General features: G+C 45.5%; 4 protein-coding genes across 6 annotated transcripts; 2 read left to right on the forward strand and 2 right to left on the reverse strand.

Moving 5' to 3' along the window:
- The first annotated feature begins 14330 nt into the window (after nt 1-14330).
- LOC103705616 (uncharacterized) lies at nt 14331-21060 on the forward strand. 3 transcript variants are annotated; one of them, XM_017842384.5, is made up of 6 exons: nt 14331-14757; nt 16328-16369; nt 16446-16518; nt 17133-17554; nt 17632-18584; nt 19277-21060. In XM_017842384.5, exons 2-6 carry the CDS (start codon nt 16348-16350, stop codon nt 20675-20677), a joined length of 2871 nt encoding a protein of 956 aa, XP_017697873.1. In that variant the 5' UTR covers nt 14331-14757; nt 16328-16347; the 3' UTR covers nt 20678-21060. The 3 variants fall into 3 exon arrangements, with proteins under 3 accessions (XP_017697873.1, XP_008787632.2, XP_088562339.1); XM_088706213.2 differs by having other exon boundaries at nt 14379-14757; nt 16443-16518; XM_008789410.6 differs by having other exon boundaries at nt 14332-14757; nt 16328-16518.
- Nucleotides 21061-21315: 255 nt separating this feature from the next.
- On the reverse strand, nt 21316-27819 carry LOC120110620 (uncharacterized). The gene is made up of 2 exons (XM_039126187.3): nt 24648-27819; nt 21316-21383 (listed from the first exon to the last, which is right to left on the reverse strand). Exons 1-2 carry the CDS (start codon nt 27817-27819, stop codon nt 21316-21318), a joined length of 3240 nt encoding a protein of 1079 aa, XP_038982115.3.
- Nucleotides 27820-42387: 14568 nt separating this feature from the next.
- On the forward strand, nt 42388-46330 carry LOC120110362 (protein PLANT CADMIUM RESISTANCE 8-like). Its single transcript, XM_039125181.3, has 4 exons — nt 42388-43418; nt 43650-43721; nt 45440-45652; nt 45753-46330. Exons 1-4 carry the CDS (start codon nt 43154-43156, stop codon nt 45824-45826), a joined length of 624 nt encoding a protein of 207 aa, XP_038981109.3. The 5' UTR covers nt 42388-43153; the 3' UTR covers nt 45827-46330.
- A 189-nt stretch (nt 46331-46519) lies between these two features.
- Nucleotides 46520-50160, reverse strand: LOC103706847 (rac-like GTP-binding protein ARAC7). Its single transcript, XM_008791097.6, has 8 exons — nt 49662-50160; nt 48941-49028; nt 48740-48849; nt 47792-47855; nt 47612-47676; nt 47418-47483; nt 47139-47248; nt 46520-46864 (listed from the first exon to the last, which is right to left on the reverse strand). The coding sequence occupies exons 1-8, from the start codon at nt 49758-49760 to the stop codon at nt 46831-46833; spliced, it is 636 nt and encodes a 211-aa protein (XP_008789319.3). The 5' UTR covers nt 49761-50160; the 3' UTR covers nt 46520-46830.
- Nucleotides 50161-62149: the final 11989 nt, after the last annotated feature.

Below are 62149 nucleotides of genomic sequence, written 5' to 3' on the forward strand. Positions count from 1 at the left end.
TGGGATTTGAATAAGGAGCTCACCGGGCTCTACTTGCTTCTTCCAGAGGGTGTCCCTTGCATCGAGGGTTTCTATGGGCAGCGAAGGGCCCATCGGGTGGTCCGGCGCCTCGGCTGGTTGCTTTACTGTGTGGGCCGCCATGTAGCATTGCTTGGCGACCAGCTGGTCTCCGCGGACCTCGCCTACTCCTTGGTCGGTGGGGAACCGCATGAGCAAATGGCGAGTTGAAACCACGGCTCGAAGGGCATTTAGCCCTGGGCGCCCAAGGATGGCGTTGTAGACCGAGGGCAGACGGACCACCAGGAGGTCCATCCTCACAGTGCTCTCCCGGGGGGCGAGGCCGACTGTGACAAGGAAGCTAGCCTCACCTTCAGCCGGGACTGCATCTCCGGTAAACCCAACCAACGGGGCATTGACTCTCCGGAGATGCCCTTCTGTCAATCCCATTTTTTGGTAGGCATGATAATACAAAATGTTGGCTGAGCTTCCATTGTCAACTAGGACACGCTTTACATCAAACCTATTTACAATCATGGAGATGACCACAGCGTCATCATGAGGGGTTTCGACCCCTTCTAAGTCCTCATCCGAGAACGAGATGACTTCATCAGTACGTGGGCGCTTCGGGGGTGCTCCCTGGGCGGCCGTTCCTGTCGAGGCCCGCCCGATCATATTGATGGTGCCGGCGATGGGCCTGTTGTCGCCCGGATTTTCGGTTGGTGCGACATTCTCCGCCGGCCTCCTTTCCTCAGGTCGGTTCCTCACGAACCGGTTGAGTACTCCCCGTCGGATGAGCGCTTCTATCTCATCCCGGAGTTGGTAGCAGTCCTCCGTGTCGTGCCCACGATCTCGGTGGAAGCGGCAATACTTCCTGGGATTCCGGGGGAGTCCCGTGTCTCGCATAGGAGGCGGGGGTCGGAAGAAGTCCCGACCCTCGATTTCCATCAGGATTTCGGCCCGGGGAGCGTTGACGGGTGTGTAGTTCTCGTACTTTCCCGGGTACGTCCGAGGCCGTGGTGGGGACCTCGGCCGAGGGGGGGTCCTTTGCTGAGATCGCCTCTGCTGTCGGGGCGGACTTCTCAGTCTGGGGAGGTTCTTCTCTCGGCGGGGGGATCGGCTCCTTTGTCGGCCGCGCTCCTCGCGGCGTTTCTTCTGCTTCTTCGTGGCGGGCTCAATTGCCCCCCGCCTGGATGCAACTGCCTCCTCGGCCTTGGCATACTTCCGGGCTCGGGCCAACATTTCAGTGAAGTCGGCCGGGAAGCTCTTCTCGATGGAGAAGAGGAATCGGTAGGAGCGAACCCCAGTCTTCAGAGCCGACATAGCTATCGACTGGTCTAGCTCGCGAACCTCCCATGTGGCGGCGGTGAAGCGGTCCAGGTACTCCTTGAGGGACTCCCCCTCTTTCTGTTTGATGTCGAGGAGGGAGTCCGACGTCCGTCGCTGGCGCCGGCTGGCAGCGAAGTTGGTGGCGAACTGCCTGCCGAGCTGCTCAAAAGAGGACACCGTATTCGGCTTCAGCCCAGAAAACCAAAGCCGAGCGGTCCCTCGGAGGGTCGCTGGAAAGGCCTTGCAGAGTATGGCCTCCGAGGACCCTTACCGGGCCATGAGGGCCCATAGCTCTCTAGATGGTCGAGAGGGTCAGTCGTCCCGTTGTAGGGTTCCACTTGAGGCATTTTGAACCTCGCGGGAACCGGCTCATCCTCGATCTGGCGGGAGAAGGGGGACTTAGTAGTGAACTCAAAGTCTCCCTCTTGTCTTGCCTTCTTGCTGTGGAGCGCCGCAATCTGGCGCTCCAGATGCTCAACTTTCCGGTCGAGCTCCCCCACTCGTGGAATTGTCGCCGTGGTTTGCGCCGGCTCACGGTGGTCTGGGGCTGACTCCGCCTCAGAAAGCTGGGGCCTCCGGTCGAAGCCTTCTCCCGGTGACTCCCTCCGAGGGGAAGCTCGTTCTTCGTTGTTGGCTCTGGAGGAGCCATGCAGGTTTTGGCTTGGAAAAACCGGGCCGTTGGGGAGACACTCCGGCGGGGCCTGAGCCCGTGGGGGGAGCGTAGGTAAGGCTTCCTCGCGCCGCAGACTCTGAATGGCGGCGGCCAGGGCCTGGACTTGCTGTACCAAGGCGTCGAACTGTTCCGGCTGGACCTGAGGAACTGGGTCAGCCGGAGTTGGAGAATTGTGGACAGAGTGTCCAGGGCTTTGCGGGGGACGCCGGGAGATGTTAGAGGCTCCCTTACTTCTCAACTTCATGACTGCTACTCGGCCCTCCTTCTAGCGCCAACTGTTGCTGGAAATTGGACCCGAGGGCAATCTTCGGTCGAGGAAAGGGAGCGGCGAGTTCTCACGGCGGGGCGGCGGTCCGTCGGCGAGCGGCGTCCTCCGTCTGGGGCGGTCGGAGAGAAGGGACGGCTGGCCCACGCGGCGAGGCGGCGATCCGTCAGCTGGCGGACGTCCTCCGTCTGGGTGCCTGCACACGAGCCGGTGGCCGGGTTTTCCGGCGCCGGCCCTCCGACGCTCAAGTCAGGGAGGGGGCAAGTAGTGTAGAAAGGAGATGAACAGTGTCTGTAGAGTGCTTCAATCTTCCAACCCCCTCCTGAGAGGCCAAGGCTCCCTTTTATAGGCGGGGGTCAGTTTACCTGCGATGTAACAGGGCGAAGCCGTAGTACGGCTCGGCATGTCATTCGGGTCGGCGCACGGTCAGGCGAATCATTGCACTGATGTCGGCGGTGAGGGCGTCGTACAGCCCGAACTAGCACGCTATCAGGCGAATTATTGCATTGGTGTCGGAGGTATGGCCGAGATCGGAGACTTATCATAGTTGACTAGACTCTGCTGGGCTGATTTGCCGTGGAGAGCTGAGAGTCCGTAGATGACAGGAGCCATGCGCATTTATTGTGGAGTAAGCCGGAGATCCGCATTTATTGTGGAGTAAGCCGGAGATCCGCATTTATTGTGGAGTAAGCCGGAGATCCGCATTTATTGTGGAGTAAGCCGGAGAGTTACAGCGACCATGCGCAATAAATGCCAGAGGGGCGTCAGGGTATGGTCCTCGGCCAGACCTCAGAGGCGCACGGCCGTAGTAGGTGGCTGACAAGAGTAGACCTCGAACATCGGGGTTTTTCTTAGGTCGGAGGTCTCGAGGTCGGTCGTCTTGAGGTCGGGCGTTCCGAAGTCGGACGCCGACTTCGGCCGTCCGGGGTCGGAAGTTGTACGGCTTCTTAGGGGCATTTATGTCATTTGGAAAAAAATCTTATTCCCCCCAACAACTCCTATAACCGTTCCATCCATTGGAGCATGCATGCAGATAATCCCACAATAGTTTTTTTGGAGAAACAAAACAAATGCTGGGAACGGATGCATAGGTTGGCTTGATCCGAGGATGCAGATGATGGCGTGGATGTTGAGAAGATCCTGGTTCTGTTCCGAAGCAGGGGGAAATCATGGAAGCTAGGGAGAATCCTATGCGAATGGGCAGAAGGCGGCGGTCGTGGAGCAGGATTTTGACTCCGTTCCGACACAAGGGAAAAAGTGGATGTTGAGAGGATCTCGAATGGGATGCTGGGAAGGCGTTGGATTTGGTTCGGAAGAGGGATACGGTTGTGATGCGAGTGGCTCTCATCCGGAAGTTGGGGAAGATAGAATGAACGAGATGCAAGGGATTCGGAAGAGATGCTCACCGGTTGGGATCAAACGTGGGATGGTGTTCTCGGCTGAGAGGAGATGGGTTGCTGGGATTCTGTTCGTGAACAGGAGGAATCCGGAACAAGAGGAAGGTTGAAGGCTATCACGAATGGTAGGGGGGCTGCAGACGTGGATACGGCTGATGGCTGGGATTCTGGGATTAGAGCTTATCCGGATTGTACTCGGACGTGGAGGGAATGCAGAGAAATGGGTGGTTGCCGGCTTTGGTTTTGGCTAGGACACGGAGCAGGGGAGGAGACACGTGAATTTGGGGTGGCCATGTGTTGAAAAGGAAATTGGGAAGTTTGGACACATGGGGAGTGAAAGAGAAAGACTTGTTCGGATTCATGAAAATAAATTGTTTGGGATGGCACGTGCTGAGAAATGAAAATTGGGGTCGACTCTAATTGGTTGGGAAGATCTGATTCATGCGGTGCATGCGATTTGGGTTCAGGGGTCATCCTAAATGAGTTTGATTTGACCTGCATACATTAGATGGACCAATAAAATCAAGCAAACTCGAATTATTTTTAATAATGCAATGATGAAGGGGAATACATTTTCTCATGTTAAATTTAAAATATGTGCAAAAAATAATGATAAGTGTTGCGTAAAATAGTTAAATATATACATTATTTAACACTTCAGATCAGTTACGGACCATCCAATTGCATGTTTGTGTTCTCCTAGCACGCTCAAAAGTTGACTCTCCTATTTGTCAGACAGGTCAGCCGCGATGATTACAGGTAGGGTATCTTGTGGTCCTAGAAAAGCATACTTAAGGGTTACCGGAAGTGGCTTTAACTCAAGTTTGGGAGGGGACTCGATGGAGGGGCACTGTGGCGCACTATAAAGGGTATGAAGAAGTTCATATCGGATTCGCCAAGGATGAGAATTCGTGGGAGACGGATTGTCGAGCAGAACATTGACTTCTTCTATGGCCTTGTCTAAATCAAAGTTATCAATATCAAAATGGGCTAAACATGCTTCCAAAGGGTCATCTGCCAAAATATAGGGAAGGGCTTCTTCTACAAGATCGTCCATTTTGTCTACTAGGAATCACTCATCTTCCCTTGCGGGTTGATCAGAGGCGTGGAATATATTCAGTTTGACTTTCATGTTCCCGAAAGATATCTATCACCCCAGTTCCACAATTAATACATGCATTGGCTGTAGCTAAGAAGGGACGACCAAGAATCATAGGGCTCTGTTTCTTAAGGTTCGGCACAGGTTCCATATCAAGGACGATGAAATCGACTGGAAAATAAAATTTATCTACCTTGATTAGGACATCTTCAATTGTTCCTCGTGGTATTTTAACAGATCGATCAGCCAATTGCAGGGACACCAAAGTAGGCTTTAATTCACCTAATCCAAACTTCTCATAGACTGAATAAGGAAGAAGGTTAACACTTGCCCCTAAATCTAATAGTGCTCGATCAATAGAATTGTCTCCTACCACACAAGAGATGGTAGGTGCACCAGGATCCTTGAACTTTGGAAGGGTTTTGTGCTGGAGGACGGAGCTCACTTGTTCAGTCAGAAAGACCTTTTTAGGTATATGTGTCCTAGATTTTCGTTTTTGGGTACAAAGGTCTTTAAGAAATTTGGCATAGGATGGAACTTGTTTTATGGCATCAAGGAGAGGGAGGTTGATTTTGACTTGTTTGAAGACCTCCATTATTTCTTCCAACGAAGTTCCTTTCATGCCAAAGGGAGAAGGTGCTTTCAGACATTGAGGAAAAGGGGCCTTTGGTGTAAGAGGTGTGTTCGATACTGGACTAGATGGTGACAAAGAAGAGTTTGGGTTCTTTTTAGACACAGTTACACTCCTATCTTCATTTTTCTTATGTTTTTGTTCTCCAACCTTATTGTCCACTATACGTCCGCTTCTTAAGATAGTCATGGCGTTAGCTTGTTCATGGTGAACATTATTCGGGTGAGTCTCTTGAGCCATATACTGCCCCCTCGGATTATTCATTGGTTGGCTCGGAAGCTTGCCTTCCTCTCTCTTATTTAGTGCACTCGCTAACTGCCCTAGCTGGGTTTCTAATTTGGCAATAGACTGGGTATGAAAGTGCAACAACTATGTATTGGCTTCTAGTCCCTGAAGGGCAGTCAATACTTTTTGCTCAAAAGCCATATCTCTTTGGGGTGCTGGAGGGGAGATATGCTGGAATTGTGAATAGTGAATAGGAGGACGGTTCGGATGAACATTCTGGAAGGGTTGAAAGTTTTGGGAATAAGGCTGGGAGGTATTGGGAGTCTGCTGCTTCCAAGAGAAGTTTGGATAGTTGCACCATCTCGGATTGTAAGTGGTAGAATATGGATTATTACCCGGTCGAGATTGTATTTGGACAGCATTAACTTGTTCTTGCACAAATTCAGAAAATTGAGCTGCCGAAGGGCACTCAAAAATAGGATGAGACGGGCTAGAACAGAGAGCACAGACTTGTGCTTGGAGAAAGTTTGGAAGTTGTTCTCTAGACATTAATTGGTCCAACTTGCGGGACAGTGTATCTACTTTGTCAGATAGACCTATGGACTGGCCAACTTCATATATGGTCCCTTTTCTTTGAGAACTTGGGGGTGCTTGACGAGCGGAGGAGGCATGGTGGAGGAAATTTTCATTGAGATTTTCAAACAATTGCCATGCCTTATATTCACTTTTAAGCATGAAAGTTCCTCCACAAGAAGCATCAACCATTTGACGATTTCGTTCAGACAACCCGTCATAAAAGCATTGTACTAATTGCCATTTGGGTATTTGATGATGCGGGCATTTTCGAAGTAAATCTCTAAACTTTTCTCAGGTTTCATAAAATTCTTTCCCGTCAGATTGGGAGAAGCTCGTGATAGCACGCCTAAATTGGTTTGTTCTTCCTATGAAAAAATATATTTTTTAAAAATTCATGTTGCATTTGGGCCCATGAAAGAATAGAATTGGCTTCTAATGAATGGAGCCACTGCTTAGCTCTATCCTTAAGGAAAAAGGGGAATAGTCTAAGTTTCAGGGCATCATTAGTGAAGTTCTGAATTTTGACAGTAATGCAGATCTCAAGAAACTCATCTAAATATTTGTATGGGTCTACATTGTTGAATCCATAAAAAGAGGGGAGCATTTGGATGACACTAGACTTAATTTCAAACTGTACAGCAGCAGTGGTTATCAGGTAGTCGAATACAAGATGGAGAGGTATAAATAGAAAGAGTGAAGTACTCCTTTAACAGTTTGAGTTGTTCTTCAGCCATCTCGATAGGTGGAGCAGTTTCTATAGTTCTATAGGTGCGGATTTCGGCTCGAAGGGCCCTAATATAACGCTCTATTTCAGAATCAAAAGGTACTAATTCAGAAGATCTGGAACGACACCCTAACATACACTAATACTCTTCTGATCAGTCAAGTACAGTCAAGCATGCACTAAAAGAAAAACACATCAAATCCTTGTATTTGCCCTAAAATTACTAGACAGCTTCTAACTGGTTTGAAGAGGGCACCTAAGCCTCCAATCCGGTCTAATGAACTGAGTTGACTAGATAAGCTCCCAGATAAGTGGGGGGGGTCACGATGCGTTCGCAAAGGTCCCACTTAAAAATCACTTGCCTCGAACAGATGAACTGTCTTCCTTATAGGAACAAAGCTTGCCTAGACATCAACTGAGCCACAGAGCGAAATTAGTGCAACTTTCGGTGATCTTCGTCCTATTGAGCTCGAATGTCCCTAGGGGCCAACGTCTAATTGTTTTTAATTAAAGTGATAGCTATGTGCGACTTGGTTCACCTAATTTGGACAAGAATCTGGTGATGAAATCCAGTTCTTATCTTGTTGGGGTGATTGCCCTTACTATGTGCGGATTAATTGGTGTATGTGTATCAAGCATACGTTCACACTTTTGCTGAAATTAAAATCAAACAATCACCACAAAATTTCAAGCTAATTGAGAATCAATTTAAATAAGAAAGGTTTAGAGGTTACCAAAGGAAATTTCTCCAGCAATTTTTTTTTTTTTTTAGGCAAACCTCTACAGCATTCCTTTTCCAGCAGTTTTCTTTTTGATCGTCCTAGATTTCCTCTTCGATTCCTGATCAAATAATACCAAGAGAAAAATCAAAAATTAGTAAGAGAGAAAAAAAGAGATAAGAAAAGTAACAAAAATAAAAAATATTTTTATTTTATTTTAGATATATATTTTTTTGAAAGTTTTTTTTTATGAAGAGAAAAACAACTATGCTAGCAATTCCCGACAACGGCACCAAAAATTGATAGTCAACTTTAAAGACCACGCAATAGCACGTATCTGGTAGGATAGTGATTACGGATATTGATCCACAGGAATTGGGGTACAGTTATTTTCTTAAAAATATTTGAAAAAGAGAATTTGTGAAGACTATTGAACTAAATAATTTGATAGAAAATGCAATTAAAATGATATCAGTTGAGAGAACCTAGGGCAAGAAATTTACCACTAACATAGGAACAAAGATTAATTATATTTTAATTTATTCTTGGATTCACATGCAAATTGGCTACAAGCCTAATAAGCATTCAAATAAAATTTCACTAAAGTAATTTAGGAACATCCATCTTCAGTTAGCATGAAATGTCTATCCTAAACTAATGTGGCAGGACACTGCATCTTCTCTAAGCATGGATGGTCTTATATTAACTTAGTGATCATGAAGAACAGTTGTATAAACTTCATATTTAAAATCACAGAAATTAAACATGAGATAAAAGAAGATATCCATTAAAAACAATAAGTTCATATAACTCCAAGAATATAAAATTAAATACATAAAATCGTGTCCCTTTGTTAGGGCTGCATCCAACCCTAGTGAAGAGCTTAGCCTTCCATACAGATGCGAACAGCTGCACTGCAGGGGACTTCATGATGATTGGCTCTCCCTCCTTCCTCCCGTCGTCTCTCTCCCTCCTCAAGTAGCATATTCCAAAGAGTTGCCAAAGAGAAGTGGATCCCAAGCGAAGTTAATTCCTCTGTTTCACACCTGGGTTTTTATAGGCTGCCAACTCCCCCTCGCTCCTCTGTTTTGAGTTCAAGATAAGGATGGAAGGCAGATAACTCTCGATCCTTGGATGCAAAGCTGGATACGAGCTGATCCGAGAGTGGTTTTGAACACGTTGAACGAGAGGACGAGGATGAATCGCGGAAGAAAAGGGACTTGATACGTGGGGAGACTCTGTTCTTCTTTGCGGAAGAAGGATTGGGCACACGAGATGTTGAGATCTCGCTGGATTCGAAGCTTGTCCGTGGATGAATTCTTGTTCCGCTGGGGAGAATCTGAAAAAAAAATGATGCTGCTGGATGGAGCTGATCTGGCTGAGATGCGGCTGGGAGGAGATCTTGCTGGATTGCGGAAGACGTGGGATAAGGATGCAGGCTGGTTCGCAGATGCATGGGCTGGCAAGGACGATCCGTGAAGCTTGGGTGCTGAGCGCGGGGAAGACGCATACGGTTGCGGGAATCAAAGGGAGATGAAGCCTATCCGGATGCTGGGAAGCTTGAACTCGGCTGTCCGTTGGATTCGGCTAGAAGTGGTTCCGAAACAGAGGAATCCGTGAGGCTCGAAATGCTAGGAACGGACGCATAGGTTGGCTTGATCCGAGGATGCAGATGATGGCGTGGACATTGAGAAGATCCTGGTTCTGTTCCGAAGCAGGGGGAAATCATGGAAGCTAGGGAGAATCATATGCGAATGGGCAGAAGGTGGCGGTCGTGGAGCAGGATTTTAACTCTGTTCTGACGCAAGGGAAAAAGTGGATGTTGGGAGGATCTCAGATGGGATGCTGGGAAGGCGTTGGATTTGGTTCGGAAGAGGGATACGGTTGTGATACGAGTGGTTCTCATCCGGAAGCTGGGAAAGATGAAATGAACGAGATGCAAGGGATTCGGAAGAGATGCTCACCGGCTGGGATCAAACGTGGGATGGTGTTCTCGGCTGAGAGGAGATGGGTTGCTGGGATTCTGTTCGTGAACAGGAGGAATCCGAAACAAGAGGAAGGTTGAAGGCTATCACGAATGGTAGGGGGGGCTGCAGACGTGGATACGGCTGATGGCTGGGATTCTAGGATTGGAGCTTATCCGGATTGTACTCGGACGTGGAGGGAATGCGGAGAAATGGGTGGTTGCCGGCTTGGTTCTGGCTAGGACACGGAGTAGGGGAGGAGACACGTGAACTTGGGGTGGCCATGTGTTGAAAAGAAAATTGGGAAGTTTGGACACGTGGGGAGTGAAGGAGAAAGACTTGTTCGGATTCATGAAAATAAATTGTTTGGGATGGCACGTGCTGAGAAATGAAAATTGGGGTCGACTCTAATTGGTTGGGAAGATCTGATTCGTGGGGTGCATGCAATTTGGGTTCAGGGGTCATCCCAAATGAGTTTGATTTGATTTGCATACATTAGATGGACCAATAAAATCAAGCAAACTCAAATTATTTTTAATAATGCAATGATGAAGGGGAATACATTTTCTCATGTTAAATTTAAAATATGTGCAAAAAATAATGATAAATGCTGTGTAAAATAGTTAAATATATACTTTATTTAACACTTATCAGGCGGGTCGGCGAATGTCTAGAGGTGCTCCGAGTTTGGTCGAGGGAGTCGGCGAATATCTAAAGTTGATGGAGCTTTCAGCGGGGTCCTGAAGATGAGCTGACTCTGGGCCGAAGTGAAGTTTCAGTTGATTGTCGTTGTTATTTACTGGGCCAAAATGGGGTGCCCTTTTAGTTGTGGGCTGGACGATCCATTTTTCCCTCTATCACGAGTAATAATCTCATACTAGATATGGTGACATTTACATATTTGTTTCAATAAAAAAAAAGATTAATAACAGTTTTTGGTATCATGCCATTTGTCCTTCTTAGGAGTTGTCATCACAATAAACTTGTGAACCATTTTTTGTAAACTTCATCATGTTTAACTTTCTACCCCTCAACCCACAGTTCATTCTAATGGCTAATCCACTTGACTACAAATTTCTAGTACAACTAATTTTTTTAGTGTTTTTTTATTAATTGGAGATATTCACTAATTAAATCCTCAAAAGTAAGAATTCTTCATACTAATTTTGGATGGTATCACACTTTGCTAGTTGGGCAAGAGGGCAAGGATTTGATTGGTGCGGTAAATGGTAAAAAGATGGGGGTTTTAACCTCCCCTAATTTCTACAACAAATGACAGAAAATAATCCTAGTTTTATCTTACTAAAGTAATAACCGCTTTTTTAATAAGAAGTAAAAAATCAATATGGCCTTTTTTTATTTTTTTATTCTTTGGTTAACCGGATGATTCATACAGGTTTAGTACGAATACATTCAACAAAATCAAAAAACAGCAAATCGCGAATTGCCGTAGGCAACTCTTTTTCCCTACTCCATAGGGTACTTTCGGAGTGGTCGGCTACATACGAGGCCACCCAGTCCACGGCCCTATTCGCCTCTTTGAAAATATGCCTGGCCTGAAACTTTGCGCCCTCGGCCATATCCCAGATATCGCGCAACATGGGGTGGCACCCGTCCACATCGCCGGTGCTCCCCGTAATCCAGCTGGTCACTGTAGCTGAGTATCCCTCAAAAAGGACACATCGGGCATGGCCCAGCCCTAGCTAAGCCGCCCTCAACTCAGCCTTTGGGATCAAGATTTCGAAAATCTGGGGCGCACCAGCAGCAACTACTCTAGAGTCTGAGCCTCGATGATAAAAGCCCCACCTCTCCTCCTACCACCCTCGAGAACACATCCGTCGAAATGTCAACATGGCCTTCCTCAACAGCTGCCCGCCCTTTGTTTCGCCTTTCCTAGGCGACGCGCGGCTTTTATTGTGAATCAGAACGAGGGTTGTACCTGAAGGCCAAGCAGTTAACTTTATGTAGCTTCTGATAAGAGGAGTTCCGTAAATATTTTTTCCCCATATTTCGCTACGTTTTTTTCCTTTCGACTCAGGACAGGATTGTATCCTTGAAAGAAGGATCCTTCATCAAGAAGTTGGGATTGCTTTGAGATTAGGGTGGAGATCGATCCAACGGTTGATATTGTAAAAAAAAGATCAATCATTCTTTTACGTGAAGGTACAACTCAAATCCTACAGCCCCACACATGTAGGATGCAATCTCCCTAGAAACCATTAATATCTAATTATATATTCAGGAAACCCATAATGCTACCCAAAAAGATCTGGAGCTTTGGCACTAATTCTAGTCTACTGTTTTATATAAATTTTGATAAGGATGAGAAGCTGAAGGTTATTGTCTTATTCTGCCACAAAATAAGTTTTTTGGCAACACCACTTGCAATTTAGCTGTTGTAGGATAAACCTATAAATAAGTTAAGAATCTGAAGCTTATTAGCTTATATTTTATGTATCAATCAGCAGCACTAGAAATTATTTTTTTGAATTGCTTGGATGTTGAGTTGTGGTCTAAGCTATCCCTGTACATATAGCATATATAGCAGTAACACATAATCTTTCCCATCCTATTCTTAATTTTCTCCAAATCGATATATGAGTTGTTCCGATCGGTTTGTTCTTTTTAATCTTTTCTTCTTCTTTTGTGTGTGTGTTTGTGTGTGTTTGTGTGTGTTTGTGTGTGTGTGTGAGAGAGAGAGAGAGAGAGAGAGAGCTGCCCTCAAATTCCAAATGGATGTGTCGATACTTGATATGGGCTTTTCATCTTGAGGCTATTATCTATTACCACTAAAATCCCAGTTTTCCTTTCAAAAAGAAAGGAAGGGACACAATTCGGCTCATCTCTTTCTTGAATAAAAATTTCCCATGTAGCAGTTTACAAGACCTTCCTTAAGAAAACCTACATTTGGAGCAGATCTTTGGAAACCATATTGGCACACTAACCATTTAATTGACCTATCACTAGATATCTTACAAAATATAAATGAATGGGACCTTTTACTCAGGCACCAACATATCACATGAAAACATTAAATGCCTTCCATTTCTTATGCCGTTTGGCTCAATTATCAATAGGCTAACAGCCTATTTTGCATATCTTTTCCTTATCGTTTCTTTCTTTTCAAGTCCACCTTCTCCTCATGTGACTATGACTGCTATTAAATGTCGATATCTTAGAAAATTAGCACCCGAAAGAACCATAAAAAATGATCAATAAAACAAAACAGCAAACTATGGTTTCTATATAATTACAACAATGTCAATGATAATGTTTAGATGCTTTTCTTGGCAGGGAATTGAGATTACAAACCCAACGACTAAATTCCTGCTCTCTCCTCGGATGTTGAAATCACCACTTGTCCTAAAAGCTTAAGCGAATAGGATGAAATAGATTTATTTATATATTTTATATTTTCTTACACTCTTTTTCACGTGATTTTTTTTTTTAATGGGCGAGCCCAACATGTGAAATTTTTTAATAATGAAGTTAAACAGTACGGAGACAGTTTAAACTCAGGACTTCTGCTCTGATATCATGTTGAAATCACCACTTGTCCTAAAAATTTAAGATGATAGGATGAGGTAGATTTATTTATATATTTTATATTTTTTTACAGATGAAGATGAGAAAAATTTGATACTTTAACCGGAGAATCTTCCTATAACATTTTGGTAGCTGGTCTACTTCATGTGTCTAAGATTCATATAATAATGATAAAAAATGATGAATGCTTGAATTATTCAAAGGTACATCCCGGTTGGTTCTCGCATCTTAATTCATATTTGGCCGAGATCTCCCTCCACTGTAGAGCAAGCCAATCATTCATATTCTTTATTAAAAAAAGAGGATAAAATGAAAAGGAGCACATCATCTCCACGTCTCCTAGCAATCACTCACTTTTCGTACCTCGGCCATGTAAAGCTCCGGAGGTGAAGACAGCACTTGGCTGAATGACCAAAAAGAAAAGGTTAAATGGTTTCCACAAACTACAGAGACCCACAGCCACAGCTGAGCTGTTTCTATTTATTATAACCTTAGTCACTATTACTTTGTTCCCCATGGAAGGTAGATGGCTCCATTGATGTTTCCATTGATTAGAAAAAGAAAGGTGCAGAAATGAGGATTTACCTGCCCACTTGAACCTGGTCTCATTTCTAACAATCCAAAATGTATTAATCCAAAATGTTTGTAGCGAGTGTCTCCACCTCTTCATTTGTTCATTATCACAAAGTGGTCATCCACAAAGAAACAATATGGCATGAAAAGGATATAAACTTGGAATTATGTAGGCGGGACAATTTGTTCAGAATGACTGGAAGGCTGGCTTCGGTACTATGGTGAGTCATTTTTGACGAAGTGGGTGCATCATTTCGACGGTGATGATCAGATGCATCATGAGGCCGATTCCGTTGTATTGCATGCTGTGAACGATGGCATTTTGGATCAGTTGCACCTAATGGCACAAACAACCCCAAAAAAACAAAACAAAAAACAAAAAAAAAAAAGACCTGCCCAAGCCCAACCCAAAAAACCATGATGGCAAAAGGGCGCAAATTTCACGTGGGCCCCATGGGCCGGATGCTGCCCTTTTCAACCGACCCACCTGACGGACGGCCGAGATTTTCCATCCAAAGGGCTGTCAGGTAGTACAGCTTCGTGGGCCCGGCAGCCCCCCGCCGTTCCGAAGGAGAATCCTCAAACTATGGTTAATTAAACCCAGTTAGTTTCCAGGGTTGAGGTTAGGGTTTTCTCTTTCTAGGGTTTGGGTTTCTCTTTGGCATGGTACGTGGTGGAGGCATCCCATTCGCCACTTTCCGTCTCTCTCCTCCCTTCTTTACTTCTCTCGCACACAATGCTGCAGGGAGATATGGTTGGGATGACATGTGACATGGCCAAGATTTCTTAACATATTTAAATCAAGCATATCTCGCCTTCCACTTGGATTCTCTCCCCCCTTCTCTCTCTTCCAAACCCTAGAGGAAGAAAAAGCTAGGTTTCTTCCACACCCTGTTGGCCTCCCAATTCCCATCGACCCGCAGCTTGTTTTGGCCCCAATTGGCCGGCTTCTTCGGCCGCGGAGTAGAAGGTGAATCACTGCGGAAGAAGTGATAGGAATTACTTGCTGTTCGCACGCTTATATTTCGCTCCAATTGAGGTACTGAAGTTTCATTTCTTTAGTTGCTCTTCAAAACTGTCTCCACGCGTGTTTGATTTGTCGTGGATTTGATAGCTATGGCTGGTTTCTTTTGTTTGTTTGTTAAGAGTGGAGTGGGAGTTTAGATGGGATTTTTCTCTTCTATTCATTAGTTTGCTCATAGAATTAGCTTGGGAATTGATGGGTCTTGGATTCTGCTATTGCCTTTGGTTGCTTTGGGGTCTTGATAGATGATTTAGTGACGTGATCAGTGTCGAGATGATGAAGTGAACTTGGAGCTATTTGATAGGTAACTTGGAGCGACTCCTTATTTATGGGCTTTGGTTGGGTGCATTCTTTTATCGTTTGGAGGATTAGGTTTTTGGAAAAACGCGGGCTTCATGCGGTATGACATGAAATGTCTTATTTTCTTTCAAACTTTATAATTTATCGCAGAAGGGCGATTTGTTGAGAGTGCGCCTGTTGAAGCCTTCTGTTGTTGCCTTTGTACGCGTGATTTTATGATTCTAATGGGATTGGAAGTGGTGGATTATTAGCTGACCTGATATCTGGAAAGCTAAAGAAGCCACCATCAGTGTTATTTCATGAAGGAAGCATAATAACGTCTCTATATAAACCTTGATGTCTGTTGTATTATCTCGTTTTACCCATGATTTTATGTCTCGCTTGACTTTCAAGTTTCATTCTTCTCCCAGCTTAAAAATTTATCTCTTCTTCTTATATTTTATGTTGCAAATGCAATCTTGTGCTAGCAAAACCTTGCATTCCCTTGTTCTTTTCATGCCACTTATAATGTCATGACTGTATCTCATTGATTCGGCTTCGTTCGAATATTTATATACTGTTATCAGCTAGTGCTCATATAGATTACTACGCACTAGTAATGCAATAAGTGTTTTTTTTATTTTTTTCCAGTTTTTTGTCGGTGTGTTCTTCTGTGAGCAAAGTGCATTGTATCTATTGTTCCACGACTTTTTGGCACATTCATTTTTTATTTTCGTGATCCATGTTATGGCTGTTTTCCATTATGAATGCTATAGATATGTAGCTTTATTTTCTATCAGTTTTGCACGGCAAATATAATATTATGAGACCGTGACTTAGTTTTTTGAGCATTTGATCTTTTAGACTATCGTGAAATTTGGTTATATGGCATGGTCTAGTGAAATATTAACTCTTTCATAAGGCAAATGAATGTTATCATTTTTTCTTTAGCATGTGATGTTGAGAGTTGCTATGTAAAAGATGCAATGTATCATATGTAGATTTTTTACATGGCATTTGGCTTTAAAACATGTTTCCCTCTCATAGAGAATATGGTATGCATATCGGATAATGGAAGGTACGTAACAGTGCCTTCTGCAGCAGAACTGTCAGCTAAAAATGCACTAGATGGATCCTCATTAAAGATCTGCTAAATATTTGATGAAGAGTAGTTTTAACTAAAATTGGATATGTTTATGCAGTAAGCAGTCGTGCTTAGAATCGATGTTTCAGCTAAGTGTGGATTTTGGTAGTCTCCATAAACTTTCAGTCAATAAAGAAGCTGACCTTGTTATTATCAATGCAGGATGCACTGAAGTTATTGTTATGTTAGTTTCATGTGATGGAAGTAAGTTTTTTAGAGGAGCTAGACTTCAAAGGCAAGGAATCTGTTTTTGATTCTAATTCTTGTCATTCACTAGTAGAATTGAGATCCATCGAGCAAGCAGCAGCTGATGATGACGAAGAAGCAAACAAATGTGAACATTTTACTATTCGGTAAGCGTGCAGCTTAGTTACTCAGTAATTACTGCTTTCTTCTCTTCACTATTCTGAAATCAAGTAGAGGTTTTTCTTGATTTGGTGGAGAGATTGTAATGCTGGACTTTTGCTAACATCTTTCGCCCAACACAGATTGTTTAAGGTCAGATACAATATCTTATTCGCCATTCATGAAAGATAAATGCAGTTCCTTTTTGGAATTAAGTTAAAATTACAATAGTAGTACTTCACAGACTGCATTTCATTATGAAATATCAGTTTCCCAAATGTGAAACTCATTAAAAAGCACATTTTCTTTGCCTGCCTGCTTCTTATATGAGATGTTAGGAAAGTGGTAGTCGAGGCACTTTGTTAACCTCATCATGCAGCTTACTATTTGGCATCTTCATTTGCAAAATCTAATTTTCTATTAAGAATATTTTACTGCATGATGAGCAATAGACATCCCTTTTTCTCCTTTCTAAATTTTTTACATTTCAGAGTTAGTGGGAGGGGATATAATGGAAGGCCTAAGCCTTCCACACTTTTAAAGCTTCAAAGTAGCTATAGAGTTTTTTAAATATTTCTTATCTATTAATTCTTCTGATGAGTTATGCCTATCTTGAGCACAGTGGATATGTTGCGAAGGTTCGGAGGAGAAATGCAAAGGTTTTCTGGCCTTTACTTTCGCATCATAATCAGACATCAGGTGAACTAGCCAGCTCACTTCCTCCACTACCTGTTACTAAATTTAGATGGTGGAATTGCAAAAAGTGTCTTAGTGAGATCAGTACTCCCAAAGATTTGATAACAGATGGAGCAGTTACAAATGTTCAGAATGATGAGGTAAATACTTGCAAAACATCTTTTCTAATAAATACCGATGCAACAAATTTGCTTTCTGGCTTTCAACAACCATCTGAAGAGAAAATACTAGATGGAAGATTGGTTCAAACAGATTCTTCTGTTAACGTCAGTAATGGTGAGTGTAGCCCATCACTATGCCTTGACAAGAAAAAAAATGCATCAACGAGCCATGGCCTGACCAAAGAAGGTAACTCAGGCCCTTGATCACTTGCAGCTATGAAACTTCATGAGCTGATATGAATGCCTATACCTTGTTCTTCACAGGTCTCCAAATTCCCAAAGGTGGCCTTGATATATCTGAAGAAATTCAGAACCAGTCGAGGAAACCTACTATTTTTGCAGCAGAACCTACAGTTGCTCCAAAAGAATATGAAATGCCACTGGGAATAGACATCAGCATTCCAAAAGCTGATGCTCTAGCTGCTATTTCAGCTCATATGTCTGATCATGATTCGATGCGTTTGAACAAGAGGCACACCAAAGCATCTGACTGTAGCATGGGTTTGCCTAATTATGTCAATGAAAACCAAGATCCTTCCAGTCAACTTGGTAATTCATCTGGAAGATTTCACCATAAAAAGTCTCGGAAGGTGCGTTTATTGGATGACATCATAAGAAGTGAGGAGTTATGCGCGTCTAAAAAGGTTCACATTTTCAGTGGAGATACAGATACCAGTCAAATTAAGCATGATAATGATACACGGCCAGACACATCAAACTGGAAGCTTAAACATCCAGATAATCAAAGCCATCTAGCTACCCGAAATATTCAAGAAACACCAACCATGGAGACTTCCCAAAATGAAGATGAGGAGAATTCCCTAATGGATTGGCTGAAGAAAGTGTCTAGAAAGGCTGTTGGACATAAAGAGCATTCAGAAAACAAGCACATTGATGCTGCAGTTGGTATATCTTCCGGTTCATCTTCTGGGAAAGGACCAAACAGATATAAGTTACAAAGTGCTTTGGAAAAAGAAAATAAAATGCGTCCACTAAAACCTGGTTGGCCTTGCCTTGTGCCCCAACAGGATATTTTTAATGCCGAAGATGTATCAACCAGACTTCTCAATGCCAAAATTGATAATAATAAATCAACAGGATGCATAGTCTCTAAGAAGAGCCTGCATCGTGGCCCTGAAATTCCAGAAGGGACCAATACAAAGGCTATCTTGACTAATAAGAAGAATAAAGCAACTCCTGTTGAGGATAGGTTAAAGGTATGTGATTTTCTCTTCCTATTGCTAGTCTTGATTTGTGTATCTGTGTCTATTTGTTTTATCATTTAGTTTGTTTTTTTTAATAATTTTCAAGGCTACTTGGTAAGGGTTATTTTTTCCAAGAAATCTTTCCAATTTATGTCACTGTTCTACTAATTCTCTGCTCTAGTTTTTAGTTTGTTCGGTCATCATTCTTCTTGGTATCCTATTATGGAGGTGTGCATATCAATAGCATATAAATTATAACAAGGCTGTTTGAGCATCTAAAATGAAAAATTATTAGTGAGTATTGTTATTTCTCAGTCTTGATGAAATATGGTTCTCTAAGATAATTAAATTCAAGTTTAGAATAAATCTGCTAGATTTAGATACAGCGCTGCTAAGGCATTGTTGAAAAGGGGGCTTTATAATAGTTTTCAGATATCAGATGTATTGCTTAGCTCACTTTAGCTTGACTATGCTTAGAAGCAGGAACCTTACTGTTATATTTATGTGTTATACAACAATGATTCAGAGACAGACAGAGTTCATGGAGCAAATGTATGGTGGAATATGTTTCTTTTAGCTTCGAAACAAGGCGTTTTTTAATTTATAGCTAAATTCCTATAAATGTTGCAAAAATTCATGTATGGCAGTGATTGATGTATATTTTCAGGATTCTTTTGACACTTTTTGAGCACTGTGGCTTTCAGGTGAAGAAAAAAGCAATAAAGAAGCAAAAGACTACAAATATATGTGTACAGGAAGGTTTAGATGGCATCCCAATGGATATTGTTGAACTCTTAGCCAAACATCAGCACGAAAGACATCTGATGAGTGCTGGTGTTGCTGCTGAAAACATGTATAATCTGTCAGAAATGACTGGAAACATGAGGGATGATTGCAGACTAAAAGCCTGTGATTCTTTTAATTTTCGTAAACAGAACCTTCATATTGATCTGAATCAACAACCAACAGAGTTCCTGGAACTTTCACAATGTAGTGGAGATCCACTTAGTAGGCTGGAGCACCCTGTTACTGTCTCCAATGACACTGATGGGACATCAGTGCCATTAAATGGCACAGCCTTTGAAAACATCTCTAGGAAGCATTATGCTGACTTCAATTCTGTGAATGTGGTTTCACATGATTCATGCCTTGACCAAAGTCTGAAGACTGTAGATCAAAAGATTGATTGCCATGATTTACATGATTCAAAGTTTACCAGTTTTCAGCTTCTACTTGGCAAGGAAAAAGCCAAGTCATCAATCAGTGTATGTCCTGATTTGGCAGGAAATGGATGTCATTCTAGAACAATCGAGCCATTGGATTTACATGCTAATGAAACCATATCAGCATTGCATTTGCTCAGGCTAATGGATCGAACAGCAGGGTTGGGTGCATCAAATACAAATCAATCAAGATCTGTTTTAGAGTCTTACTTAAATTGTACCGATCAATTCAAGGAATTACAGGGGTTAGAATTTGGATTCGGAACTAAAGAGATGCCTAATCATCCAAGGGGAGCTGGGTACTCTGATCAAGATCAGCATCAAGGGAATTCAAGCAAGCCACTCCATCCAGTTCCTATAATCAGTGTTCTTGGATCTTTGTTGCACAAAGAAATTGTTACTAAATCAAACTATTGTCAAATTCTACAGGGCTTTCAGGCCAGGCATCCCAATGATTTGCCACTGCACAGTATTATTAAAAAGGTGAAAACAGATGCCTCTTACTCAGCCATTCAATCTGAAGTTCGAAAAACTATGACCTCTATGTACATGGGTGTAAATTCTAAAGAGATATTTTCTGGTTTAGACCCTGTTGCACACTCTTCATTGTCTCTTGCAAGGTATGAGATTGATCAGGCTGGAACTAGCAATAGGGATAGAGCAGTTCAGACTCTGAGAAGTCACTGTGAGTTTGGAAACTGTGTCGTTAATAGAAACCCTGCTGACTTTGCTACACCTGATGAAGATGAGTATATGGTAGGGAGCAATGATCCAAGAACCAGATATATATATCCTTCTCCAAAAAGCCTGCTGTATCAAACTCATCCAGATGGACGTGAGCAGCAGCTAGTGATGAAGCTCACTGCTTTAAAGGGCTTATGAGGAGCGAAGATTTATGTGAGTTTCAAACTTGATGTTGTTTGTAAGAGTTTCGATAGGCGTCTGAATTCCTTTAATGGTTATGTATGTATGTATGTATGTATATATGCATGCTTGGGATTTAGTTTGCTTGTATTAACCCTTGTCAATGTCATAGAATGGGTTTAAAAGTGGAGGCTGCTGCAATTGAGTTATTTAATCATGGCTGGGCTGACAACTCCGGATCAATTCTGTTAGGTGTACTGCAGGTAGGGGTGTAAATTAGCTGAGCCAAGCCTAGCTCTTGCTCAGCTCGTTTTATATTCAAGCTGAGCTCCTGCTACTCATGAACAATTTGTTTAAGAGCTAGGGTGAATTTGAAGTCATTTGAAGCTATCATTTGTATACTTTGGGCTAATATTCATGATTATATTTAATTTTACAGTTGTAATACATTATACTGTATATAGTCTAGATTATATTATAATAAATAATTATAAAATAATTATATTATCTATTATTGATTAAAAATAATAAATAAATAATATATTATTTATGTATTACTATTTTGAGTTGAGCTAAGACTAGCTCTAACTTGGCTTGTTTTTTAAATGAATAAGACGAACTCAAGCTGAGCGACATACAAAGCTCTAATATCGTGCTTACCATGCCACCCTGTTATAGGTATAGGTGGTGGGGATACTCTCACACGGTTCAATGTCTGGAGATACTAGAAAATAAATTAAAAATTTTAAGAAATTCTAGCAAGGTTTATGATGAGCTCTAAGCAAAGATCAACCACTATGGAGATATAAAACAAGGCTAGAACTGGATGCTAGAATATAAGTTATATGAGCTCTAAGCAAAGATCAATTTCAATTCCTCCTCCCATTATCTTGAATTTATGTACTAATGGCAGTGTAAAGGCCCCATTTGGGGGAGCTGTTGGCAGTAAAGCTTTTAAAAGTAGAGCTTTTATAAAAAGTTGTTTGCTGTTTGATAACTATATTTCTAAAATGTTGTGTCACTTTAACATATGTTTGGTAAACAAACTGAGAAAATATTTTTGGTATGATAATATGACCATAAAGAACATTGCATAGTATTATACACCAGAGTATAATAAAATATAATATATATTAATATATAAATATATGATATAGTATAATATTACTGTAATGTAATATAATATTATTATAATATGGTAACATAATGTTGGGGGAAATACAGTTTTTCCCCAGCAGTATAGTAATCCCGCCCCTAAGAAGTTGCATAGCCGCCGACCTTGGACAGCCGAAGTCGGCGCCCGACCTCGGAACGCCCGGCCTCAGAACCTCCGACCTGGAGAACTCCCGACACCCAAGGTCTATTCTTGTCAACCACCTACTACGGCCGTACCCCTCCGAGGTCCGGCCGAGGGCCATATCCTGCCACTGCCCCAGCATTTATTGCGCATGACCTCTGCAAACCCCGGGTTCACTCAACAATTAATGCGCACCTCCGGCTTACTCCACAATTAATGCGCATCTCCGGCTTACTCAACAATTAATGCGCATGGCTCCTATTATCTACGGACCCACAGCTCTCCACGGCAAATCAGCTCAGCAGAGTCCAGTCAACTGCGATAAGTCTCTGATCTCGGCCTTACCTCCGACATCAATGCAATGATTCACCCGATCGTGTGCCAGCTCGGGTCGTACGGCGACCTTACCTCCGATGCCAATGCAATGATTCGCCCGATCGTGCGCCAGTCCAAGCAACATGCCGAGCCGTACAGCGGGCTCGCCCCATCACATCACAGGTAAACCGACCCCCCTATAAAACGGAGCTCTTGCTTCTCAGGGGGGACACACAAAATTCTACAGATACTATTCTCCTTCTTCCCCTCAAACACAGCTTGCCCCCTCTGACTTAAGCATCGGAGGGCCGGCGCCGGAAGACCCAGCCACCGGCTTTTCTGCAGACACCCAGACGGAGGACGCCGTGTTGGGTACCCGGGGACTTGCGGTCCCGATCCCCGGCCCAATCCTCCAAATGATGTGGCTCGGTTGCCTTGATGCTTGGGACCGACTTGTGGGTAACGTGGCTCTTCTTGTTGTCGTTGGCCTTCACCAATACAAAGTCCACACAAGGGAATGGCAAAGGGAATGAATCGATGATGTGGGGAAAATCAACTGAGATTCAATTTCCAAGAGGACAACGAATACATGGAATGGTTGGGTAAGGGACAGGAAGTGTCCTTGCCCTATCCTACGAACCTCTAAGGGGAGTGATATGCTCCTCCTTAGCCTAAGCCTTTCGGCCTTGACCCCTAAGGGACCTAAGGGATGAAACCCTTTACAAGATAGACAAATGATATATGTTGGAAAAGATACTAACTCGGCCTTAAGGGCCTCTACTTATAGGCCTAGTGCCTTATTGGCTTCATGCCTTCGGAATTCAAATTTGAATTGGCCGACTTCATTTGAATTTGAATTCAAATGTATTCGGCCATGTGCTTGCTTAATCGGCTGAGTTTGAATTTGAATGTCATCCTTCTAAGGAAGGTCTTCATGTGCTTGCGCCGGTTGCCATGTGCCGCTGGTTTGAATGGTTCTTGCTGTTGGGCTGATGGTGTTCTTTTGTGCTTGTTGCCCCTTCACGCGGATCCTTGACATGGCATGCTGTTGGCCTTTGGTTTGGCAGCCGGATGCATCTTGGCCGCCCATGATTCTGCTCGCCGGATAGCTATGGGAAAGCCTGCAGGCTTCCCCTTCGGTTTTACCTTGGCGCACATGGGATTTGCTTGGGCGGAGCCTTGGGCGCCGCTGCTGGGGCTGCTGCCATGTGGCGCGGCCAGTTATGGCCGCGCGCCTGGTCGGGCGGCTCTGCTGGGCGCGCTGCCATCTGGCCCTGCTCGCGCGCTGGGTTGGGCGCTTCTGCTGGGCGCGCTGCTTTGTGGTCCCGGCCGGGCGTGATGCTGGGCGCCTTGCTTGGCTGCGCTGCCAAGTGTCCTGGCCTGCTGTTTTAGGCATAGCGCACTTGTCTTGATGGCTGCATTGCTTGGTCGGGCGCCACTTGGACTTTGGCCAGATTTCTGCTGCTTCGGCTGGGCGCATACATGCCATTGGCTGTGCGCTGGCTTGGCTCACCCTTGGCTGATATGGGCGCAATGTGCGCGGGCTCGTGCCGGGTTGCCGCTCTTGACCTTTTGGCTTGGATTGGACTCGGCCGCTTGGCTGGCTGACCGGGCTGTGGACTTGTTGCGCTCGGGCCATTTCTTCTTGTGCGTGCGTGCCTAGGTGCGCGCGCACGGGCTGGTGCCCCTGGACATCGGCCATGACCATGCCCATCAGTGGCATGCGTGAAGCAGGCTGCTGCGCGCGTGCTGGGTGCTGGCGAGGCATGTGCTGGTGTCCTGGCAGTGCACCGGGCCACTTTGGCTGTGGCGAGGTTCGGCTGGCAGAACCTCGCCAGGATGCTGCTGGCGCGGTCGGGTCGGCCTGGCGCTTGGGCGCGGGTCGGCCCGGCTGGAAGTCGGGCGCGCGCAGGGGCGCGCGCTGCTGTCTGGGCGCGGGCGCGCGCGGAGGCGGGCGCGGTAGGCTGGGCATGGGCGCGCTCGGGCGCGGGCGCTGGCAGTCGAATGCGCTCGGGCGCGGGCGCTGCAAGGTGGTCGCGCTCGGGCGCGCGCGCTGCAGGGCGAGTGCGCTCGGGCGCGCACACTGCTGGGCTGGTGCGCGCGGGCATGCGCGCTGCAGGGGTGCGCGCGGAGGGCCGCGCGCCTGCTGTGGCCTGTGGGCGCGCGGTAGGCCGCGCGTGGCTGGCACGGGCGCGCCGTGGCTGGCGCGCTGCTGCGGGCGCGCGCAGGAATCTGCGCGCGGCTGCTGTGGCCGAGACTGATGTCCTCCTTCCAAGCAGTGAAGGTCCGCTTCCTTGGGGCTTGGCTCGGTCATGGACTCCGGATTTGGGCTCGGCGGGCTGAGGTCCCCATCATCCCCCCCTTCTTGGAGAATACCCTTGTCCTCAAGGGTGGCATCAAGGACCGGGCTACCTTCTTTGCGTGACAATGCATCCGCTACCTTGTTTTCCTTCCCCGGTTGATAAATGATGTCATATTCGAAGCCAAGAAGCTTTACCAAAAACTTTTGCTGATCCGGAGTGACGATCTTTTGAGTGAGGAGATGCCGAAGTGCTTGTTGATCGGTCACAATGGTGAAGCGTCTCCCAAGCAAGTAGGGTCTCCAAATCTTGACCACATGGACCACGGCAAGCATCTCCCGAGCATAAGTACTCCAAGCCTTCTTTTGAGGACCGAGAGCCTTTGAAATGTAGGCCAAGGGCCTCTTGTTTTGTGCTAGGACCGCACCAATCCCTTCATTGCTTGCATCCATGTAGACTTCGAATGGTTGACTAAAGTTGGGAAGAGCAAGCACCGGGGTTTGAGTCATGGCCCTCTTGAGTTCTTCAAAGGCTTGCTTGGCGGTAGGAGTCCATTCAAAACCATCCTTCTTGAGCATGTTGGTAAGGGGTTTGGCAATGAGGCCATAATCCCTCACAAACCTCCTATAGTAGCCGGTGAGACCCAAGAACCCTCTCAAAACCGAAATGTCCTTGGGCAAAGGCCAATCGGTCATGGCTTCAATTTTGCGTGGATCCACCATCACACCTTGGCCGGAAACAATGTGCCCAAGATACTCAAGTTCCTCTTGCATAAAGGCGCACTTGGAAGGTTTGATGTAGAAGTTGTGTTCTTCCAAGATGCTCAAGACTTGATCAAGATGCTTCATGTGTTCCTCTTTGGACTTTGAGTAAACTAGTATGTCATCAAAGAAAACTATGACAAACTTTCGGAGATGAAGCTTGAATACCTTATTCATGGCCGCTTGGAAAGTTGATGGAGCGTTGCAAAGTCCAAATGGCATGACTAGGTATTCATAATGGCCGGAATGGGTGCGGAAGGCCGTCTTGTGGATGTCCTCCTCCTTCATCCGAATTTGGTGATAGCCGGCTCTTAGATCCAACCTTGTAAAGTATCTTGCACCATGGAGTTCATCTAGCATTTTGTCCACCGTAGGTATAGGGAATCGATCTTTGATGGTGGCTTCATTCAAGGCTCGATAGTCCGTGCAAAATCTCCATGATCCATCCTTCTTCCTCACTAGGAGAACCGGTGAAGAGAATGGACTTGTGCTTGGCCGGATCAATCCTTGCTTCATCATTTCTTCCACTTGTCTTTCGATCTCACCTTTTTGGAAGTGTGCATACCGGTAAGGAGGTACATTGATAGGCTTGCTTTCATCCTTGAGCCGGATTGGATGATCAAAAGACCTTTGTGGTGGAAGATGGGTCGGTTGCTCCAAGACTTTTTGGTGAGCTTCAAGTAGTCGGCGCACTTGCAAGGGAAGGTTGCTCATGTCTTCACTTGGCTGCGGTTGAGGCCCCCCCGCAGCCCCTCCTTGGTTGGCCATGACCACGGCGAGGCACAAGGCTCCCCCACGGCATAGCCTCTCAAGCAAATTGGCTTCACATGGCCGAACTTCCTTTGGATGTAGTGCAGTCCATAACTTCTTCTTGGTGCCGACTTTGAACTCCATCGTCATAGTCTTGTAATCGGTGATGACCTTACTAATGCTTCGAAGCCACGCATTGCCTAGAACCACATCTAGGCCAACAAGTTGAAGGACATGGAGATCAGCCATTATGCGGACCCCTTGGACATTGAGCCGCACATCTTTGACGATGGATTGGCATTGTAGACGATCTCCACTTGTTATCTTCACGTCAAATGGTTCAATGGCTACCCCCTTGAGTCCGATCCTCCGCAAGGCATCCAGGTTGATGAAGTTGTGTGAGGATCCGTTGTCAACGAGGAGTGATACCTCATGTCGTCCGATCCAAGCCATCATCCTCATCGTCGATGGTCGTTGCACTCCGGATAGTGCATGCAAGGATACTTCGGCATTCTCATGGGCTGATCTTGTGGCTTCATCTTCTTCGTCAAAGGTGCTATCTTCGGAGGATGAAGTAGCACTTGTATCGGCCTCATCTTCGCTGCTCACAAGATGGATGGCGAAGGATTGGCCGGGCTTGCATTGGTGGCCTTTCTCCCATTTGTTGCCGCACTTGAAGCATAGGCCTTTCTTGATGTACTCTTGCAACTCCTCCCGGTTGAGCTTTCGGACTTCATTTTGAGGTGGTTTGGAGGTCGTTGTTGCAGATTTTTGAGGCTTCATTGGCAAAGGTTTGGAGTCTTTGTGGTTGCTTGACTCCTTGGTTGGCCGCCGGTCATGGAAGGTGTTTTGGTCCATGATTTCGGCCATCCTCATGGCCTCTTGAAGCTTGGTAGGTTGCTTGAGCTTGATCTCCTTGGATAGCCACGGTTTGAGTCCAACCACGAACGTTCCAAGGAGTGCTTCTTCGGACCACCCTTCCACCATGGTTTGTAGTTGGCGGAATTGGTCGATGTAGTCATGAACCTTGCCTTCTTGCTTCAATTTGGCCAATTGGCCATGATGATTGATGGTCGGCGACGGTCCCCATTGCTTCAAGAACTCGTCCATGAACTCCGTCCATCCCAATGGATTCTCCTCTCTAGCATAGAGGTTCCTTAGCCACCTCCACCATCGGTTGGCCCTCCCCTCCAAGTGATAGGAAGCTAGAGTCACCTTCTCCTCCCTAGGAATTTCGTACACTAGGAAGTATTGCTCTACCCTATCCAACCACTCATAAGGGTCACCTCCTCCAAAAGTAGGGAAATCTATCTTCGGTTTCCGGATCCTATCATGCCGATCCGAAACCCTATCATCATCTTCCTCTCTTCTCCTCCTTTCCTCTCTTTCTCTCCGGCCATAAGGCCTTTGATGAAGAGGACTCCTTTGGGGCTCACTCTCTTCTCCCTCATAACCTCTTGGCCGATCCTCCTCATGGATACCATCGGCCCATCTCTCGAATGTTTCTTCTCTCCCACTCCTACTTCCTCTTCTTCTTCTCTCATTTCGGAGCCCATCACTACCATTGCTCTCCCTCTCTCCATTTCTTCCTTCTAGCCTTTCGGCATTGGCAGTGCTCTCCCTCCTCATCTCGGTCAATGTCTCCATCATCCTCTCTAGGACATTGCCTAACCTCGCACTACTCCCCTCAATGGCTTCAATTATCTTTTGGTTGTTTGAGTCTCCTCCCGACTCCATGACAACCCTTCTATTTTTCTCCCTTTTGAAAACCAATCCGAACCTCCTATGGCCGTCACCCAAAGGATGATCCAGCCCTCCGAAAGTAGTATTACAAGCAATGCACTCACCCCCAATTAGATCTTACAAGATGAAAAAGAAAAACAAAGATCTAATTTTCAGATCTAAGAGATATTACAATGAGTGTGTAGATCCGAAAGAGCTTACGTTACCACTTGAGATCGACCTTCCGTGGGTCTCAAACTAGTCGAGCTCCCGACGATCTCCTTGATGACTCCTCTCAATGAAAGCACCAGTGTTGGGTACCCGGGGACTTGCGGTCCCGATCCCCGGCCCAATCCTCCAAATGATGTGGCTCGGTTGCCTTGATGCTTGGGACCGACTTGTGGGTAACGTGGCTCTTCTTGTTGTCGTTGGCCTTCACCAATACAAAGTCCACACAAGGGAATGGCAAAGGGAATGAATCGATGATGTGGGGAAAATCATCAGAGATTCAATTTCCAAGAGGACAACGAATACATGGAATGGTTGGGTAAGGGACAGGAAGTGTCCTTGCCCTATCCTACGAACCTCTAAGGGGAGTGATATGCTCCTCCTTAGCCTAAGTCTTTCGGCCTTGACCCCTAAGGGACCTAAGGGATGAAACCCTTTACAAGATAGACAAATGATATATGTTGGAAAAGATACTAACTCGGCCTTAAGGGCCTCTACTTATAGGCCTAGTGCCTTATTGGCTTCATGCCTTCGGAATTCAAATTTGAATTGGCCGACTTCATTTGAATTTGAATTCAAATGTATTCGGCCATGTGCTTGCTTAACCGGCTGAGTTTGAATTTGAATGTCATCCTTCTAAGGAAGGTCTTCATGTGCTTGCGCCGGTTGCCATGTGCCGCTGGTTTGAATGGTTCTTGCTGTTGGGCTGATGGTGTTCTTTTGTGCTTGTTGCCCCTTCACGCGGATCCTTGACATGGCATGCTGTTGGCCTTTGGTTTGGCAGCCGGATGCATCTTGGCCGCCCATGATTCTGCTCGCCGGATAGCTATGGGAAAGCCTGCAGGCTTCCCCTTCGGTTTTACCTTGGCGCACATGGGATTTGCTTGGGCGGAGCCTTGGGCGCCGCTGCTGGGGCTGCTGCCATGTGGCGCGGCCAGTTATGGCCGCGCGCCTGGTCGGGCGGCTCTGCTGGGCGCGCTGCCATCTGGCCCTGCTCGCGCTACTGGCCGCGCGCCTGGTCGGGCGGCTCTGCTGGGCGCGCTGCCATCTGGCCCTGCTCGCGCGCTGGGTTGGGCGCTTCTGCTGGGCGCGCTGCTTTGTGGTCCCGGCCGGGCATGATGCTGGGCGCCTTGCTTGGCTGCGCTGCCAAGTGTCCTGGCCTGCTGTTTTAGGCATGGCGCACTTGTCTTGATGGCTGCATTGCTTGGTCGGGCGCCACTTGGACTTTGGCCAGATTTCTGCTGCTTCGGCTGGGCGCACACATGCCATTGGCTGTGCGCTGGCTTGGCTCACCCTTCGCTAATATGGGCGCAATGTGCGCGGGCTCGTGCCGGGTTGCCGCTCTTGACCCTTTGGCTTGGATTGGACTCGGCCGCTTGGCTGGCTGACCGGGCTGTGGACTTGTTGCGCTCGGGCCATTTCTTCTTGTGCGTGCGTGCCTAGGTGCGCGCGCATGGGCTGGTGCCCCTGGACATCGGCCATGACCATGCCCATCAGTGGCATGCGTGAAGCAGGCTGCTGCGCGCGTGCTGGGTGCTGGCGAGGCATGTGCTGGTGTCCTGGCAGTGCACCGGGCCACTTTGGCTGTGGCGAGGTTCGGCTGCAGAACCTCGCTGCTGGCGCGGTCGGGTCGGCCTGGCGCTTGGGCGCGGGTCGGCCCAGCTGGAAGTCGGGCGCGCGCAGGGGCGCGCGCTGGCTGGACTCGGGCGCGCGCAGGGGCGCGCGCTGCTGTCTGGGCGCGGGCGCGGCAGGCTGGGCATGGGCGCGCTCGGGCGCGGGCGCTGGCAGTCGAATGCGCTCGGGCGCGGGCGCTGCAAGGTGGTCGCGCTCGGGCGCGCGCGCTGCAGGGCGAGTGCGCTCGGGCGCGCACACTGCTGGACTGGTGCGCGCGCTGCTGGGCCGGTGCGCACGGGCGTGCGCGCTGCAGGGGTGCGCGCGGAGGGCCGCACGCCTGCTGTGGCCTGTGGGCGCGCGGTAGGCCGCGCGTGGCTGGCACGGGCGCGCCGTGGCTGGCGCGCTGCTGCGGGCGCGCGCAGGAATCTGCGCGCGGCTGCTGTGGCCGAGACTGATGTCCTCCTTCCAAGCAGTGAAGGTCCGCTTCCTTGGGGCTTGGCTCGGTCATGGACTCCGGATTTGGGCTCGGCGGGCTGAGGTCCCCATCACGCCGCCCGCCGACGGACCGCCGCTCCCCTGTGTCCACCAGCTGCTCCCCCTCCTCGACCGACGATCGCCCCCGGGTCCAATTTCCAGCAACAGTTGGCGCTAGAGGAAGGGCCCGAGTCGCGATCATGAAGTTGAGAAGCAAGGGAGCCTCCAACATCTCCCGGCGTCCCCCACAGAGTCCTGGACACTCCGTCCAGAATTCGCCTACTCCGGCAGACCCGGTTCCTCAAGTCCAGCCGGAGCAATTCAATGCTCTGGTGCAGCAAGTCCAGGCCTTGGCCGCCGCCGTTCAAGGCCTGCGGCGTGAGGAGGCCTTACTAACACACCCCCCGCAGGCCCAGGTCCTGCCGGAGTTTCCTCCTAACGGCCCGGTTCTCCCAGCCCAGAATTTTCATGGCTCCTCCAGAGCCAACAATGAGGGGCGGACCTCCCCCCAGAGAGAGCTACCGGGGGAAGGTCTCAACAGAAGACCCCAACCCTCTGAGGCTGAATCAGCCCCAGACCACCGTGAGCCGGAGCAAACCACGGTGACGATTCCACGGGTTGGGGAGCTCGACAGGAAAGTTGAGCGCTTGGAGCGCCAGATCGAAGCGCTCCGCAGTAAGAAGGCAAGGCTGGAGGGAGATTTTGAGTTCACTACCAAATCCCCTTCTCCCGCCAGATCGAGGATGAGTCGGTCCCCGCTAGGTTCAAGATGCCTCAAGTGGAGCCCTACAGCGGAATCACCGACCCCCTCGACCACTTGGAGAGCTACCGAGCTCTCATGGCTCTACAAGGATCCTCGGAGGCCGTACTTTGTAAGGCCTTCCCGGCGACTCTTCGAGGGACAGCTCGGCTTTGGTTTTCTGGACTAAAGCCGAGCACAGTATCTTCCTTCGAGCAACTCGGCAGGCAGTTTGCTACCAATTTTGCCGCCAGCCGACGCCAATGGCGGACGTCGGACTCCCTCCTCGACGTCAGGCAGAAGGAGGGGGAATCCCTCAAGGAGTATCTGGACCGTTTTACTGCCGCCACGTGGGAAGTTCGCGAGCTAGACCAGTCAATAGCCATGTCGGCTCTGAAGACTGGGGTTTGCTCTTATCGATTCCTCTTCTCTATCGAGAAGAGCTTCCCGGCCGACTTCACCGAGATGCTGGCCCGAGCTCGGAAGTATGCAAAGGCCGAGGAGGCAGTCGCCTCCAGGCGGGGTGCAATTGAGCCCGCTTCCAGGAAGCAGAAGAAACGCCGCGAGGAGCGCGGCCGACAAAGAAGCCGATCCCCCCGTCGAGAGAAGAACTTCCCCCGACTGAGGAGCCCGCCTCCGTAGCAGGGATGACCTCAGCGGAGGACCCCACCTCGACCAAGGTCCCCACCACGGCCTCGGACGTACCCAGGGAGGTACGAGAACTACACACCTGTTAATGCTCCCCGGGCCGAGATTTTGATGGAAATCGAGGGCCGGGATTTCTTCCGACCTCCGCCTCCTATGCGGGATACAGGAGCTCCCCGCAACCCCAGGAAGTACTGCCGCTTCCACCAAGACCGTGGGCACGACACGGAGGAATGCTTTCAGCTCCGAGACGAGATAGAGGCGCTTATCCGCCGCGGAGTACTCAATCGGTTCGTAAGGAACCGACGTGAGGAAAGGAGGCCGGCGGAAAACGCCACACCGCCCGAAAACCCGGACGACAACAGGCCTATCGCCGGCACTATCAACGTAATCGGAAGAGCCTCGGCAGGAGGATCAGCCCAAGGAGTCTCCCCGAAGCGCCCGCGTACTGCTGAAGTCATCTCGTTCTCGGACGAGGACTTGGAAGGGGTTGAGACCCCCCACGATGACGCTGTGGTCATCTCCATGATTGTAAATAAATTTGATGTAAAACGTGTCCTAGTTGACAATGGAAGTTCAGCCAACATTTTGTACTACCATGCCTACCAAAAAATGGGGTTGCCAGAAGGACATCTCCGAAAAATTAATGCCCCACTAGTCGGGTTCACCGGAGACTCGGTCCCAGTCGAGGGTGAGGTCAGCTTCCTTGTTACGGTCGGCCTCGCTCCCCAGGAAAGTACTGTGAGGACGGAATTCCTCGTGGTCCGTCTACCCTCAGCCTACAACGCCATTCTTGGGCGGCCAGGGTTGAATGCCCTCCGAGCCGTGGTCTCGACCCGCCATTTGCTCATGCGGTTCCCCACCAGCCAAGGAGTAGGCGAGGTCCGTGGAGATCAGCTGGTTGCCAAGCAGTGCTACATGGCGGCTCACAGAGTAAAGCAACCGACCGAGGCGCCGACTCAAGCAACGGGACCCTCACTACCCATAGAAACCCTAGATGCGAGGGACAACCTTTGGAAGAAGCAAGTAGAGCCCGGTGAGCTTCTTGTTCAAGTTTCTCTACGAGAAAATTTTTTCGAGCTAACTGTGCAGGTCGGCTCCGGCCTTGGCGTCCGCGAGAGGGATCACCTCGTCAGCTTCCTGCGAGACAATGCTGATGTCTTCGCCTGGTCGCCCGCGGACGTACCAGGAATTGACCCTGAGGTCATGGTCCATCGACTTCAGGTGAAGCCGACCAGCAGACCTGTAAAGCAGAAGAAAAGGGGCTCCGCCCCGGAACGACAATGAGCTGCAGCCGAGAAAGTGGATAAACTTCTTGAAGCCGGCTTCATCCGGGAGGTCTCCTACCCAGACTGGCTTGCCAACGTAGTCCTCGTAAAGAAGGCCAACGGGAGATGGCGCATGTGCATGGACTACACCGACCTGAACAAGGCCTGCCCAAAAGACAGCTTCCCCCTCCCAAGTATCGACCAGCTCGTCGATTCCACCTCAGGACACCAATTGCTGACCTTCATGGACGCCTTCTCGGGATACAATCAAATCCGAATGGCGCCAGAAGACGAGGAGAAGATGGCCTTCATCACCGACAAGGGCACCTATTGCTACAAGGTGATGCCTTTCGGTCTGAAGAACGCTGGAGCCACATATCAGAGGCTGGTCAGCCAAATTTTCAAGGACCAGATCGGCCGAAATATGGAAGTTTATGTGGACGACATGCTGGTGAAGAGCCGAGCGGCGGAGCACCATGTAGCTGACCTCGATGAAACATTCTCCAAGCTCAGGAGATACCGAATGAAGCTCAATCCAGCGAAGTGCGCGTTCGGAGTCACCTCGGGCAAATTTCTGAGTTTCATAGTGACCCAGCGCGGAATTGAAGCCAACCCCGAGAAAATTCGAGCGCTGCAGGAAATGACGCCTCCGAAGACAGTCAAGGAGGTGCAGCGGCTTACCGGACGGGTTGCCGCCTTGGGGAGATTTATCTCCCGATCGGCTGAGCGCTGCCTCCCATTCTTCAAGATCCTCAAGCGGCCAAAGGACTTCCTGTGGTCAGAAGAATGCCAACGGGCCTTTGAAGAGCTCAGAAGCCTTCTGGCCTCTCCCCCGCTACTCACCAAGCCCCAGCGGGACGAAGTTCTTTACTTATACCTGGCCGTCTCCCCGGTCGCAGTAAGCTCGGTCCTGGTCCGGGAAGAGGACAAGCTCCAAAAGCCGGTCTACTACATTAGCCGGGTCCTCAGGGATGCTGAGACCCGATATTCTAAACTTAAGAAGACCATCTTTGCTCTTATCATCTCAGCTCGGAGACTCCGGCCTTATTTTCAAGCACATACAATAGTCATACTGACCGACCAGCCTATGAAGCAAATACTGCAAAGGTCAGACCGTGCGGGGAGGATCGCCAAATGGGCGGTCGAGCTCGGGGAATTCGACCTCGAATATCGGCCCAGGCCGGCTATTAAAGCTCAAATACTCGCCGACTTCCTCGTAGAATGCACCCTGCCAGACGACCCCGAGCTACCATCCGCATCCATGGGGGAAACTCCGAGGCTACCATGGGTCCTACACTCAGACGGGTCGTCAACTTCGGAGGGTAGCGGGGCTGGACTCATCCTCACCAGCCCAGACGGAGTGGTGGCCGAACAAGCCTTGCGCCTCGAGTTCCCGGCCTCAAACAACGAAGCTGAGTATGAGGCTCTCATCGCCGGGCTCAAATTAGCGAAGGAGCTGAAAGTGGAAGACCTGAAGGCCTTCAGCGATTCCCAGCTGATAGTAAGCCAGATCCAGGGAGACTTTGAAGCAAAAGAGCCATCAATGCAGAAATATCTCCAAAAAGTGCGGAAACTCACGTCTGCTTTGAGCTCTTTCAGCATCCAGCACATTCCCAGAGCGGAGAATCTCAGGGCAGACCAGTTGTCCAAACTGGCGACCTCCCGCATGAGCGAGCTTCCCAAGGGGACAATGCTCGAGTACCTTCAGACACCCAGCACGGAGGAACCCGAGCCCACCATGTGCATCGACTTCGAGCTGAGCTGGATCGACGGGTTCGTCCGCTATCTCCAGGACGGAACCCTTCCTCATGATGAGACAGAGGCTCGCCGGATCAAGCGCCAAGCTTCCCGGTATGTCCTATATGAAAACAGACTCTATCGTCGATCATTTACTTCTCCTCTTCTCAGATGTCTCCGCCCCTCTGAGGCGGACTACGCCTTCCGAGAGGTCCACGAAGAGATTTGCGAAAATCACCTGGGAGGTCGGGCGCTAGCCCATAAGATCCTGCGGCAAGGGTATTACTGGCCCACGCTCCAGAAAGATGCGGTGGATTTCGTTCGGAAGTGTGACCGGTGCCAACGGAACGCCAACATCCAACGCCGACCTTCGGCCCTGCTAACTTCAATCACCGCCCTCTGGCCGTTCGCCCAATGGGGGATTGACATTCTGGGGCCCTTTCCTCTGGCCACTGGGCAAAGAAAATTCCTGGTCGTCTCCATCGACTACTTCACCAAATGGGTCGAAGCTGAACCTGTAGCCCGGATCACCGAGCAAAAGATGCGGGACTTCGTGTGGAAGTCCATAATCTGCAGATTCGGACTTCCCCATATCCTTATATCTGACAATGACCGGCAGTTCGACAACGTCCACTTCAGGGAATTTTGCTCTGAACTCGGCATCGACCACCGCTTCACCTCGGTCGCCCATCCCCAGACAAATGAGAAAACTGAGGTAACTAACCGTACCATTTTGCAGGGACTCAAGGCTAGGCTTGATCGGTCCAAAGGACAGTGGGTCGAGGACTTGTATAACGTCCTTTGGGCATACCGGACCACATTCCGATTGCCCACAGGAGAGACCCCCTTCAACCTAGCATATGGCACAGAGGCTGTCATTCCGCTGGAAGTCGGCCTCCCTTCTTCAAGGGTGGAGCACTACGACCCCGACACCAACTCTTTCCGACTTAGAAATAACCTGGATCTCGTTGAAGAGACACGAGAGGCCGCCCGGGTCCGTATGGCAAGATACCAACAGAAAACGGCCCAATACTACAACTCCAGAGTCAAACCCAAGCTCTTCAAAGTAGGGGACCTCATCCTCAGGAGAACCGAGGCTTCTCAGCCAACCGAGCAGGAAAAACTCGCCCCAAATTGGGAAGGGTCGTATCAAATCGCCCGAGTACAATGACCTGGAGCATACAAGTTGAAATCCTTCGAGGGAACTCCAATTCCGCGAAGCTGGAACTCCGAGAATCTACGAATGTACTACCAATGAAACCCCTAGGGGTTCAAGACAATCAGGAACATGGACTCAAGTCTCCTTTTTACAAATGATTTGTCCATTCCAATAATTATGATTATCTCTTCTAATGTCGGATCGTCTGTGATCCTCAGGTTCCTCGACTAAGATCGGGATGCCTCGAGGCTCGACCGTAGAGTCCCAAACTCCCTCGACCTCGGGAAGTATCGCAGGACGATGAAGTATCGACTTGGCGCAAGATTCCTCGACTAAAGTCGGGATGCCCCGAGGGTCGACCGTAGAGTCCCAAACTCCCTCGACCTCGGAAAGCGTCGCAGGTCGATAGAGCGTACCCAGACCCATCGACCTGACGATGGATTCCTCGACTAAGGTCGGGATGCCCCGAGGGTCGACCGTAGAGTCCCAAACTCCCTCAACCTCGAAAAGCGTCGCAGGTCGATAGAGCGTACCCAGACCCATCGACCTGACGAATGATTCCTCGACTAAGGTCGGGATGCCGAGGGTCGACCGTAGAGTCCCAAACTCCCTCGACCTTGGGAAGCGTCGCAGGTCGATAGAGCGTACCCAGACCCATCGACCTGACGAATGATTCCTCGACTAAGGTCGGGATGCCCCGAGGATCGACCGTAGAGTCCCAAACTCCCTCGACCTCGGAAAGCATCGCAGGTCGATAGAGCGCTCCCAGACCCGTCGGCCTGACGTACGATTCCTCGACTAAGGTCGGGATGCCCCGAGAGTCGACCGTAGAGTCCCAAACTCCCTCGACCTCGGAATGTATCGCAGGTCGGTAGAGCATTCCCAGACCCACCGACCTGATGCAAGATTCCTCGACTAAGGTCGGGATGCCCCGAGGGTCGACCGTAGAGTCCCAAACTCCCTCGACCTCGGGATGTATCGCAGGTCGGTAGAGCGTTCCCAGACCCACCGACCTGACGCAAGATTTCTCGACTAAGGTCAGGATGCCCCGAGGTTCGACCGTGGAGTCCCAAACTCCCTCGACCTCGGAAAGAGTCGCGGATTAATGGAGCATTCCCAGACCCTCTCAACCTCGGCGGGCGCCATCGGGTCCGTAAGAAGCCCGAGCTCTCCGAAAGTCAAGGGACGACTCCGAAAATCGGCAAGAAAATAAAGCAACCCACTCCGCTACGTGGAGCCCAACTTTGAAAATGCAAAAGGTACATCCTACTCAATGCTCGCCTTGTCATATTTATCTACGCGTTGCTAGCAAAATCTCGACTAAGGTCGAGGCCTTATTTTGGCCAAAGTCGGATTACTCCCGCAAGTCGGTTTAAGACTAATCTCCCACCGACCTTATGCATACTTCGTCTATTGAACCTCCAAGACAACTTACGTAAGTCTTCGTAAACTAAAGCCCAACTCGCCCCCCATACGCAAACTCCAATGTCGAGCCATGAAGATAACCTCGACCGCGGGCGCACTGATCGAGTTCAAAAAGACCGAGGTATCCTCTAAAGGTTCCGACCTCGCTCACCGAAACCTCGGCAAGGTCCGAGGACAATAATTATGAAAACCCTGGCGACAACTCGATTATTAGCTTATGCTCCCCTACGGGGGACGGCACCAACCTTTTCTATGGTCCTACGGTCCGGGAGCCAAGCTTGGAAGCTCGGCTAGACCCCCCAGATAGCGGCCTACGCAAATCTAGCACGGCCCCGCTTGGAGGGCTAAGGCCCGAGTTCGGTGCCTCAAAAACCTAAAAGCCAAATATGGCGACCTCTGCGATCTTAAAGTCCGAGCTATAGGACTTAGAAAAACTTCCTAAGAACCTAAGCCCGGAGCTCCCTCTGGTTAGTGTGATCGGAATTGGGGAGAGCGAAAATATAGCCAAAGAAGAAACACGCTTCTATTAAACAACTCGAAAATTAAGATACAAAGGTGAAAGCCGGTAAAACGATAAGATCCCGGCCTCATCTACAACAAAAGAAGACAGAGAGAGACACGAAGTGACAAAAAGAATTCTCCATTAATAAAATGCCAAAAGGCTAAGTACAGAATTGGAGGTCGGCCATTCAAAAGTTTGAAAGCCGACCTCGAGTAAAATGGAAAAGAAAAAAAATATCCAAGTCCTAAGAGGCGGCGGTCTCGTTGGCGTCACCCTCAGGGTCATCTATGGCGATGACTGGAGGGTTTTCAGCGGGCATGGGCTCGGGGTCTGCGGCAGGAGCCTCGGCGGGTGCCTCCGGAATGCCCTCCAACTCGGCCACCGCCGTCGCAGGCTCGGCAGCGCCAAACTCATCCGACTCCGCCTCGGATGCCAGGACGGCGGGAACATCGTCCGAATCAGAGCCGCAACCCAGCCTCACCCTCGGACGAATCGTCGAAAGGTCGAACTGGGGGCAGATCCGGGCCATCTGCTTCCAGAAGTTGTCGAAGCCCCGGAGGAACCCGTCGACGGTTTCCTCCTCTAACATGTCGCGGAACTCCTCTGATTCTTTGAAGGATTCCATGGCGTGTTCAGCCCGTTCGAGAGCCCTCCTTTCTCGAGCCTCCAGTTGCTCGATCTTGAGGCGCAGGACCCCGCCCTCATACCTGAGGCCCGCGACCTCAGACTGAACCTCCCCTAGGCGCGCCTCCGAAGCGCGCAGGGTCGACTTCGCCAAAGAGTGGGCAGCTCTCTCTTCTTCAAGCACCTCGACCATTGCTAGGCGCCCGGCCTCAGTGGCCTCCCTCCGCGCCTCGGCCTCGGCCAGCGTCGCCCCCAACTCGGCAATCTTCTTCTTAGCCAGCTCCAATGCCGGCTGACTTGCCGAGTCTCTTCTTGACACCCTTGGGCGATGAATACCAGAGTGTCGACTTCGTGGATATGCTGCAAGAGAAAAAGGGTAAAGCGATTACGAGTTGAAAAACATAATATATTTGCCAGTAGTCAAAGAAAAATTGAGAAAGTAGCTTACCCGAGCGGTGTTGCGGTAAGTACCGTCGACAACCTCTTCCAGCGGCAAGTTCCGGAACTCGGCCCGGTCCGCTGAAAGCATCGCACGCCGAAATACGGCGCGTGCGACGTCGGCGTCGTGAATGGCCAAGCTCCCCTCGAGGAGTGGGGATCCTGGCTCGGCCGACTCCTCCCTGAAAACCCTCGAAGAGCTCGGCTCGTTCGAGCTAGAGATTTCAGGGCCGCTGACTTCGGGGCCTCTGGTCGACTCAGGCCCCGGGCGCCGTAAGCGGATCACGGCCGCCCCCCGCCCCCCCCCCCCCCCCCCCCCCCCCGCCCCCCGCGCTGGGCGACGGGGGCGGGACAAGGAGGGACCGCTGGCCCCGCATCGCCGGCGGCCCACGTCCGCCCCGGATCAGCTGCGGAGGCCCCCGCCTCCGGGCCTCCCGTCCCGGCCGATGTGGAAGCACCGGCTGACCTCGACTTCTTCCGAGGCTGGGGAACAGCCCCCCCAGCCTCGGCCTCCCGCCTCTTCAGTCGGGAGAAGAGAGATGTGTTGCTGGTCGGCATGTGAGGGATATTTGAAACCAAAAATTCTCTCAAGTGTCAGACCAATGTTAGTGAAAAGAGAACAGATAAAAATAAAGTGATGCGACTACTCTTACCCTCGGGGCGCGCCGAACTCAGGCCCACGCTCGCCAGGGCATCCTCCCGTAGGAGCTCGATCAGGTTGAATCCCTTCCCGAGGGCCCGTAGGGAGTCCAAGACTCTCAGCTCCCTCCCCGAGGGCTCGGAGAGCCTGTTGAGAGCCTTCAACCGAGGGTGCCCCCACCTCGGGTTGAACCCCCACGGCACCTCGGACGCAAGAAAGAAAAATTTCTCCTTTCACTCATGAATAGAGGTAGGGGCACCCTGAAAGAGTGACATACCGCCCCGAAAGGCGAAGTATAGCCACCCTGCATCCGCCGGGTTTTTCTTTAATAAAAAACACCGGCGGAAAACACTCACCGAGGTCGGGATCCCGTGCGAGAGACACAAGGACAGGAACCCGATTATGGTCCTCCACGAGTTCGGAGCAAGCTGTGCTGGGACGAGTTGGTACTCTACCAGCAAGTTGTTCACGAACTCGTGAACAGGGAACCGCAGGCCGGCCCAGAGCGTCTCGCGGTGGATCGCGATCCGACCTGGGGGCGGCCGCGTCGCCCTATCCTCCGGTCCCGCAATTTCGAGACGAAACCCGGGCTAGAAGAAGAACCGGGAGCTGATCAACTCCAACTCCTCCCCCGACAAACTCGACCCTACTTCCTCAGGACCGAGACCCATTTTGCAGAAAAACGAAATAAGCTAAAGATAGAGGGAGTAAGGAGGAGGAGGAAAAGGAACCCTAGCTAGCACAGGGTGGGAACCTACAGGAAAGTCGCCGGAAATCGCTCCGGGCACCGTCGGCAAGGTTTGGTCGAAAGGTAGAGCGAAGGAGGAGACGGCAAAAATGAAGGGCAACCAAATAGAACTCTTAGGGCAGATTCGTGGGGTTTATATAGACCCCCCTGACGGCCCAGATCGACGGGTTCGGTTCCCATCCCTTTACTCCGGATCAATAAGTCGGGTACGAAATCGAAGCGCCGTCCTATCGGATCTCACGGCCTCATCATGGGTCCGCAAAACCGGACCACCTTGAAAGATGAGCGGACGTCACCCCCGCTCCCTTCATTTAATAAGCCTCCGGGACACGTGGAGCACCGATGTAGCCTCAGCCTCCCCAGATCAGTATTCTGCTAATACGAGATCGGAAACATCCGACCTCAGATCATGCCGCGTGTTCATTTTGAAGCGCGAAACAGCATACCTATTCATGAGGGGGGCCTCGACCACGAGATCGAGGCGCCGCCCCATCGGGCCCAGGGACCCTCATCATGAGTTCGCCGTACGAGGCAATCTCGGAGATCCAAGGGGCCATCCCCGCTGCTGCCGCTTCGGGATGTGTAAGGACGCAGACCCCATCATAAGCTCGCCGGCTAAACGACCTCGAAGCGCCAAAGGGCGCAGACTCCGTTATAAAAGCTCCAAGGCGCATAAGGGTACGGACGTAATTCCCTCCGACCTCAATAACCACAATGACAATTTCTACTTCCCGCGTCCGAGCTTGCAAGCTGCTCGAACTCGGAAGTCGGGGGTAGTGTTGGGGGAAATACAGTTTTCCCCCAGCAGTATAGTAATCCCGCCCCTAAGAAGCTGCATAGCCGCCGACCTTGGACAGCCGAAGTCGGCGCCCGACCTCGGAACGCCCGGCCTCAGAACCTCCGACCTGGAGAACTCCCGACACCCAAGGTCTATTCTTGTCAACCACCTACTACGGCCGTACCCCTCCGAGGTCCGGCCGAGGGCCATATCCTGCCACTGCCCCAGCATTTATTGCGCATGACCTCTGCAAACCCCCGGTTCACTCAACAATTAATGCGCACCTCCGGCTTACTCCACAATTAATGCGCATCTCCGGCTTACTCAACAATTAATGCGCATGGCTCCTATTATCTACGGACCCACAGCTCTCCACGGCAAATCAGCTCAGCAGAGTCCAGTCAACTGCGATAAGTCTCTGATCTCGGCCTTACCTCCGACATCAATGCAATGATTCACCCGATCGCGTGCCAGCTCGGGTCGTACGGCGAACTTACCTCCGACGCCAATGCAATGATTCGCCCGATCGTGCGCCAGTCCAAATAACATGCCGAGCCGTACAGCGGCCTCACCCCATCACATCATAGGTAAACCGACCCCCCTATAAAACGGAGCTCTTGCTTCTCAGGGGAGGGACACACAAAATTCTACAGATACTGTTCTCCTTCTTCCCCTCAAACACAGCTTGCCCCCTCTGACTTAAGCATCGGAGGGCCGGCGCCGGAAGATCCGGCCACCGGCTTTTCTGCAGGCACCCAGACGAAGGACGCCGCCCGCCGACGGACCGCCGCTCCTCTATGTCCACCAGCTGCTCCCCCTCCTCGACCGACGATCGCCCCCGGGTCCAATTTCCGGCAACACATAATAATATATATTATAGCATAATAATTTAATATAATATTAAATTATTTAACATAACATATCAATGTATTATGATATAATGTAATATAATATTATATTTATAGTATAATACAATAATAAAGATATAAAATATTATAATTATTAGTGTAAATTAATTTTTCATAATATAACAAATTTTCTAGCTAGGTGATAAAATTGGTTAAACAATTATTAAAGGGACATTTTGTGTAATTGTTATATTTTATCACAGGTATTTTGACCAAAAAAATATCTTTCCAACCGAGCCTAAATGTGCTTTTCCGGAAAGCTCTAAAATGGAGTTTCTCCCAAAAAACTATTTTTAGTTTTCTGAAAAAGCTAAAACAGCTTTTCGAAATTTTTACCAAACACTTCTATTTTATCTAAAAGTGTTTTTGAGTGGCTAGAAAGTGCTTTTTGGTCCTCTAAAAGCTTCTTCAAACAGGGCCTAAGTCCTATAAGGCTTAATTCCACAACATGAGACTCAGTGCAGCATTGCGACAAAAGGAACAAAAATTAATGAAATTCATGCTATGGTCGCAAGGAAGAGATCCGATTGTCTCAGATGCAGCAGCAGCTCAGCTTTACCATAATTGTACAAGACCATCGGAGGTCAACAAGCTAGATCAAGTTGCTGATGTGAATTTTTTTCAAAGTAGATTATATTTTACAGGCTAATCATCCAAATGTAGATCTCACCATCTGTCCAGCTCACATTGTACAGCTTTATGCCTGCAATCAGGGTGAGCAAGTTGTTTGCAAGCTAGGACGTTAAATAAAGCTTCCATTTTCTTGAACTGTGATTGTGATGGCGTGCCAAGAATTCCATCCTCCGCATATACCTTATCGAAGGCCAGCTTGGAAGCTGGTCAAGGATTCTGATGGAAGTTCTTTTATATTACCAACTTGTAAAACCGGGATCAATTGTTCCAGGTTCGAGGTTGGTCATCGGTGGAGGGGCATGGGGCCAATGATCACAGAAATCAAGCACTTAAAAAGGCTGGAAACTTTAGGTAGCATTAATCCGGGCGGCAGGAAGAGGTCCGAATCCATTGATTGATATCAACGTAGCCAAGCGAACGAGGTCAATAGATGTTACTTCTCAAGCAACAAGGATGAGGCCATTAAATTGACGTCATGCAGAGGGACCCATCCATTTTGGTAGTCCATTGATATCTATCTTATCAGCTTGATAACGCAAATTTAAAACGTTGAATCCAACTCATAAGTTTACTTTGAAAACATCACGTTCATGGAACCATTCAACAAAGACAAAACTCTTTACCATAGGAAAACGACTTTGGAGAACGAGGGAGCCATTATTTTCCATATTTTAAAAACTCTTAGGACGACAAGCACAACGCACCTCACCTTAGCCTGCAAGCTATATATATTAGACTAATTTGTTGAAGTCTCTTTGAGAACAAGAGTGGAAGGATCTTCGTAGCACAATGGGAAGACCTCGACCCAATGACAACGAGCCTGTCGGCCAGGATTCCGGCCATGACATGCAATCCGATAGTCCGCCGGAGGTCGGCTCGCCGGCGTCGTACCCTCCTCCTGCTGTGCCTTATCCTCCACCGGAATACCCACCACCTGAGCCAAAGGCGCCATCACCAGAGTATCCCGGGACTTCTCCGGTCCAACCAAATGGCCAGAACATCGGCCGTCCATGGACGACAACACTATTTGATTGTGGAATGAATGAAACAAATAGTAATGCTATCCTTAAATACTAGATTTGATTAAGGCTGTTGTTAGAAATCACTGAAATGTTGCCCTCATGAAAAAGCTACAGTACTTCATTATTTCACTAGAACCTGGTTTTTAATCTTTATCATATTCTGCGTGATAAGTATTTGCTTGACATGGGCTCATTTCAATGTTCTGTATTGGTTTAAATTCTGAGTGCAAATTTAATAAGTTATCGATGTCTTTATGTTGCAGCTATGATGACGGCCTTTTTCCCATGCATAACCTTCGGGCAGATTGCAGAGATGTTAGATGAAGGGCAAACCAGTAAGAAACTGCAATTATTCCTCTCTTGTCGTATAGCTTTCTTATCTTCCTAAATAGGAAATAAATTAAAGATTCGGTCTTTGGATTCTGCAATCAATATTTGGCCGATGATTGATTGTGTGCCATTTAACTGTGAAAAAAAAAGTCATCTTAGGGGCCCTCAAAGCTCATAATTGTAGTGGGGAAGGCACTATATTAGCTCAACAATATAGACTCCGTTTGGCAAAGCTGTTGGCAGTAGAATTTTCAGAAGTAGAGCTTCTATAAAAAGCTCTTTGTCATTTGGTAATTATATTTCTAAAATACTGTGAGACTTTAATATTTGTTTGGTAAACAAACTCAGAAAGTACTTATGGTGTGGCAAAATAACTATAAATGACATTGTATAGTATTATACAACAGAGTATAATAAAATATAATATGCATTAATATATAAATATATGATATAGTATAATATTACTGTAATGTAATATAATATTTTTATGATATAGTAATATAACATTGTATACTATAACATAATAATATAACATAATTTGATATTATATAATATAATATATCAATGTATTATGATAAATATAATATAATATTATATTTATAGTATAATACAATAATAAAGATATAAAATATTATAATTATTATCATTATATATTAATATTATTATTTTCTGTAATTATTATATTTTATCATAAGTATTTTGGTCCAAAAAAAAAATTATAACTTAAAACAACTTTCCGATTTTTTTATCAAATACCTCTATTCCATCTAAAAATACTTTTGGAATGCCAAATAGGACCATAGTAGAATATCATGCCATCAATTATGAAATATTTCCTAGAGGCTCAGCTATTCTACACTTAAAGGCAAGGTACTGACTAGCCTTCCTGCCAAGGGAGGTGCATCATTCTATTGCAAATGTGGATACAAATAGTGATATCTGTGTGATTTATCTTAACTTAAATAGTACCGATCTTTGCTAGCTGAAACCAGCCTGCCTATTCTTGTATGAAGTTCTGAGGGATTAGCCCTCAATTACATAAATGAATAAATTTTATCCTGCGACCCCGATCCTTAGAAAATCCTCAAAAGTTGCTCATCATGAGGAGAAATGTAAGTTAAATGAAAGGATTTGAAAAAAAAAAATTTGAATGAAAAAGGAGGCATCCCATGAAAGGAAGGATTCATGAACCAAGAAATGCTAGACTAGCATGGATATTTTGTACAAGAAAGGCAAGACTCAGCCAATGTGCAACTTCTCTGTTGTCCCACTCTTCATCAGACTCTGCAGTGCATACATAGAGAGAGGAGTGTTGGGACAGTTGCATGTCACCTGTGGAACTTATTTGACTGAGACCTTGTGTTACTATAGCACTGCTTTTCATGAACCTGCTAAATATGGCCGATTACCCTATAAGTCTCGATCACAATTTTTCTTAAGCTACTCAAACAACAACCCTATAATATGGTAGATATTTTAAAATATCGCAGGATTGTTGCTAAGTACCTGGCCAATTTGATTGATCAAATGATCGAGCTTTTTCAGGCCTTAATAAGGCTATTCATGATGAACCAAGTTATTCTGTACTTTTAGGATAATCTCATTAATTAGAATGTTCCCCTTTGGTATTATGTTTCATTAGCATGCTGGAAATGGTAAACCTGTTCATTTATAAAGAGAGTAAGGTTTTTGTTTCATTCACTTGATAATATATATTTTGTAGGTTGCCCACTGGACAGCTTCATGTTCATCCTGATGGCACCAGCTCTCTGCACCTGTTGGATTTTAGGTTCCAACTACAGGCTTAAGCTGAGAAACAAATATAACTTGGTCCAGGCTCCAGCTGAGGATTGGATTGTCCATCTATTCTGCCCCTTCTGCTCTCTTTGCCAGGAGTTCAGAGAGCTCCAAAACAGAGGAATTGACCCTTCTCTAGGTATGGATATTTATCACTTCTTTCCTTTTTTATCTGTATTTATTATGCCTTCAGTGAGCCATCTTAGAGAGCTGACCTCTGACTTGAACGCTTTTTGAAGGCTGGATGGGTTATCTTGCAAAACAACAAGAAACAAGGACTGTTCCTCCCCAGAGCCAATTCATGAAAGCATGAAATTCTATGGTCTTTTCAGCAGGCTGGGCGAGTCATCTTATTCACATTTATTTTAGATTTGCATAATATAGACTTTCATTATTCTGTTTCTGAGCTTGAGCTTGAAGAATCAGACAGTTCATCTTGTTTACAGTTCATGTATTGTTTGGATTGCGCTTGAAGAGTCATCTTATTCACATTTATTTTAGATTTGTGTAACATAGACTTTCATTACTCTGTTCTGAGTTTGAGTTTGAAGAATCAGACAGTTCATCTTGCTTACAGTTCATGTATTTTTTGGATCGCGCTTGAAGAATCTGAGTTTGAGCTTGAAGAATCAGACAGTTCATCTTGTTTACAGTTCATGTATTGTTTGGATTGCGCTTGAAGAGTCATCTTATTCACATTTATTTTAGATTTGTGTAACATAGACTTTCATTACTCTGTTCTGAGTTTGAGCTTGAAGAATCAGACAGTTCATCTTGCTTACAGTTCATGTGTTTTTTGGATCGCGCTTGAAGAATCTGAGTTTGAGTTTGTTGTCTCTGCTTGAAGCAATGAACTCACAAGCTTATCACATAGTGGCATCTGACACATTGTATTGATTTACTTACTCTAGCAGTTAATATTCATCTCTTCCAGAAAGAAAATACACCGTGAGCACATATTAATGATGGCATGCTCTACTACCATGAGGTAAGGAAGAAGAAGGCATTTCTGTTCTTCTGAAATCACCACCATTGCATTCATAAAGTATCATTACTTTTCAACGAGTATCAGCATAGATCAACATGACCCACTAAATAGCGATAGCTGGAAACCATATAAAGTACTCAGGCATTACATTCTTACATAAACAAGAGAACTGGTTCATTCCCTGAAGTGTTCGAGAACCAACGGTTCCCTCTTACCAACGAAACAAAATGTTTTGTCAGCTGTTTCCAAGGAACTGAAAACTCAAGGTAAGAGATTGCTGCTGGCGTGCTCCCAGGCACAGCACACCAAATGTGGTCGCTTCTTTAGTCCTATGCAGTGCACATTCCTCCACAAACAAGATTCCTGCAGGATTAATCACGAATCCAAGTGTTAGATTGCATGGACGGCGATGTGAAGCTCATGAATTAGAAGAGAAACATATCGCGTGCAATGTCATCCAGGAAAAGTGGAATTGCATGATCTCAACTAAGTGCACCACCTATGTGAATTACTAGGAAACATCTAATGGAGAGAAAAAGGAACCTACATTGAGATGCTAATAATAATGTAACAGGAACCTGCAATTATACAAGTCCAGAGAGCAATGAAAATATGATTGCAATGGTCAGTTACTCACACCATTAAACAGCCAGAGCTTCTCCTCCTTTTCTTCTTGGGCATCATCTCCTTCTTTCGTGGAGGTTGAAGAACCACTTTGATTGCAGTATCAAAAACAGCTTTGACGTTCTATTAATTAACCAAAAAATAATATTAATATGTGCTATATAAGACATGAATCTTAGCAAAATCAAAGTTATCTATAAGTGCCGTAATTATGTGCCATGCAAGTTCAATCAAATGGTAATAATTCTGCACTAATGCTCGATCATTGATTCGTTCTGTCAGATTCACATACCTGTTGGGTTTTAGAGCTGCATTCGATGTATGCTGCAGCGCCAATCTGTTTCCTAAGTTCTTCCCCCTAAACAGGAAGAAAAAGTATCTATTAGATAGTTCCAAACTACCGATACCTATAAAGCATTTCCCAACTTTCTTTACATTTTTGGGTGTGAGATAGGTTCTCCATAAATTAGTTCCAGGAGAACTTACTTGCGACGATGTTATTGTAGTAGCATATGGATGTTCAGCAAGATAACCTCTGTCTTCACGAAGATCTGAAATTATCAGACACTAAAGAGTTTGACATTTTTGAAAGAGCTACAATTCTACAAGCCTTGGTATCTTAGATTATATCAAACTCAAAACAGTAGTATTTAAATGATTACACACCTAGCTTAGTCCCAACCAGAATAATTGGAACATTTGGTGCAAAGCGACGAAGTTCAGGCATCCACTGATCGACAAACAAAATAGTAAGATTGCAAGCACTTATTGAAAGCATTAGCAGATGTAACAAGGATTCATAAGACATGAAGAATTAAGGATTATATTGTCATATGAAATTAAAACATTTACTTGAACATCATAGAAAAAGCATATTAAGAATATGTACGAGTAAAAAAGGGAATAAAGGAGGAGGTGGTCAAAATCCAATCGAGATTTCACGATAACACTTCAAAATTAAACTTGCACTTTTGTTTCAAACATGGTGAAAGCATGGCCAACAAAACTGTAACAACCTAAGACCTCACCCAAAATGGCTAATCGAAAGATATTTTATAGGTTCTTTAGTCGTCCTCACATATTCTCAGTGTTCAAGTCTTGATGGCCACGTCAGGCTGGGCCGAGTTCGCTCTGACACCATATGTAACAACCTAAGACCACACCCAAAATGGCTAGTCCGAAGGTATTTTTTTAGGTTCCTTAGTTCTGTATAAGTATCCAAGATCTTCTTGGTAAATAACTGATGCGGGACTAAACATATACCCACAAGGATCCTCACAAAAACAACGACGAAAAGAAAAAGGAAAAAGCTTTGTGAAATTCTAAATTGAGGTACAGCAGACATTTATGCCTGATATGCACCACAAATGTGAATTAAAATCATGTATTGTTCAGACATAGTTTGAACATGTCAATTCAAGTTAAAGTATACAAAAGAAAACTGTTACATGGTCAATGTCCTGATGTGAGACCCAGGAAAAGCACCAAACAAAAGCCATAAATTAGAGCTTTTACTCCAAACTGATAACAAACTCATCTGCTCAGATAAGGTGAAGCCATAGCCTCTGTGGAGAGGTAATAAAGAAAGCAATAAAGCGATAGTGTAAACAGTACCTTCTTGAGAACATTCTCGTAGCTAGCCCTGCTGATTAAAGAGAAAGCTAAAACAAATATGTCTGCACCTCTATAACTCAGTGGTCTCAGTCTGCTATAGTCTTCTTGTCCTATAAAGGCAAACATGGAAAGTTAAAGCTTTATTAATTAATAGAAATCTAGCATGCAAAACCAAATCGAAAAAAAGAGAGGACTTATTACCTGCAGTGTCCCACAATCCCAAGTTGACAATGCTCCCATCCACAGAAACATTAGCACTGAAGTTATCAAAGACAGTGGGAATATAATCCTGCCCAGAAGTCACATTATAGTGGATATAAGATCTAAATCACGGGCATTCTGATAATTATTTCGTTTGGGGCTTATGACAAACAAAAATCTCAGGACAAGCAAATGGCATAAAGAGATCTATGTTTGATATTGAGAATGATTCTTTCCATCTGGTCCTTCAGAGAAACCTAAGAACTTAAGGAACTAGAATAGGTAAAAAAGTTAAATTGCCATACAGTTTGCAGAAACAAGAACAAGCACCATGGATTGTTTCTTCTCAAAACAGATTTGATTATTTTAGAAGGGAAAAGGGAAAATGCCAAACAAAACAAGACTGGGATCTAAGCAATAACCAGCAGAAATAATGGTTGCGAAACAAAAGGAGAGAATGAAAACTGTGAAAACAGAGGTTTGGTTTCTGGGGCAAAAATAAGTAGAAATGTATAGAATATGAACTAAAAAAAAAAGGAGTAAAACCACAAAAACTAAACAAACAAGAGTAGACTCACACTAGAGCCAAAAAAAAAGGGGAAAGATCTGTTAAAAAATAAACCTAAAGATTCTTTATACATATATATTTATATATATGAAAAAAAAAAAGAAAAAAGAGACGCTCTCAGTTTGGGCATCAGAGGAGAGGGCCTATACATACAGTAGGGAACTTGTTGCTGGTGTAGCAGATGAGCATGCAGGTCTTCCCCACAGCCCCATCCCCAACAGTCACACATTTAATGAACCTTGTAGCACTCATCCCTCTCCCTCTTCTCACTCTCCCCACTGGAAGAGAGCAAACTTCCTGAGAGAGCAAAAGCAAGCAACACACAGACACACACGCACAGAGAGAGAGAGAGACTCCAAGGGGAACAGATAAAAAGACCCAGAGAGCAGAACTAGAGGAAGAAGATGAATAGGAAACAGTGTCTCCAAGCCTTGCAAAGAAAGGAGGCGAATGGCATATAAGCACTGTACTATCTCCAACAAGAGGACAAGGGTAGTGGTAAGACAGTGAGAGAGCGAACTGTAGCTTTGTTGGTATGAGTGCTGTTACAGGGACTAGGAGGAACTAAAGAAAGGTGGTATCGCCTCTCTTCAGTCAAAAAAAAATGAGGAACTAAAGAAAGCGCCAAAATGGGGTGCCCATTACATATATCTTTACCGCTTTTTAGCTAGCTATATTTGACAGCAAATTTCCTGTTTCTCATGCAACAAAGGACACGTGCATCGATCAAATCCGACGATACACGACACTAAAGAAAACATTATTAAGCCAAAGCTGTCGGACGTCTGAACTTTAAACTTAGTCTAGTAACTCTACTAGTTTATTATTATTATTATTTTATTATTTTCTTATTTTTTTAATAAGATGAATAAACTGTATAGAGTATATATTAAAAAAATAGTACAACCATACCATCCGTCCACAACAGCATCTCGTCAGAGCAATTAGTTGCTTTGTTTGTCTCGCAATAAACATGACTCGTCCTGCTGATAGAACATCCTCCCATACATGCCAAATATTTAGAATCAAAGGTCTATCGTCTTCCGCAGGTTGTTTGAACGAAATAGAGTTCGCCATTGATAAAATTTTAGAGTTCTAAATTTCAAAATTACCTTCCAACAGAAGACACGTGCAACGATCTTATCCGACGATACACGGCATTAAAGAAAACATTATTAAGCCAAAGCTGTCGGACGTTTGAACTTTAAACTCAGTCTAGTAACTCTTCTTCTTTATTATTTTTTTTTTATTTTCTGATTTTTTTTTACTAAAACAGATAAACTGTACATTAAAATGAGTATAATTCTAAAATTTGAAAAATAAAATATTCAAAAAATAGCCTGATCATGCCATCTGTCTATAATTATATCTCACCAGAGTGATCAACAACAAAAGACGTGACCAAATTAGCTGCTTTGTTTATTTTGCAGTAAACATGACTTATCCTAATGGCACCTTCCAACGAGATAGAGTTCGTCTATATACAGAGTTTTGCGTAGGTGATTCTTTTCCAGGCCACTCTGTTTTCTTCTAAAGGAAAAAAAAAAGCGAGCGAGGAGGGACGGCCGGGCGAAGGTTTAAGGTCTGCGCATTGGATTGCTTCCCCCTCCTCCGTCCTCCTATATTTTCTTCGTAACAAGGTGCCATTCCCTGTCATTGTAGTAGCCACTACGGTTCACGCCTGACGTGGCACTGAGCTCACCCATTATCTTTGGCCACGTTGGTGCTGCAGGAAGATATAGCCGTTGGTCCACTTTCTGATGTCCATCTGCGCTTCCAAGTTTAAATAATAAACGGAGCAGAAATAATGCTACACGTGGCGATCGAATAGTTCCGTTACCTAAATTTGGGCCCTAGACAATTTCCATTGGACGAGGTACTTGGTTCAGTGGGAAGTCCGCTGGCCGAGTCCGGGGACCGCGCTCGAATCATATAATAGCCGTTGGAACGAGGTAGAATGACCAGATTGTCCCTGCCGCCAGCGCAGATTCAAATTTCGAAAAGATGATTTTGTAAAAATGGGCGGTGCACGCTCAGGACTTTGGTTCCCGGAATCTGGACTCCTTGTCAGTTCTTGCGAGTGAAACCCTAGATCTTGGAATTCTGGTTTGACTCAATTAAATGGGAATCTTAATTAATTGCATTTTTTTCATTTGTGTCCTTGTTAGCCTCGAATTCTTTATACTCTTTTTAGTCATGTTTTCTCCCCTGTGAATTGTATAATAACATACAACTTATAATCTTTTCGCGCTTACTTGCATGTTTTGATTTCGCATTGTAGAAATTACTTGGAGTATTAATCATTTTGGGAGGTGCTTCTTTTTTTTTCTTGTTAATTTTACAAAGCCCGGAGAAGTGTAAGGATTTGGCATTTCATGTGTTGAAGAACTATTCATCATAACATGATCGTTTGTATGAGTATGTACAACAAAACAATAATGAAGTGATATTTCGAACTTCTCTTGTCCCCTATTTTAGGTGCAACCATTGGCAAGATCTACGTGCACAGTGTGGAATCATATTTATTGTTATATTTTCGTTGGCCGAGTCCTGATAGCACTCTTAATGTCCGCCAAGATTATAAATAAGCCATGTCAATCTAGGGTAGCACATGACTCGGGCCAACCAATTTTATTAGTGCAAGAATTCATACGGGCATAGTTTAGTCTAATATATATAAAGATGCAAATAGGTTGGGTCAAATCAGATCCCGAGTAACTTCGACTTGATCTGATTTCTTATTCGGATCCTAATGTTGAACTCAAATCAAGCAAATAGAATATCGAATCAGATCAGATCTATGGCTAAAATTTTTGACTCAACAGATCATTCGGGTTAAGTTGGGTCCATATATAACCCGATCCCATCGCAAACAATTCGGCTCTGGATCAAGTCTGGAAAACATAAGGAGTCGCAAAGCAAAAAAATTAAACTTGGTTAAAAGAAAATCCTAATTTCATAGTAAGATATGAATGCTCTTTGGAAGCCTATTATGATACATTTGATATGATAATCTTTTTCCAACGGAGCTCAAAAAATAATTGAAAAGAGTTCTAAAAATTTATTATTCCCTATGAACTGTACGAATTATTATGCTTAAAGTTATCTAATAATTTGAAATAGATAACATGCCAAGCCAGTTACGGCATCGATCCACAATCTAAAAGTCAAACTTTCCATCCAAAAATATCGCTCAGTTTGCCACAACATCTTGTATATTATGCGAATAAAATCAGATTAAAAAGCTTGGATTAGTGGGATTATAGATGGTGGATTATAGAACTTAATTCTAATCGGAACTTCGGATGAGTAGATTATAGACTGTAGACTGCTTAACCACCCCCCCCCCCCACCTCGATTAACGGATATATTAGGTTTAGGTCAGATCAGATGATAAGTCAAAAGATCCGTATTAAACCATATAATAATCAGGTCGAATCGGAATGGAACTCAATAAACTTAGATCCAACTCAAATATAGAATGTGTTCAATTTTGGAACATGATCCAGCTCATGGGTTTTTAAATCGAATCCTGATTGAATCTAAGCGCGTTGGATTGAGCCATGGGTTGACTCAACCCATTTACAATTACATAAAAACTATATATTGGATAGATCATGATACTTAAGTTCTAAACTAATGCAATTAGATCATCTATATTTCAGCCAACCAAGATAAAGATTGCATGTTTTTTCGGTGGCAACTCTACTGTCCGGATCCACCTTTGGAGACGAGCCAATGTACAGACTCGAGCCATGTGTAGCCTCGCAAGTCCCAAACTGTCCAACGTAACCGAAGACCGAATCATCAACCTCGGGAAGCAAAAACTAACGGCAATTCTTCCATGGACCAGTTCTCGTGTCAGGGCTCGCTCATGGAATGGATGGGATGGTTCACAGCCTTACCTACCTTAAAAAATATATTTTGAAATTTCAAGAATAATAGATATTTAACATGCACGAAAGAGCTCAAAAGATGGGCATGGCCTTGTGGCGGAACCCCGGGATGGGCTCTCGTCCTTTTCGATGCTTCCCGGGAGGAAGAGGTGTGGAAGAGCTAAACCACTAACAAGGGTTATGCAGGCCTGGCCAGGGACACCACCCGCCCTAGTGTCTCCAGAACCACGAACCATCACGGAAACCTTCCATTCATCTCGACGGCGGTCCCCAAAGTCGACAACGTGGTAAGAACAAGGCATGTTTTTTCTTATTGTTACAATGGCAGCTCAAACGTGCAAAATCAGAAAAAAGCAAATAACACAGAGACCGGAGCACAAGCGCATGGTCGCTCCAGATGAATCCTTCTGAGTAGTGGGCTGCAAATAAGGCCACCCAGTCGCAGGGGCGGCCCAATACATTTGGAGGCCTAAGGCGAATCCAATGAATGAGACCTTTTTTTTTAATAATAAAAAATTTCAATAAATATAAAATATTTAAAAAAATATTGGAATAGATAGCTATCAAGTACACTATTTCAACAAAGATACATGAATCTAATATAGATAGGCAAAAAGCTTTTTCAATTTAATATAATTTTTAAATGAAAGCACATAAAAGTAATTACTCTAAAAAAAAGGGCCATGAAACTGATTAAATAACTGAGATAATGCTTGGTAATAGTGTTTACCATGTCGAGCAAGAGCCGAATAAGAAAGGGTCATCCATGACACTTCATGGTCAAGGTAAAGAAAAGAATTGAACCTCTCTATTAAAGAAAGTAGGGGCATTATGGAAAATTCACTCCATCTAATAAATAAAAGTCCCATCCCACCATCTCCCCTTCAAGTGAGTACCCAAGCAGCAACTGCAACATCACAGCACAGCAGCCATTCAACCCCCTCTTGCTCCTTTTCTCTCTCTACCACTCAAGAGGGGAGAAGAAACCGAGAGGAGAAAATTAAAAGAATCTCCACCCTCCAAGAAGTCCATCTCCAACCCCCTATCTTTCTTCCCGATGGCCCAGCTGGATCAGGAGTAATGTGAGGGAAGGAAAACCAAGACCAAAACCAAAAAAGAGAAGGGATGAAAGATAAGAGTGGCTTCAGGTGCATCAACTATCGCAAGGATCTTTGAGGATGGTGGAAGGAAGATGAGGGGGGGAACGAGTGTTTGTATAGCAGCAACACCTCCCGGTTCCAAGAGGACTTAATCATGCCAAGGATCTTTGAGGATGGTGGAAGGGAGACCGATGTACTTTACTTCTAAAATCTTTTACTTATAGCCGGAGGATGGGCAGCGGGGGGCGCAAGACGACAAGTTTGATGTCGCAGCTCCGGAACCCGGCCTCGCCGAAGATCCGGCTGACGATCGGGTCGTCGAGGATGGCGAGCACCAGCTGCTGCAGCTCCACCTTCACACCGAAAAATAACGACCCGAGGGAAGACCGTGGGTGGGGGCCTTCCCTGGGCCGAGGGCCTAAGGCTCGAGCCGGCACTGCCCAGTCGGCCGCTCTGTTCACCTTCTTGTAGACGTGTGTGGCCCACGATAGACCATCCTCGTCTAACAGTCTGCGAACATCACGTAGCAGGAGGCTTGAACTCGCGTCAAGACTGCAGCCCTGGATCCACTCTATCACCGTAGCCTACTATCCCTCACGCACAATGCAGTCCGCACCCAGTATCTGCCTCACATAGGTGACTTCCTCCCATGCAATCCTGAGCTCAGCGCAAACCACATACGTGTCGAAGATTTTTTATGCTAAAAGTCGACAAAGTGGTAAAAACAAGGCATGGTTGGTTGTTGTGGCTTGGACCATCTTGAGAGGTCAAATTTATAAGAGGAAGGCCAGCATGGATGGCTTCCGGTGGTTATACCTTTGCATGAAACAACGATGGACCGTTGGATCGTGCTCTACATAGATCTCAAAGCATTCTTAATTTTTTTTATTCATCTGCTCGCACAATTCTGAAAGCAACCATCGTATGATCCAACGATGGATACATGCGAAGAAAGGTGAATTCTACTTTTAGCATGAAAGATACAACCTCTGTCCAGCTAGCATATATGAAATGAAACCCTAAAGAAATTAATCAATGAAAAGTCCAGTCCACTCTTGAGAATGACTAATAAAAAAGAGGTCCATCAAAGGGATTGTTTTCCTACTGATATCCTATGTGCGCAACAATTGTAGTTGACAAGAAGTAACATGAGTCGGTTTCTGCTTGCAGTTCCTTTTAGGCCCCGTTTGGGAAAACTATTGGCAATAGAGCTTTTGAAAGTAAAATTTTCTAAAGTAGAATTTTTATAAAAAATTATTTGCTGTTTGGTAACTACATTTTTAAAGTGCTGTGCCACATAGATCTCAAAGCATTCTTAATTTTTTTTTATTCATCTGCTCGCACAATTCTGAAAGCAACCATCGTATGATCCAACGATGGATATATGCGAAGAAAGGTGAATTCTACTTTTAGCATGAAAGATACAACCTCTATCCAGCTAGCATATATGAAATGAAACCCTAAAGAGATTAATCAATGAAAAGTCCAGTCCACTCTTGAGAATGACTAATAAAAAAGAGGTCCATCAAAGGGATTGTTTTCCTACTGATATCCTATGTGCGCAACAATTATAGTTGACAAGAAGTAACATGAGTCGGTTTCTACTTGCAGTTCCTTTTAGGCCCCGTTTGGGAAAACTATTGGCAATAGAGCTTTTGAAAGTAAAATTTTCTAAAGTAGAATTTTTATAAAAAATTATTTGCTATTTGGTAACTACATTTTTAAAGTGCTGTGCCACTTTAACATGTCTTTAGTAAACAAACTAACAAAATATTTTTGGTATGACAAAATAACCATAAATGACATTGCATAGTATTATAAAACAGAGCATAATAAAATATAATATGTATTAATACATAAATATATGATATAATATTACTGTAATGTAGTATAATATTATTATAATATAGTAATATAATATTGTATACTATAGCATAATAATTTAATGTAATATTAAATTATTTAACATTACATATCAATATATCATGATATAATGTAATATAATATTATATTTATATTATAATTCAATAATAAAAATATAAAATATTATAATTATTAGTATAAATTAATTTTTTATAATATAATAAATTTTTTAGCTATGTGATAAAATTGGTTAAATAATTATTAAAATGACATTTTGTGTAATTGTTATATTTTATTATGGATATTTTGGTACAAAAATAGCTTTCCGGCCGGGCTTAAAAGTACTTTTTTGGAAAGCTCCAAAATGGAGCTTCTTTCAAAAGCTGTTTTCAGCTTTCTGAGAAAGATAAAACAACTTTCCGAAATTTTTATCAAACACTCCTATTTCATTTAAAAGTGCTTTTAAAAGGCCAGAAAGTACTTTTTAGCTCTCCAAAAACTCTCTAAATTGGACTTTAAGTCCTATATATCTTGTATGTCTTGCCTACATGATTCAAATGGAACTGGTCTCCTGTATTGATTTCGTGCGGTTGTTTAGATTGGACTGACAACCAAGTAGAGCCCTTTACTCTTGCCAAAAGGCCTAGCAAAATAAATTTATTTGCTATATCGATTTATTTACATAGAAAGACAGAAACAGTTTAGTATTTTAGGGCACGTTAAATTGCGAGCCAACGATAGCAGCTGCCCAACCTTTGGATCCTGATCAGGCTGAGGAAACTAAAAGCCGCCTTCTTTCGGGGATTTGAAGGAACTAACATCGGACTAATTCCAGCCAAGAAAATCCGGTCTAGGTTCGATCAAGGAAGGCACTTTTCATTTTTGGTAAGGGTGCAAATAGGTTTAGGTCAGACCGGATCATAAGTGACTCCGACCTAATTTAGTTTCTTATTCGAGTTTTAATATTGGACCCAAACCCAATCTAATAGAAGATCGGATCGAGTTCACGGCCACAAATTTTGATCCAATGGATCATTCAGGTCGGATTGAGTCCAATATAATTCGGACATAAATCATAAAATTTTGGGTCTGAGACGAGTCCGAGTCAGGTCCAACTCGGGTCCAGCCCAACCATCTCTCTCGTTGCTAATGTTGTGATTTCTTATTTAACCAGCATTCATTTTCTCAAATTATATCGTACAAATAAATGGCCTGCTTGTCTTAAATGTTGGTGGCTCTCCTATCTTTGTTCGTAACTTAATCAGACTTGACCCCTTGCGACGCTTGTCTAGGTACGCTCCTGGAATTTCAACACTGCACAGCTCTCAAGGACTTTTATCAACTTCCTTAGGTAATGATTCAATATTTAAACAGATACTTTACAAGCAACATTTGGACCTGATTCATCGAAACTACACTCGGTCAATATCATTCATATCCAAATGCTAGTATTTAGTAATTGATCCTTTCCATAAAAGTTGATAGTCTATAAATAGTGCTCAACTCGAAATCAAAATTTTTATAGATAGCAGAGTAAATTGAATGAGTACATATTTCAAAACCCAATGCATATGGTGGCTTCAATATGGATCTAAAACTTTTTTTGATAACAAAAAATATGGATCTAAAATAACTATTGAAGATGTAACTAATGTCTGAAAGTGGTCATAAAACTACTGAAACAGAACTACATGAGTTTTCCTATTCCTTTTACCTAGTGCATTGGCTGGCCTTCTTTTTACTAGGAGCAAAACAGGAGTTTGAATTCAAAAATTCCGTAAACTAGAGAGCAGTAGGATAGTGATACTTGATTTGCATTAAAAATGTATCAAATAGAACGCTAAACCAGTGCATCAAACATGTGACACTCCTATAAAACCTTATTTCAGGATATTCATGAACAACTACTTAAACATGTGATGCATCCCTGTAGCCTGTGCGCTCAAATGGTTTACCAAGTTTGGGTCAAATTGTAGGGTTGGAAAACCAAAATTGCCTCAATTTCAAACTGATTGGATCGAGTCTGGTCAAGTTAGAATTAAAAAAACCCAAACCTAGCCCTAAAAATGGAATAGGTCCAATTTTAGAACCTGACCTGACCCTACGGGTCCTTTAAAATGAGCTGGATCGGATTTAAGCTGGTCGGGTCGGGTCACAAGTCAACCGACCCATTTGCAGCCTTAGTTTTTTAGGTGATAAAAAGGAGGGGCAAAGCTAGAGATAGAAATCGGGTTGGGTTGGATCCGATACGTGTTGGGTTGGATGCAGGTTGGGTCAAAAATTTATCAACCCAAACTCGATCTATTTATTACATCTATCAAAATTTCAAATCTGAATCCAATATGTTTAATTATTTATTAAATAGGTAACCTGATTCGACCCACATAACCTATTTATTAAATAGGTTAAACATGTTAGACGGATTTTTAACGAGTTAGATAGATTAAGTGGGTCGGGTTAAATAGATTAAATATGTTTAAAAAAGGTTAAACAGATCGGGTTATAATCTGACCAAATTGTTAAATAGGTCAAAACAGGTAAAATGAGTCAAAGGTTTAAATTCGAACCAAACCTATTTAATAAACAGATTTAGATCGATTAACCCATTTACGACTCAAATCTATTTATGTCAAATCTAAAGCCACTTAAAGCGGGTTATTTGCAGATCGGGTCATAAATAGCCGTTTTTAGGCAGAGCCCTATACTTATGATTCAAGCCATATGAAAAGTGGAAGTTTCTTCATCGGATTTGTCGGCATACAAGGTGGCTTTGAGATTTGGAAATGCACTACTCCATGTACCTTGGAACTTGTAATGGTGCTTCCCAACTTTAAAATCTGGCGCACACTCGACCCAGAGTGAAAAATTAATTTTCACTTTGTAGAGGACGTGAACTGCATCCTATGGTTTACAGGCAAGCGAGGTGGTTGATTTTTCACAATATATTTGGGAGTGGTAGGTGGTTGGTTGATTTCAAATTATTTGTAGCCTTTCCACTAGCATTACATATTCGATTGGAAAAAATTTTTTTAAAAAAAATCAGCCTTTGTTTACGAGCCTTCCAGAGATTACAATCGATCTGATGATAAGCTGTGCTTCCCACTTCCAAGGTTAAGGAATAACTGACTCAAATACCTAAATTCCGCTTTAGCCAAATCCAGGCAGGATGAAGGTGCGAGGTAGCAAATTGTGCACTCTTCCATGCTCCCAATAGAGATGGCAATTGGATCATATTGGGTCAGATTAGATGCGGATCGAGTCAAATATTCGTTAATCTGAATCCGACTTATTCATCAAACAGGTCAAAAATTCAGGTATGAATTCGATCTATTTATTAAACAGGTATCCAACTTGACCTACATTAGTCATTTATTAAGTAGGTCAAGTTAAGTTAAACACATTGGATTAAACAAGTTTTTAACAGATTAAATGTATTTAAACAGATTAAATGAATCGGGTTAAATAGGATAGAAATAGATCAAGCAAGTTTTAAATAAGTCTTAAAGAGTTAAATGGATCCGGTTATGACATGACCCAATTATTCAATGGGCCAAAATGGGCTCAACGGGCTACTCATTTGGTTACTATATAACTGATAAATATTGATGAGGGGCAAAATGGATCGTCCTGCTCAGGGCAAGGGATCGTTCCATTCCGGCCGAGCAGACCACAACACCAACCAGACAGGACCATGGTCAGACAAGACCACAGTCCTGCTCGAAATCAGCCCGATCTTTGACTCCATCGAAGACTCAGTTGGCCTCGGCCGGATCTCTCCGCTACCACGACCTGCAGTGATCTCTTCTAATGCTTATAACAACGTTCCGGGCTCGAGCTCAGAACGTCCTGCTGTGTCAGCTGCGGGCCCAAGAGCTCCTTCGACCACAGGACTATATTCGCCGATGCGCCCCGACCGAGTCCGAGGCGCCTCCTTTATATATTCGCCGACGCGCCTCGATCGAGCTCGGCGTGCCCTTTATGTTCGCCGATGCGCCCTGACCCTCGAGCTTGGGCCACTCTACCGGATGACCTTGGGACCGGAGAAGCGAGGCCAGCCTCAACATCCGCTAAGCCGACCTCGCCGAATGTATGATGCGACCTCTCATCGAGCTCAGCCTCGCCCACGACCGCATCCACGTGCATATCCATATCCGCTTACGAGGCCGCACATTACAACGCCACTGCGCCATGTTTTGCTTACTGGCCGACAGCAGCCCAGGACAACGCCATGCTGCTCCAGCCATACCCCGTCACACTTGTCAACGCCTTACTATTCACAGGAACGGCCTACGCCGTGCGTCTCAAGCAAGTTCTAACTGCGCGCCATCTATTTAAGACCCATCACTTCCCACAGTGAGGATGGGTCATAACTCCGCCATCTGGACACCTCTATAGGAACTATAAATAGCCCCATCAGGTAATACAGGAGAGACTTTTAGATCAATTAAGATCCACTCTAACTTGAGCGTCGGAGAGCTTGCAGGTACACCGTCGTGCAAGAGATGGCTCCCCTTTCTCTGCTCCAGTCAGCAGCTCCCTCGACTTTCCAGCATGGTCACCTTCGGGCCAAATTTGAACCACAACAAATACTACTAATGTTTGGAAAATAAGGTCATTATGATTATTATGACAAATATAATTCAGTAAAAAAAAATGTAACATCATTTTTTTATAATTATTGGAACAATACTCATTTTCTATAATTCATTTTTTTATTCTCGAACTTGTTTTACTTAAATAGACATATATTTACATTAACGATCAATTAGTTTCTTTTTACACATTTTTTAAAAAATTACTTACTGGATTTATGAAAATAAAAAAATTACTTTTACTTTGGCTTGAAAGCCAAAAACAAAGTCCCCTGCGGGCATTGCCACACTGGCATCTCGGTTTTTATGATGGGCAGGAAAATGCAGTAGCCGGTCACGTGCATCATTAATTGGACTCAGCGAACTTTTGCACCGTCCATTCAAAGTCGCAGCCACGTTGTTAGGTACATTATTACTTCATCTGGCCCCTCATGGCACGCTCTAGATTTCCCCTACCGGTTTTGCTCCATCGTATTCAGGCTCCGTAACATGGTCCCCGTGTATAGAATTAAAAAAAATATGGTCCCCATATAGTAGAATTACGTGAGAAAAATTATCTATTTATTTTAAGTTTTTTAAAAATGTGCTTGGCTAGCTGCAAACGGGCATTTGAAATCACTTAGGTACGCAAGTAGTTATTTCGAATTTTTGATTGTCTGACCAAGTTACTTGAAGTGATAACAATCAATGGAACAATTAAAGTCAAATCAGATCAGAAGATCGGGTTTAAGCTAACAAGTCAAAAAATGTTCGATTCAAACTTGATCCATAGCCAACCCACTCTTACCGTCACAATCTATTAATCTATTTGAGGCTCAAACTCATTTAGGTTGTGACTTATGTGTAATATAACCAATTTTTCTACTCATTCTAGTTATTATATTAATTTTATTTTTTTCTGAGAAATTGAGGTGTGCTGACGCGCTAGAGAGTTGAGGTTGATTGACCCATGCCCTTTCAGCCAACCCTACGGTTGGGCTAGAATGGTTCGGTAGGGTTAAGCTGTCGATGGAAATTATTAAATCCCATAATTACTCTGTGTGTCATGTATCGCATTGGAAATTCATGATTGAGAGGTGCTAATCGAGTTGGGTCGAATCATGTACTGATTGGATTGGATATAGATTAAGCCAAAAGTTTATCAATCTGAATTTGCTATGTCTATCTAACATATCAAAGATGAAAAAATG

Source organism: Phoenix dactylifera, chromosome 1, assembly GCF_051530095.1.
Source record: "Phoenix dactylifera cultivar Ajwa chromosome 1, Ajwa_hap1_PhDact_Kaust_v1.1, whole genome shotgun sequence".
NCBI classification, from domain to species: Eukaryota; Viridiplantae; Streptophyta; class Magnoliopsida; order Arecales; family Arecaceae; genus Phoenix; species Phoenix dactylifera.

What these genes read in the sequence shown, in the direction of transcription:
- LOC103705616 (XM_008789410.6), top strand. Translation starts at nt 16,364, where the DNA reads ATGGAAGTAAGTTTTTTAGAGGAGCTAGACTTCAAAGGCAAGGAATCT. An exon ending in CCATGGCCTGACCAAAGAAG is followed by an intron (nt 17,555 to 17,631) that starts GTAACTCAGGCC and finishes TGTTCTTCACAG; the next exon opens with GTCTCCAAATTCCCAAAGGT. An exon ending in CTGTTGAGGATAGGTTAAAG is followed by an intron (nt 18,585 to 19,276) that starts GTATGTGATTTT and finishes TGTGGCTTTCAG; the next exon opens with GTGAAGAAAAAAGCAATAAA.
- LOC103706847 (XM_008791097.6), bottom strand. Translation starts at nt 49,760, where the DNA reads ATGAGTGCTACAAGGTTCATTAAATGTGTGACTGTTGGGGATGGGGCT. An exon ending in CTACAATAACATCGTCGCAA is followed by an intron (nt 47,484 to 47,611) that starts GTAAGTTCTCCT and finishes CTTCCTGTTTAG; the next exon opens with GGGGAAGAACTTAGGAAACA. An exon ending in AGCTCTGGCTGTTTAATGGT is followed by an intron (nt 46,865 to 47,138) that starts GTGAGTAACTGA and finishes TTAATCCTGCAG; the next exon opens with GAATCTTGTTTGTGGAGGAA.
- LOC120110620 (XM_039126187.3), bottom strand. Translation starts at nt 27,819, where the DNA reads ATGGAGTCGGGAGGAGACTCAAACAACCAAAAGATAATTGAAGCCATT. An exon ending in TGCCACCCTTGAGGACAAGG is followed by an intron (nt 21,384 to 24,647) that starts GTATTCTCCAAG and finishes TTTATTTTCTAG; the next exon opens with TATCTCCAGACATTGAACCG.
- LOC120110362 (XM_039125181.3), top strand. Translation starts at nt 43,154, where the DNA reads ATGGGAAGACCTCGACCCAATGACAACGAGCCTGTCGGCCAGGATTCC. An exon ending in TGGAATGAATGAAACAAATA is followed by an intron (nt 43,419 to 43,649) that starts GTAATGCTATCC and finishes TTTATGTTGCAG; the next exon opens with CTATGATGACGGCCTTTTTC. An exon ending in GTTAGATGAAGGGCAAACCA is followed by an intron (nt 43,722 to 45,439) that starts GTAAGAAACTGC and finishes TATATTTTGTAG; the next exon opens with GTTGCCCACTGGACAGCTTC.